Here is a 72089-nt window from a genome sequence, read left to right on the forward strand (position 1 = left end):
CCCTAACCTATCGGTTTTAGATCAAAAGTCTTCAGCAAGAATGTTTCGGCTAATTGCTTTCCATTAGTTTTAATACCCGCTGCTGATTAAAAACACCTCTTTTTAAGTGGTTGAACAATTCGAACGTAATTAAAGCAAAATAAGCCCATTAAATACCGAGACTTTTGTAGAGAAATAATGCTAATTGTGTAATATCAAAGAAATGTAATGTGAATTTAAGAGTCTCTCTGTTCAACCACCAAGGGAAATATCAAAATACCTTAAGTATTTACACTCTCCTTTTAAATCATTGCTCTGATTTGACCATTAGAGATTGCTGACTAAGGAACATTCATAGTTGCAAGATGGTTACTGATGCCCTCCACCCTGCTTTATTTATGGCATTCTTCATGCTTATCTATTAATACTAAACACAGAAGTAACAAGTCCTGGAATCAGCGACTTGCTTCCTTTCTGCCTTTAATTCAAAGAGTGAATGGAGACTGCCAAGCAATTTTGCAATAAAAATCCAGTTGGAGTGTTGCTTTCAGTTATCTCCTTTCGTATCTTGTTTTAAAAATTCCCTAACAGCTGATCTACCCATCACATGAAATCACATGAGGCAGGATTTTATGTCCATATGTATTTTATGTTTATATCTGAAGGCAGCACTTTCTAGGGAAGTTTAATGACTGATGTTTTAATGTATTTTTAATCTCTTGTTGGAAGCCGCCCAGAGTGGCTGGGGAAACCCAATAAGTAATAAATAATAATAATAATAATAATAACTTTAGATTGTATGGATTTCTTGCGTGAATGATTCCACCGTTAAAACAATTCCCTGCAATGAGAAAATCCTATTTCATATTGGAATAAGGGTGTAGTATATCTTCTTATTAGTGTGCTAGTTCCCTGTGCCCTGGAGGTTTGGGGGGGGGGCATTCAAACATTATAGTATACCCATCTACAGTAGAAAGTGGGACTGTCCAGGGAACATTAATTATGCTATTAAGATGTTTGTGTGGTTTAAAACATGATTCAATGAAAGTTGAAGGAACTGCAAAATAATAATAGGTGTGCCTAATAGGAGAGGGCTCACTGGAAGGACCGATCGTGAAGCTGAGGCTCCAATACTTTGGCCACCTCATGAGAAGAGAAGACTCCCTGGAAAAGACCCTGATGTTGGGAAAGATTGAGGGCATAAGGAGAAGGGGACAACAGAGGAAGAGATGGTTGGACAGTGTTCTCGAAGCTACCGACATGAGTCTGCCCAAACTGCGGGAGGCAGTGCAAGACAGGAGTGCTTGGCGTGCTCTGGTCCATGGGGTCACGAAGAGTCGGACACGACTAAACGACTAAACAACAACAATAATAGGAGCGGTGTTTAGGTAATGGCAGTACATAATGGTCTCTGTAGAACCCTGATTTATTCCCGTATTATTGTACAAGCCAATAGCATACCTTCAGAACATTCTCGTTCTCACATCTTTAAAAGTCCTTGATAACATAGATTCTCTGTCCAACATGGACCTACTCACCAAATCATGGCTTCATGCAAATTATACCACACCAAGGAAAAGGATGGGTATCTCAGCCATCATCATCCACATCTGAGCACATGCAATGCAACTTGAACTCTTTTCTGCTTAACAATGAAATCAAGTACTAACCTTAGGAGGAAATCTTAAAAGGTCAAATGGCTGGAACATAAACATCAAAAGATTATTTCAGATAAATACTCCAAGCAGAAATAACTGCCGTGGAAAATTATTCGCACTACTACAAGCTTCAACCTCTAGGACAGTCAGAAGGAAAAATAGCAGCATCTCTCAGACACTTGAAAACAATGGCCTCAGGCTTACACAAATGACTAGAAAATGTAAATGGAGATCTTTAAAGGACACCGGTGCCTGATGGGCATTTAACCTAACAAAACTGAATATTTCAGTGATAAAGACAGCCAACAAATGAGAAATATTTATAGACCAGTCACATGAAATCCTGTCTGCTTTCTGAAGGGAATTCCCTTTCACATTCATTGTGCATAATCATAGCTGCCAAGTTTTCCCTTTTCTCGCGAGGAAGCCTATTCAGCATAAGGGAAAATCCCTTTAAAAAAGGGATAACTTGGCAGCTATGCATAATAAGGAGTTTCCTGTAGAGAAACTGAAATGAAAATGCTGTATTCTAAACAAAAAATTGTGACAACAGTTTTATTAGTCTTAAACACAACTCATTAAGTGTTTCACATAACTTTGATGTAAGAATATAGTAGTGTAATGCTGGAATATGCTACTGACCAAAACATCTCGCTCTAAGGATGTCTAGAAAGCATTATTCAGAATGCTATCTTTAGAATTGTAGGGATTGAAGAGATGGGCATTTTCATCAGCAATCCCCACATCATAGAAATTGTTCCTCTGGGAAGCTCAAGGTTATGGTTTTTAGTAACAGACTTTTTGGGGGGACTTATGTCGGTCACGACTGGACCTAATGTTCAGGGGTCCCTTTACCTTTATGATAATTTTTAAATTGCTTTAATGGGATTTTAATACCTGTATGCTTTGTGCTGTTTTGTTGCTTTAAGGATGTGTGTATATACATCTTCCTATATACATAAAATGTAATGCTGCCATCGCAAAGCCCTCTTTTGAGGACTTGTAGTGCTGCATCACTATCCTTGATTTGCATGAAGTCAAGGGAAGGGAGAAAAAAGAGAGAGATGGTTTTAAAATGCCCGTTTTAAGCAACCTAAGTTTGTACAAAGCAGGGATGGGGAAACAGATGAGCTGTGAGAATATGCGGGATTTGAAGAAGCTATGAAGAGCCAAGGGGCTTAAAGGAGCTGTTGGGCCTTGGGTGAGGTATAAAGGAAGGGGGTAATCAAGGGGGAAGGGGGCACGTTCAGTTGACAAGCAATGCAACAGCCCGTAAAATATATATACATTTTCATGTTATTGCTATTTTTAGTATAGTCTATGCCATGGTGCAAGGGACGCGGGTGGCACTGTGGTCTAAACCACAGAGCCTTGGGCTTGCTGATCAGAAGGTTGGCGGTTCGAATCCCTGCGACGGGGTGAGCTCCTGTTGCTTGGTCCCAGCTCCTGCCCACCTAGCAGTTCAAAAGCACGTCAAAGTGCAAGTAGATAAATAGGTACCACTCCAGCGGGAAGGTAAACGGTGTTTCCGTGCACTGCTCTGGTTTGCCAGAAGCAGCTTAGTCATGCTGGCCACATGACCTGTCTGCAGACAAACGCCAGCTCCCTCAGCCTACAGAGCAAGATGAGTGCCGCAACCGCAACCCCAGAGTCATCCGCAACTGGACCTATCGGTCAGGGGTACCTTTACCTTTACCTTTTTATGCTATGGTGTAGGCCTGTGGCAGGGTATAAATATTAAAATAAAGGAAGAACAAATAAAGTAGTGGTCCTATGAAAACATTCTCTAGCAGGGATGTCCAACCGGTCGATCGCGGGGCGTTCCTGGTCGATCTCGTGATCCCGATTGATCGGCAAAAAAGAAGAAGTGCTCAACAACTTTGCTGAAGCCTCCCCCGAAGTAGATCAACAACTGTGACTGTTCCTCCCCAAAAGAAGCTTAACAACTTTGGTCTATCCAACGGGTAGATCGCTGCCAGTGTTTTTATACTGGGAGTAGATCGCAGTCTCTTGGAAGTTGGACATTCTTAGGGACATGAATTCTTATACTTTAGAAAATCAAACACTGCTAGCAGGAAGGCAGTATCAATAACACCATATGAGATTGTTTAAAGCTATGACAATCAAGCTCTGGAATTGCCCAAAGGCAGAAGTCATAGGCAACTTCTGCTGGTGTTGTGCTACATTTCAAAAATTACAAACTTAGCTTACCTTTTTCTCCCCTCCTTTTTTCTGCAAAGATGTTCTCGCTTCCAGTTTCGTTTTCCAGCAGAGCTGATGCCTTCTTCCAAATGTGTGTAACAAAGGAAAATACCCCTCAGCAAGCAGGAACACGTAGCTTGCTGCGATCATTTAAAACCTATAGGAATGTCACCATTTTCTGAAGGCTCAAGAGAGCTTGATGAATTATATTCCCTGCCTGATGATATTTCTAGAGCTCAATTTTAAGGACTGTTAGCTCTTCAAAATGTGTTTTATGCTGCTCCATTCAGAGCTGCAGTTCAATTCCAGTGTGTTCAAAACCATAACCAGTAGTCTCCTTCATTTCACATTTTCCCATCCCTTAGCTTTATGAGACTTGGAGGTTTGATGCAATTTACACTCCAAGAGGGCAAGAATGAAGGTGCTGATACACCATTTCCTAGAGGAACCAGGAAACCTAGGTAGAGAAATGGGGAAATGTCTCTTGGCTACACAACGTTTCCAAAGCAGTGTGGCCTCCTTTATGTAGTGTGTATAAAAAATATACCGTATAAAGTGTGAGGCACAGAAACAGGCACATCACTAGTGAAGGAATAGGTAATGCGGTGACTTGAGAATCACAGAGGTAATTGGTGGTAGAGTAGACAGAAATATGAACTGTTATTTGTCCCATGACAAATACTCCAAAACATTAAGTCCTAAATATTGGTTTTAAGTTTTCATATGGAATTCAATTATCTCCAAAACAACAACAAGGCTTTTCAAGGATTTCTGTGGCTTGTCTAGGCCAGTCTGGCCAAAGGGGACACAAGCTTTTATTTCCATCCTCAAACTGTCACCGTATGTTTCTAATATTTCCTAATTTTCATTTAGAAATCCTTTATGTTCTTCCCTTGGGGTTTATTAGTATTAATGAAATCACTGGCACTACTGCTTTGTAATCAAGCATATTAAGCAACCCATTTTTCCTTCCCTAGCTTCCATATTCTTTTCCTATTTTCATTATTGGCATCATTATTGAAAATAGGTGCTGCATGATTTATTTAGATAATAACATGCTTTCTCAGTCTAATCCATTTGAGACTTGTAAATTCACATCTCTGCATTACAAACAAAGCCAATTATTTTCAAATCTAATTGTTTTACCCAGCTTTCGCTTTAAAAACCTCAGGAATATTATTATTATTTTAAAAAAACACTTTAAAATAATGTTTTTAAAAAATAATTTAAAGTCCACCCATCTATTTTTCAACCTAAATAGATAGCTATACATTTTCACACTTCAAAAGGCACCTGCGGTTCAGCTGGACATTATTCTACAGTGTATCTTTCTCTGTAACTCTCCTACTTTTAGCCTAAAGCTTTTTAATTATATAGAAAATAAAAGTATTTTCTCCTCCTCCTCCTTCCCTCTAAAGCCACTATTGTGTGTCAGCAGAGTGAAGTTTCACCAGAAGTAGAATACCAGCACTAGAGTAGAGGGATGAAACAGGCTTACGCAGCCAAGGGCCCAGTAGGTATGAGGAAGGAAATGATGGGAGCAATGAAGGATGTAAGGGTGAGGTTTGGAAGCAGCGGAACCATGTCTGAGATTGGCCAGCAAGGACCTTTCCTGAGGACTCTGAAGCAGGAATGAAGCCGACTGAAATAGAATGGGAATTGAGGAAATCAGTGAGCTATAGGAAGGTTCTGCATCTTCCTTGCTCACTATGACTGCAGACGAGGTCAAAATGAGTCAGGCTACTACAACCTGGCATCAAAAGTGTACACAGCGTTTACGTGGAGTTCCTCTTGCTATGCTGTAAAACTGCTGCCACACGTCCATCTATTCAAAGTCCAAAAGCATATTTGTGAGGCTTCGGCTTCGGCCAGCTACAAATGAAGCCAAATCACTTCCACTGCAGTGGTAGTCCATGTCCCCATGCTTCACACAGACTGACACTTTAATCTAACACCCCAATCCTATATACTTCTATATGTCCTATGCAAACACCATGTTTGCATACAGATGCATACATAGTGGTGAGCTATTCCTGGTCCCTCTGTCTCATCACACCTGAGTTTAAAGGAAAGTCAAATGGGGTTATTTTCAGGCAAGTGTGTACAAAATTTAGCCTGAGGAACACAGTTTGGGGAGCAGAAGGTGAAGACAGCTTCCAGAAGAATCATTTGCAAAGGCAGAAGAGCTCAAAACCGAGTAGGAAAGGATATATGATGTGAAGCAGCATTGCATTATAAAAAATATAGTGTTCTCTTGTGCAACATTTCAAATTTTCAGTAAGAAGGCACTGTTTCATAAAAGGGGGGGGGGATGTAGTATAGCTTGGAACAAACTTTTTAGCTTATGTTGTGACAGCAAGGGCGTGACACAGAGATATCCTTGGTGTGAATGTGAGCGGTCTTACAAGAGTAAATGCTTATCACATGTCCACCTCCTGCTTAACAGCAGATGGGAAGCTCATTCTGCTTGATATGTTGCTACTTTATGCAACTACTTGGAAAAGGGAATATGGGAACCCATCCCCAAAAATTATGTGGGCGCAAAGAGTATTGTGTAGAATGGGTAAGACTTGCTGTTGCATATGTATAATAGATGGTTGTAAGCAACTTCTGGACATCTATGAATAACTTGAGTAATATCTTGGTTAATGTGTGTCAACTAATTACTAAACTGTTCAAGTAGGAAAAATGAATTATATAACTAACTTTTAAAGCATGAAAAAATGCTGTCAAAAATACAGGAATACAGGACTTCTCACTAGCACTAACCTCCTAACCCCTTGCTTGTTTGAGATCCGGTTTCAAATAACTGAGGAAGCCTTCAAGGTCCCATTCTTAAGAGCTGGGCTGCCTTGGACTTCCACAGCTAAGAATCTGAAAATGCTACATACAGTCGTACCTTGGAAGGCGAACAGAATACATTCTGGAAGTCCATTTGACTTCCAAAACGTTCAGAAACTAAAGTGCGGCTTCTGATTGGCTGCAGGAAGCTCCTGCAGCCAAGCACAAGCCACAGAAAGCCCATCGGACGTTCGGCTTCCAGTCAGTCACTTCCGGGTTTGTGGCGTTCAGGAGCCAAAACGTTTGTGAACTAAGCTGTTCAAAAACCAAGGTATGATTGTATATATGGGAATTATAAGTGAGCAGTATAAAACAGAGCTAAAAGTTAGTGGCGGGCAGTAATTTGTTTAAGGGGTAACAATTAGGAGAGGGATGAGCTTCACCCCTGTTCCCCCTTCCATCCGTCTCTCCTCTTTCATTAAACCAAGGGACATTGGTTTACTCCCGAAAAAATTTGTGAGAAAGATGCAAGCAACAATTAGAATGGCCATGCACTCTTGAACTAGATAGAAGGAATGACAAAACAGGAAACACTAAAGAAAGATGATAAGCCACATTTTTGTAAGGTATGTTCCAACTTCCTCCCTGGATCTTTTGAATTTTATTCTCCATTTCTGTTAGTTACATGGCCACTGGCTTCTACCAGGCTTATGCATGCACCTTGACATATTCACAAAAATGTCTACAATACAGAATTTCAGAGGTGGGAAAGGTCCTTACATTCAAAATACCAGGGTGACACACAGTTTCTGGAGAAGGTCTTATTGAACAGGATGGAGAGAATGTAATTTATTACACAGTACCCGGCTACAAAGTATCATAGACATAGAATAGACTTCAACAATTTGCCACAAAAATCACAAAAAGGTAAAGAATATCTCTCTTATGCAAAATATACATTTTTAGGATCTATTTTATATTTTATATTTACTGATGCTGTTTCTGTGATAGTTTCCATTAAAAAACCTATAATATTTTTACTGCCAGTATTTTATTTCTCTCAATACCTAAAGTCTGAGGTAACAATGAACTAAAAAAACACACACGCTTCTATAGAACTCTAGACAAAGACTGTGGTCTCTCTCTCTCTCTCTCTTTCTCTCTCTCTCTCTCTCTCTACTGTTTATGTCTGCAGTCACATATTTCTTATCCATTTCAAAAGTAAACCACAACATTGGCATGTTCACTAGTATTCATAAAAATATAGATATGGCGAACTGAGAGCATAAAGACTTGTAGCAAAATCCCATGCCAGGAACGTTCATGAGTTACAAACTTTGCAAAAATACAGTTGTTATGAGGAAACCTATGACAGACAGCGTTTACATCACTATTGTTAAACATGTGTGCCTCTGTATGATCCACAGCATAACCTACTGTAGGGACCAGGAAGAATACACAGAGAGGTGTGTCGGCCTTTTTTTTTTCCCCGTGGAGTCTCAGAGATGATGTCTTTGAATTCAGCATCTCTTGGCATAGATGACTAAAGCTGATATTCCATGCACACACAACCTATGTACAGCTGATTCATCAATAGTGACTAATAATTGCGTCTGCTGGCGGCGGCGGCAGTTGCAATTGGTCCTTAATCCCCATAACAAGCTCCACTTCCATAGGAAATTGGAAGGATCTCTTCAAGGCGGCAGGTGATTATCAGGACCCATTCAGGAGGAGCAGTCTCTTTCCAGTACAGTCCTTGGTATGGCTAAATTCCATTGTCCCTTTTTCAGCAGTCAAAAATCCATGATAAATTCTGTATAACACTGTAGCCAATAACAGCAGCACCAGATATTAATTCCTTTGCTAGAAGCTGTTTGCATATTAAGTATATACATTACATTAATCTATATCTGCCAGCGCTCTTTACCAAAACTAAATCAATGTACATCTCTATGTATCAGAAAGGTAAGTACTGATAAATACATTCTTGTGCAAGAAATTTTCACATGCAGTTCATGCTAGGCTATATACAGAATAATATGTTACATGGTCAAATAGACTTCTTTTCCTAACAAAAATAAACATACAAAAATCAGGGATTTTTCAACAATCTCAAGGATTTCTTATGACACTGTTTGATTTTCTTTCTCCCCACCCCCACCCCACCCCCTTATATTTCTAAGGCTTTTACGTTGCTGGGTGTTTTCCTCACCAGCCCAAAACGTCGTAATTGCGACTGCATTCATGATGTTGCATAAACAAGGCTGTCTTGTTTTATTGTAAAGAAAAAGCTGATGTAGGGGATAAAGTCTCAACACAAGAATGAATGCAGATTGCTAAGGGTGTGGGATTGAAGCAGGAACCCTATTGAAATGGCAGAACCGTTGCTAAATCCCACACTCGGGGGAAATGTCAAAGAAGTGCTCACTAAAAGGATATCAGCTTACACTTGAGATATGCATAGATACATATATCAAAAAGTGGGGGAAAGAAGGAAATGCATTTAGCAGCTAATCTTATATGAAGGGAGCATTTTTGAAAAAGGCAACTGTGCTTTATGGAGACAGATGAAAAATACAGTCAGACAGTCAACCAGACAGACAAACAGAAACAACATATAAGACAAAGCATCTTTTAAAAAATATATATGACGGAAACAAAATTGTGAAAGCTTGGGAGTTAAGAGGTTTAAGGCTGGTCAAAAAACCCTTTTGAAAACTATTGCCCTCCTATACCTATAGCAAAAATAATAATAAATAAAATTAAAACTCCAGTATACTTCTTGCTTTTACATGGCACTCAGCCTCTGAAAATGTTGAAGAACCCTGCAGAAGAGAAATCACTATAGGGCCAAGCAGCACTTGCTCTCTTAAAATTGCAAGCCTGAATGGTGTTTACCTTTCTTTCATGTTTTGTGCCTTCCCCAAGCCATTAAGAAAGAGATCTGGCTTCTGCTTGCGTGTAACCAGTAATGACAACCTCTTTGCAGTTATCTGTGTGCAAACAACCGAAAACATTCAGAACTCTGATACATCAGTCCAGTACCAAAATTATTCAATCAAGAAATAGACATTATTGGGTGGGGGGAGTTATAAATAAATAAAAAGAACTAAAAAGCAGCACAATAAAAACAGCCCAATCCCACATGCGGACCTGTTGGTCGTGGTTTTTTTTTCTGATTTCAGCAAGATGGTACAATGAATAAAACAACAAACCCACACAATCCAGAGCCATCTGTGGTCTTGGTTAGTCTGCAAGACGGATTTCAAGTGATTGAGACAGTATGGTCCATGCAAATGATCAGACTGAAGTCACATTCTATGCAATCAAGACAAGATTCCAGACATCTTCGAGATGGGTTAGAGTCACAATAAATGGTCCAATGGAATGGTTTTCAATTGGAAGCACATTGGTTTTACTGTCTCTCCCTGAAAATACGCTTATTTATTTGTACTGGCCAGTGAAGTCCACTAACTGCCCTTTTATTGCTGTGGTAAGATAGGACAAAATCAGGTAAAAGGTGAGGGGGGAATCTACTTTAGACGATCTTATAAGCAAAATTGGGATCTCCAGCTACCCAAGTGGCATTGCTTGCTTCTGACAGTTATATCACACAATATTTATACTTGTATTAGTGGAAACCACAGCTAATGCTACACTTATTTCCATTAGGTGATAAACAGCACTTCAGTTAAAGCTATGTAGCCAGCTGATGCCATCTGGTTTACAAAATAGATGGGATGGGAGACCGAGAGCGTCTCAGAGGACAAGGTGAGCTGTAGGGTGATGTCACTGGAGACAGTCTCAGGGCATTGCCTGCCATGCCAGCTATGTTGTTTAAACTTCGGGATTTTTCGTAGCCTTCACGAGAAAATGCACAGAAATCAGTTGAGTTCAACCAGAAAGTAGTCAAACAATACAATTGCAATGCAATGTAATCGTTCTTGCTCATTGGGTTCTAAGAGAGTAGGGTGCTAAGACTATTTACAACAACAGAGAAAAACATAAAATGGTGCTATTCTTACTAATGACATTAAATGAATTCAGACCATTTACATACTTAATTTTATTAAGGCCAATCCAATGAGCTGGGGTGTATACTTAGTACAAGCCCACTGGTTTTAGTAGAACTGCAATTATAGCACATAGAGAATGTTGTAGTAGAATTCAGAGTGATAAGCGAGACAGACGAAGAAAGCATTTGATATATACAGGTATATAGATATATATATTGTGTCAATTCCAGTTCTTAATATTTTAAACCACAATCATTTCTTACCTAATTTTATGAAGTTATTTTGCAATCATAAATGCAGAGGAATAAATTATGTATTGTTTTAAAATCTTCTCCAGAAGCGCTTTGATTTAGCATCTGACGCTCTGTCTAATACTATTTAAAGTGTGTCTTGTTTGCAAGATTTAACTGATTTGCAATTCATTAAAATGTGTTATTTATATGTAGGTTTTTAGTGATCTATGCAGTACATACTATTTGCGATCCTACTGATATTCTAGGAACAAAGCATGGCTTCTTTTAAGCCTAAAATAACCAGAATTTACATATTATAGAGCAACATTCACCATAGCGTAGAATTCTGCACCCCCAGACATTTTCATTTCACAGATACTGTGAAAGTGTCTACTTTTAAAGCAAGATATGGGTGCTTTATTTAAAACAGAACAGCATTACTATTTAATGTCACAGAGTGTTGTGCATGGAAAGCGGACCACAGTTCTTACAGCACACTGAAAATCCAAAACTGTGAATTGGCCTTAATCTAAACAAGTTTACCTGGGAGTGAAGTCCCATTTATCTTCATGGGGCTTCCCCATACACACAAATCTCTGCTTGACAGAAAAGAGATGGAAGCACATCTTGTTTAGGCTAGTGGTTCTCAAACGGGGGAGCCAACCCCATGTGAAAAGACACCCACAATTTAAGCACACGATTGCTGCAACCACCACCAGTATTTCCCAAAAGAAAGACAAGAAAGATGACTGAGAAAGCTATATTTTAAAAAACTCATGTATACACAGCTGGTAGGCCATTTTGGACTGAAACTCAATAATGCATGTATGCAGTTGTTTCAAAATGCAAATATGCCATTGACCTTTCCATAGCTTGTCATGGGAAACAGTTATTTAACACTGGCCTACCTGCAGCAATATTGTGCTGGGTAAGTGGGTTCACCTTTAGCCTATTAGCCTATGGCATCAAAGCCTCACATTTCAATGTCAATGTTTTCCAAAATACTAAGTGTATTGCATATTAGGGCCCTGGCCTTTAGAACTACAGTGGTACCTTGGTTCTCAAACTTAATTCGTTCCAGAAGTTCATTCGACTCCGAAACTGCTCAAAAACTAAGGCACGGCTTTCAATTGGCTGCAGGAGTTTCCTGCACTCAAGCGGAAGCTACGTCGGACGTTTGGCTTCCAAAAAATGTTTGCAAACCGGAACACATACTTCCGGGTTTGCGGCATTCGGGAGCTGATATGTTCGGGAGCCAAGCCTTTCAAGTACCAAGGTACCACTGTACAATACATTCTTTACTGAACCATTACTAAATTAAACAAGTGAGTCCTTAACTGGAATTTAAGACATCCCAAAGCAATTTCTAAAGGACTGTTATGAAAGTGATTTAATGAACATGACCTAAATTACATTTATCTATGTACAAGACAGACAAATGAAAGCATGAATGATACACCTATCAGAAACAATCTTTGGATTGATTGATGAGCCAAGACCATTATTTAAGAGGAAGCAAGAAAGGGACAACAGAAGAAGGGAGAAGGGAGAAGGGAGAAGGGAGAAGGGAGAAGGGAGAAGGGAGAAGGGAGAAGGGGAAGGAGAAGAAGAAGAAGAAGAAGAAGAAGAAGAAGAAGAAGAAGAAGAAGAAGAAGAAGAAGAAGAAGAAGAAGAAGAAGAAGAAGAAGAAGAAGAAGAAGAATGCATTCGTCTGAATAAAATGTTTCCTACATAGCATTTGTTCGCATCTCCTTCATTCCAGGTTTGTTTACTCAGCAGAACAGTGTTGGATGAACTTTTATAGTCTAAGGAAAGAGTCCGTACCTTTCCTGATCCCTCCATCAGTAGCACACGCGTAATCACCTGCTGTCAGTAGGAAACATGTTCCCCCTCTTCTGTTTTTGTCTCTGGTACTAGAGCGTCTGATGGGTGGGAGCCTTTCCACAGGTGACAGTGGCTGCTCACTTTCTGAACTGTCTTCACCTGATAACACTGGTTAAAGCACCATGCCCATTTACATAATATAGCCAGAGAGGAAACGAAACATCACAAACAACTTGCCTGACAGCCTGCTACTTAAGTTAATATGTGTTTGTTTGTTTGTTTAAAAAAACTACTAGGTCTTGATATTTGGGGGGCAGCGGCAGAGATGGCCGTTCATGGTCATTCGTTAATATAGAAATGGAACAAAGTTGCACAGCTGTATTATTTGGTTAAGGGAAAAAATATTTTAATGTTGATTTTTGGCCTTTCAGACGGTTGCCATCTTCAATATTATACTCATTGCCTCAGTGTCTTCAGTACTTAAAAACAAGTCAGATTTTGCTGCCAAATAATAATAGTAAGTACTAAATATTGAAATACAGATGGCACACTCATATCCACTACTAAAATAAATTCACATGTAATCATGGAATAGCTTATTTGGGTCTACTGCTAACTAATATATTGGGCGCTTACTCAAGAGTAAGAGACCGTGCTTGAGTTGTGACTTCACATCAGGCAAGCCCAACTTGAACGCAGCTGGCAAACCATGTCCTATGGCCTGCCAAAAGCTCAATAAACCTCTCTTTTTTCTGTGGTCCTGGGATTGTTTTGCAAACCATAGTACACAGCTTGCTGGGTCACAGGCTGTGCAGGTCTGCTGAACACTATTACATGAGTAGCACATGACTAAGTGGTCCTTCACTAAGAAGCACACAGGGTGCCATGTTGGGTTAAGGGTAAGGACAATAGCTCTCCCTTCCACATGGCACCAAGTTTAGGGAGGAATCTTGTTGCTTCTCTAATAGTGCATGTACACACAGAGGTAGGCATGGATCAGACTGTCAGTTTTGGGTTCTCTCGGTTTCTCCTTTTTCCCGTTTCAAAGTTCTCCACATTTCTGCAGCAATTTGCATTTTTAAAAAATAAAATCCACATGGAAATTCATCAGCATTTTAGCACAGATTTTTACTAAAATGCACAAAATACAGCTTTGGCTAAAGTGCAAATTTTTGCAAGCAGATTCCCCTTATATAATGCATTTAGGTATGCTGTTTTATGTGTGCAATGTTATGCACAATTCCCCCCCCCCCTACCAAACAATGCTTGTACATTGTTTGGTAGGAGAACTGAGCTGCAAAAGTGGGAGAGGTGTGATTGATTGATTGATTGATTGATTGATTGATTGATTACTAAATTTATATCCCACTTTTCCTTCAAGGAGCTCAATATGGCATACATGCTTCCCACCCACCCATCTGTTTTATCCTCATAATAGCCCTGTGAAGCTGAGAGGCAGTGACTGACCCAAGGTCACCCAGCGAGCTTCATGGCTGAGTGGGGATTTTAACCCTGGCCTCTTCCAGGTCTTAGCCCAGCACTCTAACCACTACACCACACTGAATCTTTGGAAGGGTAATTGTGCTTTGGGCTGTGTGTTGGTTTGAGGGTGATCTGAACAGCCCTAATCTCTTCATGTGGTCTGGCTGGCTGCAGCCTAGGCAAGGATTAGCAAACCAAACGGTGTGTTTTATTTTCCCTTTAGTTACACTCACATGGTGTGTCCATCTTAAAAGCTATCTGTGGCAATACCGAATAGAGCTTGGGGAGGGGGAAGTAAAAGGTCCTGCTGTAGAGCAGTTAATAGTTATTAAAATGCCTAATCCCTCTTTAAACATCCACAGTTTTTGATTAATAGGCTCTTTTGGCATGATAATAGGGCTTTTAATATTTCAGAACAATGATCTATTTTATTACTTTTAAAATGCTAACCATAATGATTCTAGAATTTAAAATGGGGATGGGAAACCTCTGGCCCTCCAGCTACTTCTGTCATCTGTGGCCATTGGTTATGCAAACTGGGGCTGCTGGGAATTGCTCTGTCAACATCTGGAGAGCCAGATGTTAAAGGCACTGGAAAGGGAAAAGACACATTTTATTATCTTATTGCATTTTTCCCCCTTCTCAAGATTTCTCTTGTTATAACCTTTCCCTACCACTGCCATGTAACTGAACACTGAGGACTTCATATTGACCCGTAAACAGGGTGGCCCTAATCACTTTGGTCATTTTGGTATGTACTAATCAAGCACAGAATATTCCAACCCCTGTATCTAATCTCTTCCAAGATTTTTCCATACTTTCCCAAATATTCAAATTTAGTATCCCCACCCCAAACCCCAGGAAAACTCCCAGTATAAACACTTTTGATTCACTACCTCCAAGGGAGTTTGAAATTAGCTGTGATAGCTGTGGAGTCGTAAGAGCACCTATTTTCAGTGATATCCTTAAAAGACAAATCACTGGGACCATAAATCCAGAAATCAGGAGTTTTCTCTCTCTTTGCATCTCCATTATTACTTTGATTTATTTTATTGGGGGGGAGCATTGTGAATCATTACAGTAATTTATCATTTAAACGGCTGGCAACCACAATGATCAAGGAAGGTGAAGCAACTGTTCTATGGAGGGTTACAATATTTGAGGATGGGTTTGGGGGGGGAATGCAGTTTAAAAAGGGGGGAAACCACCAAGATATATACAATTATGCATCCTACAGAGAAAGTAGGGAAAGATGGATTTTTTTCTGTTTCATAATACTAGAATGTGGGACCATCTAATGAGGCTGAATGCTGAAAGATTCAGGACAGAAAAAATGCATTTCTTCACATTGTGCATAGTTAAATTCTGGGATTCACTACCACAACATGTAGTCATGGCTTTACAAGGAATTAAGAGAGATTAATGGGGAAGGTACAGCTATCAATGGCAACCAGCCATGATGATAACATACTATCTCCAGGGTTGGAGACAGTATACATCTCAACACTAGTTATAGTCGTACCTTGGAAGTTGAACAGAATCCATTCCGGAAGTCCGTTCGACTTCCAAAATGTTCAAAAACCAAATAGTGGCTTCTGATTGGCTGCAGGAAGCTCCTGCAGCCAATCAGAAGTCATGGAAGCCCCATCGGACATTCGGGTTCCAAAAGAACATTTGCAGCGTTCAGGAGCCAAAACATCCAAGTTCCAGGGCGTTCAGGATCCAAGGTACAACTGTACTGGGAATCACAAGGGGAAAGTGTCCGCTGTGTTCATGCTCTGCTTGTGGTCTTCCCATTTGTATCTTGGCTGAACAGGACGCTGGATTAGAAGGGCCTTTGGTCTGATCCAGGAGAAATTTTATGCTTCTATATATTAAATATAATGATGAAAAGTCTCTAAGATTACAGCACCATGGCTGCAATGCTATACATACTTACCTGGGAATAAGCTCCACTGAACTCAGTGGGACTTACTTCTTAGTAGGCATTTATAGAATTGCACGGTTAGTTAAAATCTTGTCCATGTTGTAACCTCTGCCTACAAGGAGATGTGAGGTTCTAAGCATCCTAACAGGGGGGAAGCTTCAAATGAAATTAAATGGACCTCTTGTTTCTAAGTAAGAAAATTTGAGTCTGAGCTTAACTGTAATTTCATGAGCATCACCGGTTCCCTTAGGTCTAAGAAAAAAGAAATGCTCTCCTTGAAATCTAGAGAACGCCCTTCTGTATTACTTGTTGCACTGAATGTAGGCCCAGATTAATCATCCATGTTTAAATGAATGTTTCTTTATACCACTTCTGGTATTTCATGCCACCAGTGTGGCACAGGCAAAGCCAACAAAAGAAGACAAAGCAGACAGTAGAGACAAACACCACGCAAAACGCCATGAAGTTCAACAAAATGGAGGCACAGCTGTAACAGGAACAGGCATGCAGAAAACGAAACGAAACACTGTACAGTGCAACAGGCAAAAGGAACAGTAGATGCCACCAGTAAAACAAAAGAATTATGAAGAAAGAAGGAAAATTAAAGGAAGCTCAGCATTCACAATCAGTGCTTTTTTTCCTTTTTGGTAAAAATAAATAAATGAATAAAAATGAGGTGTTGGTACTTCTGTTTTGATAAAAGTGCTGTGGGTGCCAGCACAAAATGGCTGCTATAGGCAGCAAAAAAAAAAGAGGTGATTGTACTCGGTACCATTGAGTACTGTCACAAAAAAGCACTGTTCACGAAACACCTAGCAAACACTACAGACCAGCAATGCACAGATCTGGGAACATCATACATCATATGCTGTAACTATTTTGCCATCTACAAGACTGACGTATACAAACAGTGAGTGACGGGAGAGGTGTGTCAACTACCTCCTCTAGCTGCAGAAAGATTCGATGCTTTCTGACGCCTTGTACTGCCAAACATACCAGACATGCGTTTCGGACGGTGTCCTACCTGATTTATTGTGTTCCATCAGCCGGTTGTCTCTGCCCAGACAGACTTCCCCCTGTGTGCTATTGCAGGCTGTATTCAAGTCTGTCTTGCAAAATGTAGGGGAGCTTGCCTGAGGAGCAGGTGGAATGTGCTTCTTTCTCTTTCTCGGAAGCTTCTGTTTCGCCATGGCCAGAGAGTAGTACATTCCAAAGTTGTTGACAATAACAGGCACAGGCATGGCTATAGTCAGCACCCCAGCTAAAGCACACAGAGCACCCACTAGCATCCCTGACCATGTCTTTGGATACATGTCTCCATAGCCAAGAGTGGTCATGGTGACCACAGCCCACCAGAAACCAATGGGGATGTTTTTGAACTCTGTGTGTTCGCTAGCAGAAGGGTCGTTGGGTCTGGCTCCTATTCGCTCAGCATAGTAGATCATGGTGGCAAATATCAATACTCCTAATGCCAAAAATATTATCAGCAGCAAAAACTCGTTGGTGCTCGCTCGGAGCGTGTGACCCAGCACCCTGAGGCCCACGAAATGTCGGGTGAGCTTGAAGATTCGCAGGATTCTCACAAACCTGACCACCCTGAGGAAACCAAGCACATCCTTAGCAGCTTTGGAGGACAGCCCACTGAGGCCCACCTCGAGATAGAAGGGCAAAATTGCCACAAAGTCAATGATATTCAAGAGGTTTTTGATGAATTCAAGTTTGTTGGGTGAAAAAACAACGCGGACTAAAAATTCAAATGTAAACCACACCACACATACTCCTTCGACATACGTCAGAGCAGGGTCCGTCTCTATTTCATACTGCAGAACCACCTCGGAACCATTAATTGTTGGCTCTGTTTTGTTTTTGATGGTGTTGAATGCTTCGTGGGTTTCCAGGCAAAAGGTTGTGATTGAAAGTAGGATGAAGAATAAAGAGGCAAACGCAATGAACTGCAAAGAAAAATAAATTAGACACTTATCAGAATCAGAGAGTTTTTTTAAAAAACCATAATGAGAACTATCATACAGCTTAACTTATAGCATGCTTGAGTGAAAGACTCCCCATTGGGTTGCTTCTAATAATATAGATATCAAGAATTCAACTGCTGGTCACCCCAGTTGGAACACCAAAACAAGCATCGTGCAAATAGACTTTTTAGAAGTAGCTTTTATTGGGAAACTATAGTCAAGGCTTAAATTAAGCCAGATGTACTGACTCCATTCATAAACTCTCTAGGAAGTAACTCCGAAAATTATTGCCAATGCGAAGGGTCATCCGTATTATGTCTAGTTTGCACAGTGTGTCCCCCTCCATATTTGGGATTAGAATAAATAACTTCTGGGACAGAGGATGTGACAACTATTAGTCATAATTGATAAGCAAAATGAAGGTTCCTGAATAAAATGTAGCATTGTTTATGCAAAGCCTCGGGATTGTGTTCATTTTGGCTTTTGTATATATCCTTATAAGGTTTCCGGAATGGTCTATTAAAGCATCAGTAAGGAAAGTTGCTGTTTTGGCTTCACCTTCTCAGAAAAAAATATATATTAAAACCTTTTTAGTGAACTAAAACATTTCCTTATTAAGTATACATCTAGCATTTCTGCAACAGAGATGGCAGCTAAGAAACATGTTGAAAATCATGTGCTCAGCTTCTACCACATACCTTAGCCAGCATTGATTTTATGAACTTCAGAATGCTATGAACTGCCTGAAGGGCTTAATCACAGATGGCAATTAGACCAAAGGCCTATCTAGTCCAGCATATAGCTGCCACAGCTACCAACCAGATGCTTATGTCAATACACAGGATGTCAGCAATCAAATATTATTTCTAAGGTATCCTGAAGGCTCATGTTTCTTTTTTACTTTATTTTATAATATACTGTACATATAACACTCTGGAGAACTCTAGTAAATGTAGAGATGTCCTGAATTTGAATAATGCATGTTGGTGAGATTCTCAGCAGCAGGGCCGTCTTTCCCATTGGGTTTACTGGCACATTGTGCCAGGGCGCCGGCCTCTCGGGGGCACCCCAGCGAGTGGGGGAGCTGTGCGGCTTTGCCAGTGGCCTCCCCTTTCCCTCCTGCACACCCACCAGCTTCACCCTGTCAACCATATAGCTGGCAGGCATGCAGCTTGCCTCCCAAGCCTCCATGGGAGGAGAGCGATCCCCGCAGAGGCTTAGGATGGAAGCTACGGCCCGCCAACTATATGGCTGGCGGGCATGCAGCTTCCTTCCCAAGCCCCTGCGGGAGAAGAGCGATCGGCACAGAGGCTTGGGCAAAGGTTTAGAACTCTGGGAAACAGGGGGTGGGGCACCGGAGGGTTCTTTACACCATGGCGCCGGATATACTTAAGACGGCCCTGCTCAGCAGACTTCAGATACTTTTACCACAATGCTAAGCTTTTCATTTCTTACTACTTTTTCACTGAAGTTGTGTATGTCTTCACACACTGCACACGCACATCTGCAGTGACAGTGGGTGGCAGTGCTCAATTGGCCTCCTACATCACCTCAGGGCATGAAAATGTCCTTAATCCCTAATTAAATAAAGATGCGTAGGGCAACATCCAGTGAAGTAGTACCAGAACAAGGATTTCCACTGTGCAAAGGAACATCCCTTCCCTTCCCTTTCCCCTTGCATCTGCTCCAGAGGTTTGCGAGAAAACCCATCACAGATTTAGTGGTGTACAGGGAATGAAGAGCAAGAGGAAGTTGGGTTGGTTGACCCAAAGTCCTTATGCTAGTGGAACTAGTTCATAGGTTACCACCCATAGACTAAATTGGGACAGCAGAAAGTTAATTCTCCAGTGAACCCATTTGCATTGTTACCCCTCCAGGTAATGTAAAAAGGAAGCACCTTGGAAGAGGCAGCTGTGTGAAGAATATTGACCTATTTATTTATTGTAGGTTATTCCACCTTTCAGAGGGATGCAGGTGGCACTGTGGTCTAAATCACTGAGCCCCTTGGGTGTGCCAATGAAGGTCAGCGGTTCGAATCCACACAATCGGGTGAACTCCTGTTGCTCTGTCCCAGCTCCGGCCAACCTAGCAGTTTGAAAGCATGCCAGTGCAAGTAGATAAATAGGTACCACTGTGGCGGGAAGGTAAACGGCATTTCCGTGCACTCTGGTTTACGTCACAGTGTTCCATTGCACCAGAAGCAGTTTAGTCATGCTGGCCACATGACCCAGAAAGCTGTCTGTGGACAAATGCCAGCTCCCTCGGCCTGAAAGCGAGATGTCGCCACAACTCCATAGTCGCCTTTAACTAGACTTAACCGTCCAGCAGTCATTTCCTTTTCCTTTTTTACCTATTCCACCCTCATATAAAGTTATAGGCTGTAAAATGTTTCCCAGAACCAACTTCACAAAACAGATTGATGTAAACCCTTCAAAGGTCAACTGTCACCTGTACCTGGACTAAACCTCAACCAGGAAGTCAGAGACAACTATGACTTGTTCTTAATTTCGAAGACTTGGCAGATAAAGAACTATAACAATGACAGACTATAAACTTTGTATATAATTAGATTGCACAAGAAGAGAAATAGTAATATTACTATTTCTGTACAACATCTTGAAGGATGCATTTATCTCTGTATCTTTAAATACATTTTTGACATTTCATTTTAATTATTGCAGAATGCAGACCTAAAATTAGCTCGCTTAAGCTGTTATCACAAAGGGCACAGAGTAATAATCACTATAAAATCCACAGAGCATCATTAGTAATTACATTAAAAACCCTCCCCAAAATCTGCTTAGAGCACTCCTAATTTTAACACAATCAAGTAATCACAACCATAAATCCAGGTCACACTTGGTAAATGCTTAAAATAAAAATAAAACTCCAGAGCATTTCCTTATTCCTAATTTTCACCTCAGGGTGTTAAAGTGTCTCTTAGTCCCTGCTGAACTGGGACCATTGCATTCAAGTGCTGCAAAATACTGAACTGGTCAATGCAGGAAGCTCATAAAGATCAAGTCAAAAGTAAGTTGCAGGAAATGAGAGCCTCAGTAAGGAAAGTCTTTTCCTTATAGTTAGCTGCTTTCTTGAAAATATACTGCTGTAATCTTCGCATAACAACAGACTATAAAAGTATATATGGAAGCAACAATGCAACTCTTTGTAATATTGAAAGGACATCAGTCTAATCAACATTCCACACATTTTGCTGAACTAAAATGGAATCCAATGTGTATTTTAGCTCACCCAGGTGAAACTGGGCTATTAGGGGCAAAGGGGCAAAAATATGGAAACTTCCACAAATTGTAGGCTGATCCCATGGTTCCGCTAAATTCTTCTGGCGTATCTTGTCCTCCCTAAAAGAGGCCACATGTTGCAGTGAGACCTGGAAACTGACCTCCTAGTTGTGGGTGGGTCTGTTGGATAGCCACAACACCCAATTGGTAGGTCCCTTGTCACTGGGTTTAAGCTGGCCAATGGGTGCAGTCTAAACGGATCGAGGGACCTATATATACCTATGCACGTGTCCCAGAGCTTCCTCTTTTGGCTTGTGTATCAGAACAGCCGCCCACCTCTCCCTATTTTTAGGGCATTTTGCGATTGATCTTGCTATGCCGTCATGTGTCGTCTGTCGTTGGGACAGGGGCACGGCAGGAATTTTCCCCATTGGCTGATTGGCTGTTGCCATTTGGGTTTCGCCTGCCACATAGCAAATCGTCACAACTTGTAAGGTTGCTGATACATACTGGTTCAGGTGATAGGGATGGAAGAACGGTCTCACCATCCCTATGTGAAGGGTATTCCGTGGGACTCAACTTGGTTTGGTCAACCCCCGGAAGGGGTTTGTGCCCATGCCTGAGTCCAGGGGAGCATCTGGGGAGTGAACAGAGTCTGTTCCCGGGCTTTTCACCTACCTCAGGTGTTCACCCTTGACTGACCTATGATGAAGCTCTGGGTCAGTGCTACCTGCAAGGGTGCAGGGAGCTAGTCGAACCAGAGCCTATGCAACCACTCACTTTTCTGTAATCAATAAAGTTGTGGCCCAAATTCTGCCAAAAAGCAAACTAAAATTTGAGTCAAATGTGTTTTTATTTAGGGGGGAGGTCTCTGGGTCTGAACACACAAAATGCCAATGTCACCACAATCCTGTTCACTCCTGACAAAGCAGAACAACACGAAAAGAAGCAAGAGAAAATGTAAATCATCAACAGACTGTTTTTAGGGATCCCCTATTCCCCACACAGAGCCACAGGGGCCTCCTAACAACTCTCAGCACCCTTAATGAGCTACGGTTCCCGGGATTCTTTGGCCAAAGCCATGAATTAAGCATCATATGATACTCCTTTAAGGATACAGAACAAACGAGGCCTATATCTGTTGCCCTTGCAAAAGAAATTCAAAGGAGCCCAGTATATCACTATCACCATCACCATCAAAGTGACTGCACTGTTCCACAGTCTACCAAGTGACATCCTGAGAACAGAAGGGAGAAAGGAAGGCCATAGGGATAAGATGTTCCTAATTTTGGTAACAGAATGGTCGATAACCTTGCAATCTTATCCAATCCAAGCTACGTTCTTGGCATGCATTTATGGGATAGGGAGGGAGGGAAGATGACACAGCTTCTTATTAGAAACAAATATACGCATTATGTTTTTAATCTCTTCATTCTGACATCACAAAAGCATATTTTGTGCACAAAAGCATACCCTGGTATACAAATTATTTCAATAATAAAATAGGCAATCATAATTACAGAAAGTTCATACAAATGATTATCATGCCAACCAGGGCCGCCCCATGGCCAGGCTGGGTGGCGCAGAGCGCCACGGCGCCGGCCCGCCAGGGGGGGCGCTGCGCAGTTGCACCCGCCCGCCCGCTGGCCGTTCCATTGCGCAGCTGCGCCCAGCCGCCTGCCACACTGGGAAACGGCTCGGGGGGCGCCAGAGGGATCCGTCACACCACGGTGCCAGGGCGCCAGAGGTGCTTAAGACGGCCCTGACGCCAACAAAATGAGATTTATCCTTGCTTACATTGCATTGTGTCTTGGGGCTCATTCTCATGACCCTTTCATACAGCTGTAGTTTTGAGTCAACTTGTGCTACTTTTCTGCACCAGAAGCGAAACTCAACACGGATAATGTTATTATGCGCTGTTGTTTAAGGACATGTTACATGTGTCTTTTCCCTGGTTCCCTCCCACGCCTTTATGGAAAAGCAGCCTTGGAGGCTGCTATCAGGAGTGGAAGTACAGCAGGAAAAACTGCATCCCCACCCCCCACCCCCCCAAAAAACCCTAACCCAAGGTGTTTTTCTCCTGTGGGTGGAAAAGTGATGGCAATTCCGTTTCTCTTCCCCATGGGTGTGAAAGCAGCTTTGGGCATGTGCTAATGAACATAAAAGAGCAGAAAAGAAACGTGTAAGGGTTAAGCAAGCCCATACCTCTTGCACACTTAATTACGGCCTCTGAGAATGCTTTTCAGCTATTTAAAAAAAAAAAACCACACACACACACACATACTAGGGGAAAGAGGCGTGAGTGGCTTTTCAAGTAAGCGTAGCCATCTTGGGGGGGGAGGTGACAGCTCAATTTCAAACTGCTTCTGGAAGTCAACATAGATGGACTAAAAACTAAAACGGCCACATGCTGAGAAAGTAGTAAAAATGTGGCCACATGTGCACTTGAGCAGCTTCCATGGTGCTCATACAGGGGTGGAATCTACACACACATATAAAAACGCTGTGAAAATGCTTTTTTAAAAAAAAAAAGTTTTGAAAAATACATTGAAATTGCCGTAGCTCACTGTCGCCATCCAGTGTCACCTTAGTACATTGCACTTCACAACACACTGAAAACGTTTTATTTGCAGCTGTATAGCAGAGTCCTGGGTCAAAGCAAAATCACTTTGTTAATTTAACTGGGATGCGTGTCGCATGGCATGCAACCATCACCTTCCATCACCTTTTCATTTTGAAATGTGTGCCGCTTTAATCGACTCAATAAGATGGTTTTTATTAAGGATGAAAAAAGGGTGATGATTTAGGATGGATGACACATCGTCTTTCATTTGGGGGGCGGGGTCATTCATCCAGTGTGATGCTGCTTACCCATCTATTCCCATCTGTGCCTGTTCTGAAGGCAATGAGCCTTGAGCATGAGTCATCCGTGTTTGTTTGCATCATTCAGCAATAGGGCACAGGTGGAGTTGGTGCAGCTGCTTGCCAATTGTTCGCATATACTCACAAATGATCCTCTTGTTTCAGGCTACAAATGATAGCACTCTTCAGCAATAGTAACGGTAGCAGAAATAACTACTTGGGATTTATTTATACTCCTACATAGGATCTCCATGAACCCTAGAACAACCTTGCAAGGTTGTATTGTAACCCTTAATGCAGATGCAGGGCTTACGCAAAGGCCATCCATGAAGGTTATGGCTCCGGTGAAATCTGAACAAGAAGCTACTGGAATCATGATTCATGGCCTTGCACGGCCTTGCCTCCCAGAAAAACTCCCAACAAAAACTGGAATAATATTTCCAAGAAACACTTAAATGCTAGACAAAACTTATTTTTAGTTACAAACAGATATATTTCAACTGACATGTGCAATGTCCCTATGCAATTTACCCTGACGACATTGGCAGAAACCCAAACTGCTCTATGGAAATCAATATAGTTAGCTTTTATTGCAAAGGTCTGACTGGTGGGATATAGAATCCAACAGCGTTCATAATACAGGGACAAAAGTCATGTAAATTCCAGTGGCAAAAATTCTTCTATTATTGGGGGGGGGTCTTGAGAACAGCATGAGAGAAAACACAGGGGCCTGTTGGGTTATAGGGGATTCAGCAAAAACTGATTCCTTTTCCTTCCGCTGGTGGGATCCTGTACTGAATCAGGATCCCTTCTATCAACAGATAAGAGTTTTTCTGCTTGCAGATGCTTAGCTATAAGCAAGCCAATATAAATCATATATAAACTCTGAAGCGCAAAAGCCTTGTGGGCTACATGACAACTGCTATTCGATTATTCTCCTGCATGACCATTGGTTTTAGATTGTTATATATATATATATATATATATATATATATATATATATATATATATATAGCAATTAGAAAGCAGCCTTTTTAATAAATATGAGAATTTAAAAATTAGAGCATTGATTTAAACCTGGAAAGTATAAACCGTATGAGATCTGATGATGAATTAAGTGGTGTATTTTAATAGATCTGTGAAGTGACACCTTTCTGTAATACCAGTAGTAGTGTTGCCAAAGATTGACCATTTTCGGCAGCAGCCGTATGCTGGATCCCTTACAAGGCAATGGTAATGATGAACTAACTGCTCATCTGAACTCCTTGTCTCCTTACCTACTATGAATATTCTGTTAAGTATCCTACCAAAAAGAAGTGAAGCTGAATTATCGTAGGGTATACAAGTGTAGAGTCTCAGAATCACACATTTTGTTCTACATGCGATGGGGATGTGTCAGCAAACCTCAAAACACAAACCTCAAAAAGTGTTCCAAGAAAATTGCTTCATTTATTTGCAAAGCACCCCAGCTTCTCGCCATGCCTCACACATTTTTAGTCCCTGCACGGCAAATAGCCCAAAATGCTATCCTTCATCTCACCATGTATGGGCGATCCGGGAACTGCTCCCAATTCCCCCAACAGCCTGGATTCACTGACTGCAGTGTTGAAAAATCCCTGAAAACTTCATTGCTCGTTCAAGAAATTATCAGTTTTAATACTGTATTCTGAAGGGACACAGTGAGGCTAGCAAAAGTTTATTCCTATTTGTTTCATGCTGCTATAAAAATGTCTTCCTTACCTTGCCAGTAACCTTTGAAAAATATGCTGCTTTTTATTCTCATCACCTTCTTTTCCACTTCCCCTTGCCACGTAATATAATGCTATGTAAATACAGCGTCTAACCAGAGGGTTCAATAGCAGATTTTAAGGTTCAGTTAGCTTATTTGCATTGATTTCAGGACTTACAAGACTGCCCTTGATACAGTGACTACAGAAAAAGGCTTAAATATTTAATAGGCTCATGAAAATACAACATTTAATATTCTCTGGTAAGAGGCCCAAGATGGACATAAAAAGAAAACAGAAGCATCTCTTAAAAAAACAAAACAAAACTGGAAGCACATTGTTTGCAAGGACACCGAAAACGGAAAATGTAGGTGTCATAGGTAAGAAGTTCACTGTCTCAAGTTCAGTCAAATGCAGCTTAGTGGACATAAATTGTGGCCTGCCAGTTGCTTGACAATCACTATATTTGCAGTCTCAGGAAGGCAAGAAAGCCAAGACATTGAGACACTGATGGGCAACCACTTGTGGCTTGATGACTATGTCATGGCAAAGGATGCAACTTGGGTAGGTCTGCTCTCCAAACACATTCAATCTGCTGGTTAATCTAAAAAGTGATCTTTATCTGTGATGGTATCTGAAGAAGTGTGCATGCACATGAAAGCTCATACCAATGACAAACTTAGTTGGTCTCTAAGGTACTACTGGAGGAGCTGGAGGAGACTCTTGAGAGTCCCAAGATCAAACCTATCCATTCTGAAGGAAATCAGCCCCGAGTGCTCACTGGAAGGAGAGATCCTGAAGCTGAGGCTCCAATACTTTGGCCACCTCATGAGAAGAGAAGACTCCCTGGAAAAGACCCTGATGTTGGGAAAGATGGAGGGCACAAGGAGAAGGGGACGACAGAGGACGAGATGGCTGGACAGTGTTCTTGAAGCTACGAACATGAGTTTGACCAAACTGTGGGAGGCAGTGGAAGACAGGAGTGCCTGGCGTGCTATGGTCCATGGGGTCACGAAGAGTCGGACACGACTAAACGACTAAACAACAACAACAACAAAAGTACTACCGGAATGATTTTTTTTAATTTCGTTTCGACTACGTCAGACCAACATGGCTACCTACCTGTAACTAAAAAGTGATAGGAACTGTTTGTAGCCAATGAAAGGCCAAAGGGGAAACCAACTCTGGGCCATAGCTGTCAAGTTCTCCCTTTTTTAAAGGGAAATTCCCTCATGCTGAATAGGCCTCCTCGCGAGAAAAGGGAAAACTTGACAGCTATGCTCTGGGCAGATCCACACCAGGATTCTTCAGGTGGGTAGGTGGGTGTGCTTTAAATGTGTGTTGGATGCACTTATTTAATATGGTGTGGTTCTGCCCCCAATCTCACCTAGCTTCAACCCACCAGGACCATCCACTGTTCCCACATAAGTCTCAAATCCTCAGGCTGTACTTGCCTCCACTACTGAGCCAGAAGACAATGCACACAGACTCGGTTGTTTCAAGCAAGCCAAGCTTCTGGCACCCCTGAGACAAAACCATTAGCAGGAATCAGGGGGACAAGCAGCATTGACCCTCACATTTCCTAGGAGATTCCTAAGGTCTTCTGGGATTGTTTGGTGGTCCATAGTTATAGCATCACACATTGTTTATCTTTTAAAACATTTTTTGGAACGGGTTTGTTGGAAACATCCTTCTATTATCAGAATGTAGCTTAAGGTATCATTTTAATGATCTTATTTTTACCTAAACTAGTATTTTAACAAGAAAACAAGTTCTGGATAGAACTAAAAACCTAAAAGCTGAGATTCTTTTTTGTTTTTGAAACAGACCAGATTACTATAGTTTATGCATCCCTAGATGGTCTAGACAGTAATTGATCCTTTCCCCCAAGGTAATGTTAAATGAGTTCAGAGTTGCTCTTATTAAACGAGCCAGGACAAATTTATGTAACCTTATTTAAATGCATGATGATTATCCTTTTAAAACAAAATTCTGAAATACAGTCATAGAGCTCTCAACTTCAGTTACAGAGTAATCAGTGTCTTCTAACCAACCAAACTGGAATAAGAAAAAATAAACAAGTATTTATTATTATTATTATTATTATTATTATTATTATTATTATTATTATTGGTGTCTCCTATGGATGAACACCTGTTCTGCAACTGTAAAGCCGCCCAGAGTGGCTGGGAGACTCAGCCAGATGGACGGGGTACAAATTAAAAAATATTATTATTATTATTATTATTATTATTATTATTATTATTATTATTGGGATCTTTACTGTATCTACTGAAATTCAGCAAAACAAAGGGGGTAAGGAGGGCCAAGTTTCTGATTTTTAGAAGTGAATCTCCCATACTGAATTTCTGGTAACTGAGATTACTTTTGATGTCCCTCTTACAGAGAAGTCAGTTTTACTCAGTAGTTTTGTCAGGTATTTTGGTCAGGGAAAGTTTGACAAAGTGACTACCTAGAGCACAACAAGCTAAAGAAATTCTCTGCTGCATGACAACAGACAAGCTTGGAAAGAAACAAAACATATCTTCAATCATATGCATAAATAGCACTTTTGGGGTGGACATCACAAAGCACTTCTGCAGTAGCCTCAGGTATCAAGGGGAGTATTTCATAAAGATTAACTCCCTCAAGAAAGAAGAAGAGAAAGATTAAAACTGAACTGCAGGAATCTGCACAATTGGCCCATGAGTTCAGCAGTCACATGCTATTGTGATAGAGATTTCCTTATTGCTCACCCCATCCTTTACTTTCCATTGGGCACCCAAACTATGTGTTCTAAAAGTGAAATTGGTGACCATGCTTATAAGTAGGGCAGTTAAACAGAGCCATCCAGTCAAAAATGGAATTTCTGCACACTTGGGGGACTCCTCAGATGGCAAAAAGATACGTTGTTGTTGTTGTTGTTGTTGTTGTTGTTGTTGTTGTTGTTGTTGTTGTTGTTAATAATAATAATAATAATAATAATTTATTTCTACTCTGCCCATTTGGCTAGGTTTCCCCAGCCACTCTGGGCAGGTCCCAACAAAAGCTTTAAAATACATTAAAACATCAGTCATTAAAAACGTCCCTAAACAGGGCTGCCTTCAGATCTCTTCTAAATGTCATATACCGGTAGTTGTTTATTTCCACGACATCTGATGGGAGGGTGTTCCACAGGGTGGGCGCCACTACCAAGAAGGCCCTCTGCCTGGTTCCCTGGTTCCCTGTAACTTAGCTTCTCACAGTGAGGAAACCGCCAGAAGGCCCTTGGCGCTGGACCTCAGTGTCCGGACAATGGGGGTGGAGACGCTCCTTCAGGTCTACTGAGCTGAGGCAGTCAATCACTGGGTTCATATGGAATGTATGAAGTGCCCCCTCATAAGTCTTTCGTTTGACTGTATGATTGTGTGGTGACAGTACTATATAGTTCTCTAGCACAGACTCCTGTGTTCTAGGCTTGCTGCTTCTCCTTTTTCTCCAAACTCACTGCTGCAGATAAGACACCTCTTGCGGTGTCACTAAACCATACCTCAGTGGAGGGACTCAAGTCCACATATTCTACTTCCCATTGCCTTGCACCTTTCCTCTGAGAAACCAGACACCTTACAAGGTTACACCCAATGAGCTCACTGTTGCAATTGCTGTTCTTCCTTGTCTTTAGATTCATGAAACAAACATTGACATTTCAACTGACACCTCTAGTTACAAGTATCATTATTTGTGGAAGTGATCAGATGGTTTCCATCATCAAAAAATATATTTTCAGACTGCTTGTGGGGCAAGAAAAGTGATGTTGTTAAAGTTCTCCTCCAGGATGCAGAGGTCAGAAACATTTCTTTCATGAAAACTTTAGAGTAGGGGCTATAATTATCCCAGCTGTAAATGCTGTGAAATATCCAGCCGTTGCATAATTGGTTGAGAAATATGAGCAAAGAGTGCTGCTGTTTATTATGCACAGCCATGCAGAGAACCTTTGGAGTATGATATTATAATCAACCCCAGAAACAGCCATATTGTACACATTAAAGATGCATCATCAGCTTATCCTTCAAAGGCAGAAATGTGTGATATTGTGCAAAGTACTAAAGGAATTACAATATTTCATTTCATTTCATTTCTGAGTAGTGTATGCTGAAATTGTTGGGCTGTATACAAAAGAGTTGTCCCACACCAGGACTTCCATTTGTGCAACAGAACTTCCCTTCCTCTCAACTCCCTACACTCTCCCAAGTCTGTTTTGGGGTTCCCCAACTTTTCCAGAGCATTTTTTGGGGGGTGGGGAGGGGAGGGACTTCTGCTGTGCCACCATAAGTCCTTGCACAGGCAGAACATAGCTCACGGTTTTCAGAAATAGAATGCATGCTCATGTTTAACCCTGGTAGAAAAGGAGGACTATGTTAGCATTATTGTACCTGCGATGTGCATGGTACAGACCAAAAAAGTCAAAAATAGGTTTCTAGATGTGGTTGTCCTTACTACCATAAAAAAAGAAGAAACTGATCTATGTGGGAGAAAAAATAATTTCCCAGAACAAGACTCTGGGGTTATGTAGGATTCTTTTTTAAAGCACATATCTTTTCTGTGAACTGCCCTGAGACCTCCAAGTATAGGATGGTATGTACGGTAAATTCAATAAATAAATAAACATACATACATTTCTCTACTACTGAACTGTGAATGGACAAGTAGTTTGTTTTAGTCACAGGTTTATTTGGGAATTGTACTGTGTAGAATGAACATGCATGGGGAGGGGGTGTCCAATGCTGGGCTTAGCACAAGGTAAGTAAGCTTCTGAATGAAATAATGAATTTCAAGACTTTAGTCTCAGATAATAATGCAAATGTTTTGCATTTTATGTTATGGCTCTCTCTCTCACACACACACAGTGCATGTTGCATTGCTTCTTCCATTTAGTAAGTGCTAAGCTCCTTTGTTGCTAGACATTAAGTTTTCTTACATCCTAAGAAATCATACAGTCTTTTCATTTAAAGGTATTTCATATGCAAACAAACTTATTGCACTATTTATGCTTTAGTTAGATTGTTAGCCTTTACTTGCATCCTTGCCTATGTACCAGTATAAATGCAAATATAAAACTTTATTAGCTCTCTCTTTTTTTGTCCTGTCTTTTAGAATAATACACATTTTTGTTTTGTAATGCTGTGGGGGCCTCTAAAACTTGACATAGTTTAAGGCCTCAGCATGTCTTAATCTGGCCCTGGAGGCAGTGGCAGAGTTTCATGCTCTGGCACCGGAGGGCAGAGAGCAGGCGGGGGCGGGGCTGGTGCACATCCCGGGTGCATGGCATGCCATCCACAGGGGCATGGCGGGCGTCCTGGGGGTGTGGCATGCCACCTGCAGGGGCATGGCACCCAGAGAGGGCAGGGGCAACCGCCATGGCACCCCACCAGGATCGCGCTGCCGGGCGGTGCGCTCCCCTCACACTCCTCTTCCTCCGCCACTGCCTGGAGGTGGCATAGAGGCAGTAGGCTCCACCCCCAGAAACCAGCTGAGAGATTAAAAATACAAAACATGTACCTGAGAAGCACACCTTGAAGCCTGGTCGAGTCACAGCATCCATCTCTTTATCTCATCAGCACAATGGGAATGTGAGTAATGAGTACATGCAAAAAATGCAGCCAGGCAGTTTGCAACTTTTAAGAAACATATGAAATAATAAATAACACCAGCCAAATGTTCTACTCCACGCTACTGTCTTGGCTCTAATAACAACTCTGGCTCCTTGCCTTACTGTTTCTGAGACTCCAAAGCTCTTAAGTCTACAACAACCCAATGCCTGGGTTTATATTTTTGTCTAAATCCTCTTTTTCCTTGGCTCTCTCTTTTCTTCTTCTCATCAACCCATTCCTTCCTGCAGGTTTCTGGTTCTAGTTGTCCAGTGTACTCTATCCTTTTTAGTTTCTGACTTCATGCCTCTGTCCTTCCTTGTAGTACATATTTCCTCTTATTCTTTCTCTGGAGAAGTATTCAGCTAAGTTTTAATCAGAGGAGATCCACTGAAAATAATTCACATTACAAAGTTACTAACATTACCCCCCTTGGTTCCCAAGCCAATATGTCTCTCTATGCCTACAAAAGCTGCTGTTTTTCAACATTGCGCTCTTGATAATTTCACCCTGGGCATTAAGAATGTTTATGAGCATTCCATATATCACTGCAGTCCAGTCAATGGCTGGAACAGGAAATAGGCAAGTGACAAATACAGTTTGGCTCAGTGGTTTGAAGGAATTCTACAGAGACATTGGCATATTCTTTCTTCCTCAGGCAATTACTCATTTCAGGTTTCTTATTGCATTCAGTAGATTATCAGACCGTTCATCGGTGAACCAATTATATGCACATGATTTTCCTCTCCATACCCTGTTGACTCTGGTGAAATTCTCAACTACAATCTCCTCTCTTCAATAAACTTGCTTATTTCTCAATCACGTTCCCATATCGGCCAATATGCCACACTTGCTGCCTCTAAGTGTGTGTTTTCCAGACTACACTTAAAGATCCTCATGCTCACTGTATCTTTGCAGCCCTTCCAGTGTAGGTCCTTCATCCTTGAGCTACAGTAGGTTTGCTTGGGAAGAAGAGAGTATGGCATGGAAGATGAGGCATGAAGCATATTCTGAGAATTCTATGCGAAAAGCTGGTGGAGTTTGCCCGTCATCAATGGCATACCTCATCAGCATATAGAGAAAGTTAATGTTGATATCAATGTATGTTTGAAAGGGATTGTATGCAATCCAGTGAATGAGTCCCACTCTTTAAAACTCAGCTGGGGAAGAAAGTGACTGTGTAACTCAACCCCTGTGCTCTACCAAGGATAGGCTTAAGCAGTAATAATCACTGCAGAAACATTTCATGCTTGGTCATCAGGAACCATCTCCGCATTAGCAATATTCAGAAAGAGAAAGTGCCGCAAAGTTAACATCATGTTAGGAAACTATGAAATATGGACCTAAAGAAAAGTGCAATCAATAAGAACAGGTGTCAAGGCTGCCTTGAAAGATTAACCTAATCACATTCTGAAAGAAGAAAATAGCTTTGGTTGGGTTTCTAGCACTTCAAAAATGCAACGAGAGGAAGGCTGAAAAAATCAAATAAGTCAATGGAACTTCAGAGCAGATGCCACAAATGTGCATAACATTTCTTAAACAATAACTGCTCAGAGCCAGTGTGGTGTAATAATAATAATAATAATAAATTTTTATTTATACCCCGCCCTCCCCAGTCAAAAACCAGGCTCAGGGCGGCTGACACCAACAGAATTACAATAAAACATAAAAACAATTAATTAAAATACAGATTAAAATACAGTATTAAAATTTAAAGTGCAGCCTCATTTCAAGTAGGCCATAAATCCAAGCCATGAGGGAGGAAAACACAGGGGTCAGGCTGAGTCTAACCCAAAGGCCAGGCGGAACAGCTCTGTCTTGCAGGCCCTGCGGAAAGAAGACAAATCCCGCAGGGCCCTGGTCTCCTGGGAAAGAGCGTTCCACCAGGTTGGGGCCAGTACTGAAAAGGCCCTGGCTCTAGTAGAGGCCAATCTAGCCATCTTATGACTCGGGATCTCCAGAATATTATTATTTGTGGACCTTAAGGTCCTCCGCGGGGCATACCAGGAGAGGCGGTCCCGTAGGTACGAGGGTCCCAAGTCGCATAGGGCTTTAAAGGTCAAAACCAGCACCTTAAACCTGATCCTGTACTCCACCGGGAGCCAGTGCAGCTGGTAAAGCACTGGATGAATGTGATCCCGCGGCCGGGACCCTGTAAGGAGCCTCGCCGCGGCATTCTGCACCCGCTGGAGTTTCTGGGTCAGCTTTAAGGGCAACCCTGCGTAGAGCGAGTTACAATAGTCAAGCCTGGAGGTGATCGTCGCATGGATCACTGTGGCCAGATCGGGGCAAGAGAGGTAAGGGACCAACTGCTTGATGCGGCGGAGATGGAAAAATGCCACCTTTGCTGTGGATGCAACCTGCGCCTCCATGGAAAGGGAGGCGTCAAAGGTTACACCCAAACTCTTGACAGAAGGCGCTGGTACCAATTGAGCCCCTGCAAAAGATGGGAGTGGTTAAGAGCAGTAGACTTGTAATCTGGTGAACCGGGTTCGCGTCTCTGCTCCTCCACATGCAGCTGCTGGATGACCTTGGGCTACTCACACTTCTCTGAAGTCTCTCAGCCCCACTCACCTCACAGAGTGTTTCTTGTGGGGGGGGAAGGGAAAGGAGGATGTTAGCGGCTTTGAGACTCCTTAAGGGGAGTGAAAAGCGGGATATCAAATCCAAACTCTTCTTATTCTTATTCTTCAGAAAAAATATCTTTACAAAAGGTATTTTATTTGAAGTTAAGCATCTTGGAAAGTCATGTATTAATTATAGAAAAAGATGGGCAAGAAAGTGGCTGCTTTAATGTGCTGCACTGGATAGCAAGACTTGGAATTTAAGACAAGATGGGTATAATTTCAAGCAAAATTTCAGTCTGCTTCATCATTAAATTTAAATAGCATTCACAGCAGTACAAAAAGCAAGGTATGGTCTCCAATTTCATAGCTGACATTCTCACCCAGAAAGCACATTCTTCAAATTAGGTCACCTTAAAATCAACAATACTTAAACGTATGATTAAGCTAGATTCTATAAGCTTCACTCAAAAGTTTCTAACTAGCCTATTATGTCAAAACGCCACAGTCACTTAAGCTTTTAAAATTTCCATAACAGCAAGACGCCCTCTTGATCTCACCATAATTTTCAAATGTCTTGCACTGTAGGATATATTGGAATGATTCTGCATTTTCAGTATAAAACCAAGCTGTTATTATTACACGTATGCGAAGGTGACAAAGAATATACTGTAACTGATTTATGAACAGGGATGAGGTTTCTCGGTACCTGCTCATTTAGTAATCATGGCATTTGTAACTCAAGCTCGGATCATACCAGTTCACAGTTGGTAACATTTGTATGGACCCAAGATGCAAAAATATCATAACTGATCTTGACTGTCCTGCCCCAAGCTTGTCTATTTAGAAGAAAACTCCATTTAATTAAATGCAGCTTACTCCCAGGCAAGTGGTATAAAACAAATAGTGGTACCTCTACTTATGAATAACTCTACTTACAAATGTTTCTACTTACGAATGGAGCTGCGTCTGTAGGTTCCGGTTTCCGCCTGCAGGAATGGCGGACCTGTTTTCCATCTCTCTGACCTTCGTAAGGAATTTGGCGGTTGCTAGGGGAGTAAATGGCAACCCCCTACCCTCTCCGGGGGTTACGGAGAGGGGCCGCTGGCCCGCGATGCCCCCAGACCCACTCCGACTGTTTTTGGAGTGGGGGGAGCTTGGGCTGAGCACTTACAAGGGCCAGGACTCCCGGACGCTAATCTGCATGGCGGGGATTTCCATGGTTAAAGAAGATAATTAGGCTTAAATCTATGGACATACTTCAGAAGGAGGGGAAGAAGCGCTGTTTACTGCTGAGAAATTTATGCTGCTGAGGGAGAGGAGTCAAAGATTGTACTGCATCTGGAAGAAGGATTGATGGGGACGGAGCGATAAGGGAAGTGAGTTTTTATTTTTTTTTCTTCATATTGTTGCCTCGTACCTTCCCGGACGCGATGTCCTGGCTTGTTTGGAGTGAAAGAGAAGCAAAAGACTGTGTGAGTTGAACTTTATAACTGTTGTTACTGAGCATATTTTTTAAAGATGTGGAGTTGCCGATGAGAAAAGCCCCCCCCCTAGTCGGACGGAAGGAGTTCTGGACGCGTTCGGAGGATTTATGAGCTGTGACGCACTTTAAATTGGAGCAGCGACCTGAAGCTAAGTTCAGCTATAGGGCAAGGAGATCCATTAATTTACCAAGAGTCTATGGTTTGATGTTTGGGTCTCCTGCCTGGAAAAGCTGTAAATTCTATAATGATCGTAAATCTTCATGGCTATGAGAGAAAGCGAAAGTGATTTGAGCTTTTTAAAATGGCGCTGCTTCGAACTGCTTCGACGCAACAGGGAGCTCCATTAAGAAGATTTATGGGGAGGCTGGACTGATTAACTCACACAGGAGAAAGAACATCTGTGAAACTTTGTTTGATATTTATCTCAGCAGCTGGGAAACAATCGGATGAAAGTGGAAAACATCTATGTGACTGTAAGGGGAAGATCTGGATTATTATGAACTTGGAGGACGATTTGAACTTTAGAAAAAAGACGGCAGTGGACAGTTGCGAGGAATTCCCAATTTCTTGAAGCATGGGAACCCAAATAAAAAATTCTTTAGATGATTTGGCATAACATTCGGTTTGATTGATATATATATGTGTATAATTTGAAATATTGAATGTGATATAATTGGTTTTAATTGGAAAATTAATAAAAATATTTTTTTATTTTTATTTTTTTTACGAATGGAGCTGCGTCCGCCATCTTGGATGTGGTTTAGATAGGATTTTTTGCTTTGACTTACGAATTTTTTCTCCCAATGCATTCCTATGGGATTCGACTTACAATTTTTTTCAACTTACGAATGTGCGTTCGGAATGCATTAGATTCGTAAGTTGAGGTACCACTGTAGGCATATTTGTTTAAAAACAGAGATACTCTGAGTCTTGACCAAGCAGCCAGACAAAAGTGAGCAGATTTTTAAAACTGAAGCTTTGGGATTTGGGATTTTCTTTTCTTGTTTTGGAACAGCAAAACGTGCTCTAAACAGTCCGTCCGTCTGTCCCCCCATATGATACAACTGGGTTGCACTCCTATACAAAATGAATTCATTGGCTTTTACTTCTGAATAAACAGGTACTGTATAGGAATGCACTGTGTCATAATATGAGAAAAGGGACTTCATATCATCAATCCAACCATGCAATGAAGCTTTTCTTCCTAAAACTTTGGCTGAAAATTGTAATCCTTGCTATTGTATTCAAAATTAGTACAGAGTATGATTGGAGATGAGTAATTTTTTTCCCCTGGCCACACACCAGAACCACAGACTGGCACAAATATAGCCAACTGCCAGTAACCTTTGCTGCTTGGATCCCTGAAGTTCATCCCAGTTCACATAGCTTTTTATTATTCCAATCTTAAATTCAGTTTTCCTAGCTCAACAATTTTGGGGTCTTCCTAAAAAAAGCACAACCCTAGTTTTCCACATTTTGCTGCAAATTGCATTCGGGGGGGCATCAATAATTTGGTGTGAATTTCTCATAATAAACACTTTTGAATATGAAGTTTTGACTAACGTACACATTTTAGCAAGCAATTTCCTCCAGTAGAATGCATATTTCAGTGTTATTTCACCAATATATTCATTTTTGTGCACACTTTCCCCTAATATATGCATTTTGTAAACATTGGGTGGTGAACCGCCTAGCAAAAAGTTCAGTTAAGTGCAAATTTAGAAAGATAACTGTGTTCCGGTTGGCATATTGATTCAGAAAGTGCAAATTTTGATCGATTTGGCTTCAAAAAAGATTTGTACTGAATTTCTCCTCCACCCTTACCTAAAAGTAAAAGACCTGTCCCAGAATTGCTTAACAATTCAGGTCATTTTGTCTATTATCACCAAAGGAACGAAAACAATTTTATTGGGTCAAGAAAAAACTATGCAGTAGAATTCTGACCATATTCTATAGCAGGCACATCCAACAGGTAGATCATGATCTACCAGCAGATCACTGGATGTCTGTGGTAGATCACTAGTAGATCACTGGCTCCCCCCAAAGAAGCTCAACAACTTTGGCTCCCCTAAAAAAAAGCTCAACATTTTTGCCCTGCACCCCAAAGAAATGGGGCTTTCCTCCCCCCTAAAAAGCTTTGACCTGATCCCCCCAAAACAGGTAGTTCACCGCCAGTTTTTAACTCTGTGAGTAGATCACAGTCTCTTGGGAGTTGGCCACCCCTGTTCTATAGAATAACTGGGCACATCTGTGCCCTTGTCAATACAGATGAAAAGAGCTTCAGAACACACACAAAAGCAGAGCAAAATGGTATAACAATACATTAAAGTAGACGATCCTCTGGGGGGGGAGACCAACACCACTATAATCATTATCAAACATTGCAAAAGCAGTACAGTGGTACCTCTACTTACGAATAACTCTACTTATGAATGTTTCTACTTACAAATAGAGCTCCGTCCGCCATCTTGGATGCGGTTTAGATAGGATTTTTTCTACTTACGAATTTTTAGATAGGGTTGCTTCTACTTATGAATTTTTTCTCCCAATGCATTCCTATGGGATTCGACTTACAAATTTTTTCGACTTATGAATGTGCGTTCGGAACGCATTAAATTCGTAAGTAGAGGTACCACTGTACTATTCTTGCTGAACACCTGCGGAACACTGGAGGCGAAATAAGAGAATTCACCCTTAAAAATCTAAGTCTAGAGTTTCTGTAAGATTCATGGCATATGACTTTTGCCAAAGCTTTCTTTTTATAGTGTTTGGCTTGAAATCATTTTATAGATCGTCTCACGGAAGTCTAAAACATGGCAGATGATTGCTTCATTCAGGGGTGGATGTGGCTTGGCTGCAACTAGGCCACAAACATCCTTCAGGCATCATTATTGATCCCATTAGAATCTGCCCATGGAATGAGACAAAAAGTAAGAACCACTTTCTCAACATAAGCTAAAGCTTTCTATACTCCCCAGTCACATGGAAAGCGCTCATGTTCAGGATGTGATGTTCAGATTGGGTCAAATCCTGTTTCATGTTCATTACATGAATAAGTATTGGATCAACACTCATTTAACAATTGTACGTGGCTGAATATAAAATAAAAGGGTTGGATCCATATCGGTTTAATTAGTGGCACTTAATTTCCATTGAAACCAATGGGTTGCATTCAATGTTAATCATACCCAGTGTAGATTCATTTAAATCACTGTAATTAAGTCTAACAGTTTCAGTATGTCTAGTCCGGCTAAAATTGTACGCACCAATGGGATTTAAGTTAGGATTAATTTATCCCACTGATGTAAATGCAATTTAAGTTAGTATGGATCTACCCCATCACCAATTTATATCCCACCCCACCCCCCTAAATATAATGGAATGTTTTCATGTTTTGCACAGCATAGGGATTTAAAAAAACACAGGGGTGGGGTAGGAATAAATCAAGGACATTTCAGAAAGAAAGATTGCACTGCTATAAAAACTGGATAATTCCAGTAATACATAAGATGTGGAATTCTAAAAGACTTATTTATGGATGGATGGGTTCTGCAACACACTGCATCAAAATGTTCTCAAAATGCAAAAAATAATAATATTTTTGACTTTTATTGTAAGGCAGCTCCCTGCCTACAACTGCAAAAACAGAGGAAGCTGTCAAGTATCTGGCAGACCAGAAATAATGTCTGGTAAGCAGAGTTCATCTTAGAAGGTCACCATTTGCGGAGGTCTGGTTTTCCTTGTTCTGAAAATGCAAAGAGTATTGTGGCACTATTCCTGCTAAACATTTGGGGGGGGGGAAGGGAACACAACCACCCGATACATTTAAAAAAAATAAATAGTCAGCCACAAATTATTACACAGCCAAATAACAACTTCATTAAATTGATGTACAAAGAATAATGGCAAATATTTCAAAATAGATTGTCTGGTCAAGTGACAGGAAGAGTGATAAGTCTAATAAGTCTAATAAAACTTTAAAATGGACTTTTATTGTGGTTTATTCTTACAAGGCATTCTGTTGATTTAATTATGCTAATATAATTCATTTCAATTAGGCGAGATGGCAGTCCATTTGTTAAAAGGATGATCTATAGCACCAATGTATATTCGAGAAAGAAGTCATTTGGCTGAATTAAGAATTATAATAGCCAATTATATCCATTCTAGAAAGCAGACACAGTTGAATGCTGTTTAATTTTCCTTTGAATGGTCAAGGCGTTTTAGAGGGACAGATTTACTGACAGGTTTTGATTTGACTCAGCTAACCCGGAACAGGCCTCCAGATCTATTGCCTCAAAATGTCATATGGAAATACTTCTGACACTGGTCACAGAAGTTACATCTGGAGCACCTCACATTTACGAGGCTGCAACCTAGCTGAATGCTTTTATGAGTATGCAATTTATGTATCTCTCGCTCTGCTCTCTGTTCAGACAGGGGCTAAAGATGGGTACTATTGATGCAAATATCTAACATCAAGGTCAACTCTATAAGCAACCCCGTCATTTTTATAATGCTGTCTCAATAGATTAATTGAAAATTATTATGAAGTACTGTAAAAATAAAAATAAAAAGCACATGCTTCCATTCTACTCTAAAGTTTCGTTCGGAGGGGAGGCCCTTCCTTTTAAAGCTTTTAAAGGCTTGCAAGGTCCCAGGATAAAAACCACAGCTGTCCTCTGCTATTTCGCCTCATTATGTTCTGCCAACATACCTCCCCTCTCTGCCCCATCTATTTCAATGATGCAAAGAGAGCAAAGAGAGAATGCTGGGTAGATTCTCTCTTACATCAATGTCTTCTTAGTTACAGCTTAGGCCATCTTTTAGAATTATTCATTTATTAAATTTATATCTTGCCATTCTTCACAAAGGACATCAGAATAATGTGAGGAGGAGGTATGGTAGAATGGTTTAAGGTAACCATCCCGTCACCACCAAAACATATGGCTCACAAATACAGTCAGGATTACTTTATATGCCAAATGGTGAGAGACTACACCCAACTCCGGCTTCTGAGCATACGCCTCAGTATAATATACAATTTTGCAATCATTCGCTTTTTCTATATACATGTGTCAAATGTCTAGAAAAATGCTGCAATTCACAGAGAAAAGAATCCGCAGCAAGATTACAGATCCTTCAAGAGGAAAAATTAAATCGCTCATCTCATCTACTCTGAAACTACCCATTGCGGAAGCTGAACAACAGAATGACAGCTATCAAGGTGATAAGATGGCACAACTCGCTCCTCCCCTTCCAATTGAACTGTTGAGGCGATAATACCCTATTAGAGGCCATAAGGACCATCTGGGGCCATCTGGCAATGCAGATGGTTCTACCTCGCATCAATGAGTGGCATGCCCCTTCAAAAGGTGTAGAATTCTCGTGACGAAACTGTTTAAACAGGAGCTACTGATGGCAAGGTGAGTTTCCCCAGCTAGACTTAGGAGTGGCTGCAAGTCGAAAGAGTAACACTGAAATATTTCTAACCTGCCAAGAAGTGTCAGATGGGAGTAGGGCTAAACATACAACTCCAGGCTCATTTAGACACACTTTCCCTCTACTTGTGAGTAATGTCTAAAGAGGGAAACTGACATCAGGAGTCTATCAATTTAATGTATACATGGTCCTAGCCACTGTGCATCTAAATATATAGGTAGCTTGTAATTTACACCCATGCATTAAACAGTTGAAGACCAATCAGTTGAAATAAAAAAAAATGAAATGCACAGAAGGCAAAGAGATTAAAAGCTCTTTTTGCAAAGGGTTTTCCTAGCACGGAAAGAGCTTTTAAGCTCTCATACCTGCTTACTGGGCTTTGGAAGGCTCTTGTGAAATCTCATGGGAATTCGGAAGGCCCTGTGAGACCCTAATAAAACAACCACTAACTCTTCAGTAGCCCTCTGGACCCATTCAGAACAACTATGGGCTACCATCGCTCCTCCTCAGAGGACAGTAGACATAGAAGGCCCCAGGCGATGGCATGTTGTGCAATAAAACAGAGAGAAACAGCACACAGGTGCTGAAACGTTACAAGTTTTAAAATATACAAACCAGAACTAGAACAAACCATTCATGCCTAGGGCTACCTGACTTTCTAAAAGCATCCAAGAAATCTACAAGGCATAAACTTTCATACATGAATGCACATGCAAATAACAGGTCATTCTGTGGAAAAGTTGGTTATTGTTTCCTCTAGTAATACTGTTTCTTTAGATCTCTTGGTAGATTCATGATCACCTTTCATTCCATTCAGGGGTATGCAAAGCTGCATGTTAACATTGATGAAAAGGTGGTACAAGAAGTTTATCGCACATCTGTTCCTGAGGGAAGGCTGGTGCAGGCTCCCAGAAGTTGCTCTATTGATCAGGCTTCTTGTCCAAAGAACAAACGTTTCTCACGTTTTTAACCAGCATCCTGCTTCCTGGACCCCGTGATAAGCATAGTTAATAGCTATACATGCAAAGGCAAACAAACAATGATTGTGCATTTTCTTTTGAAAGAACTCTGAAAAGCTGTTTGATTTAAAAAGAAACCCAAATAACTCTTCCAAATCATCCTGCATTTTGAGAGGCATTGCAGCCTAATATTATGCTACTAGCACTACTGCTATTACCACAACTACTACTACACTGCTCCTGATACCGTGTTTCCCCTATTTTAAGACGTAGTCATTTTATAAGACGTAGCAGGATTTTTACACTTTTGCGGAATTAAGCCATACCCCGAAAATAAGCCATACCCCGAGCCACCTGGAACTGGTTGCTGCTGTTGCTGCTGCTGAAGCGCCGTGCAGCTCTCTATCCGTCCTCGCCCTCAACTGCTAATTTCTCACACGGGCGGGGGGGGGGGAGAAGCAGGAGGAGGCACAAGCACCGCGCGCTCGGCCCTCTTTCGGCGTCGCCAGGCGAGCCGCGCTGGGAGCCTCCCCACTCTTCCCAGAACTTTTTTACACTCGAGCGCCCGGACGGGGAAACCCCTCGGTGTCGGGAGCCCTGCTGGCCCCTTCCGCGCTGCCGGAATGTTGTGGGGCCGCATGGCCCGAAGCAGAGCAGCGGCGGGTGACAAGCGGCGGCAGGAGCCGCGCCGCCGAAACGTTCTGGGGCCGGATGGCCCAAGGCAGAGCAGCGGCCGGAGGTGACTGACGGCGGCGGGAGCCCTGCTGGCCCCTTCCGCGCTGCCAGAACTTTGTGGGCTGCATGGTCCACGGCAGAGCGGCGGCCGGAGGTCCGCTGGCCCTTCCGCGCCGCCGGGGCGACTGACGGCAGCGGGAGCCGCGCTGCCGGAACGTTGTGGGCTGCATGGCCCAAGGCAGAGGGGCGGCGGGGCGACTGACGGCGGCGGGAGCCCTGCTGGCCCCTTCCGCGCCGCCAGAACATTGTGGGCTGCATGGCCCACGGCAGAGCGGCGGCCGGAGGTCCGCTGGCCCTTCCGCGCCGCCGGGGCGACTGACGGCAGCGGGAGCCGCGCTGCCGGAACGTTGTGGGCTGCATGGCCCAAGGCAGAGGGGCGGCGGGGCGACTGATGGTGGCGGGAGCCCTGCTGGCCCCTTCCGCCTTCCGTGAGCAACAAAAAGAAAGCGAGCCAGCCAGCCAAGAGCTTGCGATCGCTCCTCCAGACCACTCCGCCGAGAGCCTCCGGCCTCTCGAGCGGCGATGCTCGGGCACCCAAATGGGCAGAAAGACCCCCCCTCACCAGATTCTGAGCGCTCCCTGCTCCCCGACGGATCGGGCAAAACCTGGCGCGCAGCGCAGGCGCGGGACGGAAGGCGCGATCCAGCCATTTAAAGCTGTGGCCGCCGCTGCTTTTTAGCCCCCTCCAGCTGTTTGCCAGTTTTCTGCGTCTTTTTTGTGGTGTGTGAGGAGCGCTGCCATAAGGCTGCGCTCCGGCCACCTTTCTAACCTCCCCCCCCAGTTGTTTGGTAGCTTTTGTGGCGCATGAGGAGTGCTGCCATTGGGACGCGCTCCGAACTTTTTTCTACCCCACCCCCCCCAGCGGTCTGGCCGGCTTCTCCTGCCTTCGCAGAGTGCTGCCAGCCCAGCAGCAGCAACGCCGGTCGCGGCAGGAGGAGGCAGGAACCATACTAAGACACCCCCCGAAAATAAGCCATAGGCTTATTTTCTTGAGTAAAAAAATTATAAGACGGTGTCTTAAAATGTGGGAAACACGGTATCATCCATTTTACTTAGTGCTAACACGTGATATGTTCTAGGAACAAACCACTACAATAAGTTTCTGTGTTCCAGACATCTACACCATTTTTTTTCATTTCCTCTAACAGCAGTGGTTACTTGAAAGCAGGTACCCCAAAAACAGGTAGCCATGACAATGGAACTACAATTGTCTCCATTAATATAACTTTTGCCATGGGCTGGAAAATATTTATTCATGTATTTAGCATATTCATATTGGGCTGGATCCAGACAGACAGGGCAGTCCTAAACCATATACAACATGCATGTCTATTCAGAAGTAGCCCTGTTGCATTGAATGCAATTTACTTTCAGGTAAGTGGGTATAGGGTTGCATCCTAAGTGAAATCGTTTAAATCAACAGGACGTAAGTCATGACTAACTTATCCCATTGATTTAAATGGGAATTGAGTTCCGTTTCAAAGGAAAACAATATAGAAATGCAACTCAATTTTCAAACAAGTGCTTTCAGCGCCATCTTAAACCTCCTTTTGACCACCACATAACCTATGATGTGCCCTTGAGTAATATTCGGTTCTTCTGCTTTGTTTTAAACGTTGGGTAGTGCTTTCTAATATGAAGAAACTGAAGGGGTTGGCTTGAATTTTAGATATTAACCAGACTGGAGAGCCAAAGACTCAAAATTGCCCTTTTGTCCACATTCACAATGTCCAACAAACACCGCCAGGCCCCACTGTGAACTCTTCCATCCTTACCCGCCAATCTTTAGTTCCGGCGCTGGAGACAGGTGAGGGGAAAGCAGAAAATTGCTTTCATTTGCGGCTCAAATTCAATAAGCTTTGAAATCACACTAGTACAACATTTCACTTTGGAAGAAATAAGGCAATATTTCTGAAGAAAAATAATCGAGTTCCAATTGCTCATTCCTGCAATGGAAAGTGACAGCATATGCACACACATAATCACATGGGAAGTAATAATAGTATGTCCCAATACACTGCAGAGCCCCAGAAATCCTGCTGCCCAAGGGATGTGTCGAGAGTGATTTATTTGTATACAGTGTTCTTTCCCCCGTGTGTCACTAGCTGATTTCATCAATAGAAATCTCTACAGCCTCTGCTGAAACAGAGCTATATTTTGCACCTCTGCCTTTCAGTTGACCCTGTTACTCAGCAACTGAGTGAATTTCCTCTGGAAAGCAGTTCCTTTCCCTAATAGTATTTCAGAAAATCATCAGGGCTAAAATTCCTACAGAGCTCCTATTTCAGCAGCTAAAGGATTCAGAATCAAACAGAAGCATCAGAAGGTGTTAATACATCGAGATGTGCTAGACACAAACAAAGTAAGTTGTCCCAAGGAAAGTCTTGCTGAGGAGGCAATCCATTCTGAACCACAGCACCATTTTTCTTCCAAGTTCTATAATTTTATGATCAAATTATCTGTGCGGGGACAGCTAAATCCTAAATATATTAATCCCTTGTTGTTGAACTAAAGTGTGCTGAATTATAAACTTATAAAAGGTACTTTGAACTCTCCAGCAATGTCCAGTATGTGACACGTTTTTAAAAAAAACCAACGAAGTGCCCTAGATCTTATCAGCTGAATGAAATTACCTTGAGATGAACTGAATTCTTCGCAAGAACTGGATTCTTACTGCTGCAGAAGCTTTGTGACTGTGTCATCATGTTTTAAATGCAAAATTTTTAGAACTAGTTATTCACACACACAACATTTTGTGGTTCGCTAAACAGGGCATGGAAATCACAGCTTCTTTGTTTAGCTCCAAGACTCAGCCTCTGGGCAGATTTCCAGAAATAAATATCATTGTTCTGCCAATCCTTGTTTCCTCCTCAACGAGGCGATTTTCTAGCTTGCTACAATAGAGGACACTTAAATGAAATGCTTTTACTTAAGCCCAGATGTTCACATGTGGCTTGCTGCTTTCTTCAGCCAAGAGTTCGGTTCTGTGCCAGTCTTCCACTTGACAGCAGTAGTGCCACTGACAACTGGTTCCCTTCAGGTTATTTTTCTCATCAAATATGGACAATTGGGTCACTGCTTCAGGGTATTTTAGCAAAGGCATGTTTGGTTGCCCTGCTTCTTAACTGGTCGTCTTGCATGAATCATTACTATCTAACAGAAAAATATAGGCATCCTCTTTCTTTCTCTAGTGAGGATTTGAAGGTTATTATCTGCAGGTGTGCATTAGGGGCCCATACTGGAAACTGAAGGTGTTCACACTTGCCATTAATGTTTAAAGAAACAAGAGCAGGCTTCCCAGTGTTCCATTTCCAGGCCTAAGTCAAGGTGAAGGTGCTTAGGACCAAGCTATCTGACAGGCTATCTCCTTCTAAATGAACCTGCCCGTAGGTTAAGATGATCTTCCAAGCCCTGTTGCATGCCGTACCATGAAAAGAGATACACCTGATGGAGACATGAGAGAGGGCCTTTTCTGTGGCAGCCCTTGTTATGGAATTTTCTCTCCTGGGAGCTTAGATTGGCATAACCTTTAGGTGGGCAGTAAAAACATTTTTATTCTGCTTGGTTTTTAGTGATTGTTATGCAAGATTAAGATCGGAGGTTTTAACTGCTTTTCTCGGTTTTGTGCATTTTGTGTGTGTGTGTGTGTGTGTGTGTGAGAGAGAGAGAGAGAGAGAGAGAGAGAGAGAGAGAGAGAGAGAGAGAGAGAGAGAGAGAACCACTTTGGAGTTTTTATAAGGGTTGAAAGGTGGTACAACAATCTTTTTAATACATAAAATGCATAAATAAAATTTAGCTCCACTTCTAGTTTGGCAGTTGGAAAGCAGAGAGATGCCTGGTTTCTTTCTCATATCTCAAAAACTCAGCACAGGCTTCATTAATTAAAAATGCATTTAATTAAAAATGCATTGGCCAGCAACACATTTGTGGACTCCAGCATAAGAAGAAGAAAAATGTCCACACATTTTTCAGTAGTATATCCATAAAAGCACCTAAACAAACATTTTTGGCAGACATCCCACCTGGGAGTTATCCTGAGAGGATTTGCATCTGAAACTGAATGTGGTACTTGAAGAAAAATTTGTATATACAAAATATGAACAAATATGTATGTTTTTATTTAAGTAACTCAAATGTGTGTGGCACTTCAGCTGAGCTTCCAGACAGCGGCATCACAACGGGGGGGGCAGTGCGCTCCCGGTGCCACGTCTCCGGGGGTGACAAGGTGGCGCCCCAGCACAGCGGCGCATGTGGAAGATTCTCCATTCGTGGCTGCAGCCGCAAGCAGAGGATCCCAGCAGCGTCTCTATGGCACTGGAGTGGTGGCGGCAAACCGCTACATAGTGTGCATGTGCAACGCTGCTACGTACGGCACATGCATCATATGTAATGATGCTGCACATGCATGCTACGTAGCGATGCCCCGCGCGTGGGTTCACGTTATGTTTGCCGCTCCGGGTGCCCAAGCAGCTTCCTCCGCCACTGCTTCCAGGGCACTAAATACATATGTATTTACATTCATCGCTGAACAGAGTAATTCAATCCGATATGGTGATGACAACGACATGTTTATTTATGAATATTTACTTGGCATACAACACATTTTCTTATCATAACTCGAATAATGTATCATAATGGAATATCAACATGGCACATAAATTGATAAATGTTGGAATAATTGCTTGAGAACTCAGTGTTTGTGCAGTGGGTAGGAGAAATGGAGCAGGGCAGAGTGGTGTCTGCATGGCCAGGCCCTTCCTGAGGGACCAGCAGTTCAGAAGGACCCATTGCCACCTTGCTACCATCCAGCTCCCCACCATCTGCCATCCAGGTGACCAGGGCCGTCTTAAGGGTATCCAGCGCCATGGTGCAACAATCCCTCCGGCGCCCCCCCCCCATTTCCCTCCAGCCTGAACTCACCTCCGGGAAGGATCACCTGCTGTACCCTGGCTGCAGCGGGGAAAGGCGGGCGGCAGGCATTTATTTTTAAAAAATAAATGAAAGTAAAAAAGTAAAAATAAAAATAATAGTAATGATGATGATGATGATGATAAAAAGGTGGCGATAGCGGTGGCAGCGGCAGGGACGGCAAGACTGAGGCTCCTCGCCTCAAAGGGTCCCTCTCCCCTTCTCCCTGTCCAGGGCGGGGACAGCAATGGCAGCGGCCACGAGGCCGGGGCTCTCCCTCTTCCCCTCCGGAGCACCCTCGGCTCCGGCCTGGTGTGATCGCTGTGGGGCAGCGGCTCCCCGGCCGGTCCACCAGGTTCCCCGGGCACCTGCGCAGCGGCGGCGGCAGGCTTGGTGGCTCTCGGCGGCTCGGCCAGGGCTCTCCCTCTTCCCCTCCGGAGCACCAGTGCCCCTCAGGCCGGGCTAACTCGGCTCCGCAGGCTGGGCTAACTCGGCTCTGGCCTGGCATGATTGCTGGGGGGGGGGGCAGAGGCTCCCCGGCCAAACCACCGGGTTTCCCCGGCAACCGCGCAGCAGCAGCAGCGGGCTCGGTGGCTGCTGGGCGCCAACAAATTTAATAGTGTCGCATGAGGAGCTGTCTGGTGGCGCCCCTGGTGGCCAGGTGCCCTGGTGGGAGGCGGGCCCCACATGCAATCACTTCCCTCCAGAAGGGAGGAAAGTCCTTCTCTTCAGGGAGGAAAGTCTTTCTCATCAGCTGTCTGGCACGGCAGCGCAAACATCAGCTGTCTGGCGGCGCGGCGGCGCCCCTGGTGGCGAGGCGCCCTGGTGCATTGCGCCACCCAGCCCAGGCCTAGAGACGGCCCTGCTGGTGACCCCACTGCCACACGTCACTGCACTGCCGCTGTTTGTCACTGCCAGTCACTCACCTTACCGCCCGCTCCTCACAGGCATGTTTACCTGGAGATGGCATTCCCTGTGGGAAACAGCAACTGTCCCATAGTGTCATGAACTGGCAGGACGATGGGGAGGATGAAGAGGAGGACATCCACCACACCCTGTATTCACCCAAACTGGCGCAGCAGATCTACAAAAGCATGTTGCACGGTCAGGCGGAGTCCCCCAAAGCCCCCAGGCAGCCCCCAAGCGGAATGATGACACAAGACCACGTTCTATGGAGCCGTCGACTGCTTCCTAGGAATGACTCTGCTTCAGCCGTGTTCAAGGTAATCCCCCCCCCCCCGGTAACGCCTGCCCAAGCTGGATTGGACAGGTAACTGCGTGGGTGGAGATCACCAGTATCCAGCCTGGGAAGGCAGTGCCGGCCCCCGAACTTCCAGGGCTGCCCCAGGGATCCCAGGGGGTTGCGCGCAACCGCGCAAAATACGCCTCCCCATTTTATGTGGGGAACGGTCATTCTTCAACTAAAATCATGTTCTTCCACAAACTGCTCATATTTATATTGCCATCTTTTTTTTTAATCTTTCACCATTCTAAGAGAAATCCCCCAGTGTGCTGTTAAGTGTTGCAAAGTAAGGGGCTGCAAAACACTTTGAATGCTTTGTGAATTATGAAATCACTCAAGGGGCATCCTGCTTCCATCCAGATTTCAACATTCTATAAAAAGTGTGGCATGGCCCAGGAAACAGATAATAAAATGGCTTTACTTTAGCAACTAAAAGTCAGATTAGGTGCTAAACAAGTGAATCTGGAGAAGGCTTTTCATAATCAAGAGTGCCACCTCAGTAGTCACCTGCCTCCCCACCGAAGATGGGGGTCCCAAGAGCACAGCCTCAGGCAATTACCTCAAAGAACACACAGGTTCAGAAGTAAAGCAGTCTTTCAGATTTCCTCAGTTGTCTGAGTCTCAGCTATTTAGATCACTTTAGGTCAAAACCAGCTCTTTGCAAGCAAGCCCAGATCTTTAAGCAATGACACTTTAGAGCAGGCATCCCCAAACTTTGGCCCTCCAGATGTTTTGGACTACAATTCCCATCTTCCGACCATTGGTCCTGTTAGCTAGGGATCATGGGAGTTGTAGGCCAAAACATCTGGAGGGCCGTAGTTTGGGGATGCCTGCTTTAGAGCAATCTGAGTTCACAACCTAGCACCACACTTTGAGCTAGTTGAAATTTCCAGATGCTCCTCAAACATAATCCTGCATATAAATTTTATACATTTGTTTATTATTAAATGTATATATTGCCCTTCATCCGACGATCGCAGGGTGGTTCACAACACACTACTGCATTGCATTAATCCAACCTAACTGTTACCCAAAGCATGGATAATGGAAAAAGTTATCCCTTTCCAAGGAGGATGCGCTTGAAGCACCAATCACAGTTGGTGAATGACTCTCCGTGTCTTAGATGTCACAGGTCCCCATAGGCAGGGACAGATCCAAACCATAGGGTTGCCAGACTCAATTGTGGACAGGACTTCTGTGCCTTTAATTGCCCTGCTCTCTTTTGAATCTGGAAACCTTAAAGAGAAACCAGCAGACCCTTTGTTTATTTTCCAAGCAAAGGGTCTGCTGGTTTCTCTTGAAGGTTTCCAGACTCAAAAGAGAGCAGGGCAATTAAAGGCACAGAAGTCCTGTCCACTATTGAGTCTGGCAACCCTACCAAACCATGGGGCTGTTTCTTAATGGGAAATGCAACCTCCATCCCTTAAGAGATGGAGCTATGCCTCAGCTATGCCACCTATCAACAAAACCTACCATCTCCATCTGATATGGACACCCATTGAGCGCACCCACTGTTCCATCTAGATAGGATGAGAAGTTTGTCTGTTTCTCATTTGGGCTAGACCACTACAAGTGACTATCCAAAATGATAAGCCAAACTTTTAATTGCAGAGACAGCGGATACATTTTATTTGGCTATTTCTGATAAAAGCTACTGGTAACAATCGATGCACAGAGCCTAGTGTGGTCTGGTCTTCATTCAGAAAGCACAGCACATGTATTAAAAGCCAACACCCAATATATCTAAAAATACTTTTTGACACATGCATCTTCTTCATATGCTGACAACAGCCAGAAATGCGGGGATTTATGAGGCTTCAGAAAGACAAATTGGCTGTTTAACAGAGGAAAATGGAACACTATGCCTGGAATGTAAGGCTGAAGGATCAGAAAATAAACAAAGGGCGGGGAAAGTGAGAGGATAAATGATAAGACTGAAATCAACTAGATGAATATCTAGATGAATTGTATTTTCATATTCTGCTGGAAGCCGCCCAGAGTGGCTGGGGAAACGCAGCCAGATGGGCAGGGGATTATATTTATATATATATATATATATATATATATATATATATATATATTTATTATAATATATGGGGGGGGTGCGTTTTACTTGCCTGTTGAAACAACCAACATGACTTACAGTGAATATATATATATATATATATTTAAAAACATTAAAACCAATACTCAATACTTCCATTAAAACAATTGCAGCTGAAACATTAAAATACAGTAGTGCTAAATAATAATAATAATAATAATAATAATAATAATAATAATAATAATAATAATAATTTATTATTTATACCCCGCCCATCTGGCTGGGTTTCCCCAGCCACTCTGGGTGGCTTACAACAGAAAAATGAAATAAAATAATCTATTAAACATTAAAAGCCTCCCTAAACAGGGCTGCCTTTAGATGTCTTCTAAAAATCTGGTAGCTGTTTTTTTCTTTGACATCTGATGGGAGGGCGTTCCACAGGGCGGGCGCCACCACCGATAAGACCCTCTGCCTGGTTCCCTGCAACTTGGCTTCTCGCAACGAGGGAACCGCCAGAAGGCCCTCGGTACTGGACCTCAGTGTCTAAGCAGAACGATGGGGGTGGAGACGCTCCTTCAGAAAAAAACTTCCAGGAAATAGCCAATTTAAAATAACAAAACAGCAGACTATACATTAAAAGTAATCTGGAAAAACTCTTAATGCCAACCCTCTGAATAATGAAAGACAGACTTCTGAGATTCTCACCAGAAGGGAGTTTCATTATATCAGCAGCACCAGCCATTTCTCATACCCACCCAGCTGATCTCATGGATGGGCATAGCTGCCAAGTTTTCCCTTTTCTCGCGAGGAAGCCTATTCAGCATAAGGGAAAATCCCTTTAAAAAAGGGATAACTTGGCAGCTATGTGGATGGGTGGGACAGAAAATAAGGACTCCAGAATGGATGTTTAAAGGCTGCACAAGTCCATATGTGTTCAGGCAGTTTCTGAGGTCATCTGGGGCTAAGTAGTTTGGGGCTTTAGAATTAAAGGTACAGCCTCATTTTTCAACAGTGGCCAGCTTTTAAATCCATAAATGTGTGTTTTCATTCCCACCATCATTTACAACATTATTATTCATTGTGGCAAAGTTAAGCACACATATTAGTGTTTAGAGGATCTGGCCCATAAAAACCTGGCTGATTCTCAAGAGAACACTGAAATGTCTGCTTCAGCCTGTAGATAACATTATGTTTCCCAGTAGAGTGGTACCTCGGGTTAAGAACTTAATTTGTTCTGGAGGTCCATTCTTAACCTGAAACTGTTCTTAACCTGAGGTCCCACCATAGCTGCCAAGTTATCCCTTTTTTACAGGGATTTTCCCTTATGCTGAATAGGCTTCCTCGCGAGAAAAGGGAAAACTTGGCAGCTATGGGTACCACTTTAGCTCGTGGGACCCAGGTGGTGCTGTGGTTAAACCACTAAGCCTAGGGCTTGCTGATCAGAAGGTCGGCGGTTCAAATCCCTGTGACGGGGTGAGCTCCCGTTGCTTGGTCCCAGCTCCTGCCAACCTAGCAGTTCGAAAGCACGTCAAAATGCAAGTAGATAAATAGGAACTGCTACAGCAGGAAGGTAAACGGCGTTTCCATGTGCTGCTCTGGTTTGCCAGAAGCGTCTTTGTCATGCTGGCCACATGACCTGGAAGCTATACGCCGGCTCCCTCGGCCAATAATGCGAGATGAGCGCTGCAACCCCAGAGTCGGTCACGACTGGACCTAATGGTCAGGGGTACCTTTACCTTTACCACTTTAGCTAATGGGGCCTCCTGCTGCCGCCGCACTGCCACCACGTGATTTCTGTTCTCATCCTGAAGCAAAGTTCTTAACCCAAGGTACTATTTCTGGATTAGCGGAGTCTGTAACCTAAAGCATCTGTAACCCAAGGTACCACTATACTGCTTCATAATTGATTAAGTCAATTGCATATGACAAGTAGATGTTAAATTCCTAAGGTACCTTATGAAGGACTCACTGACTGATAAAGTTTTACATAACACATCATAATGAATTCCACTAGACAGATACACGCAATTTTTTCTATTCATGTTTCAGGGGAGACTTTTTTCTAAAGATGTCTGCTGATGCAGGAAGCTCATTTCGGTAGTTTACTACAGTCCCAATACACTAACTGATATTGACACACATACATTTTTACTAATCAGATACCTGCTGACACAATTATCCATTATTTCATGCTCTGAAAATCAAATCTAGAAAGCTGAACTGATGGGAATTCAGGATGGGTAAGAAGATACATAATTTGGAGCAAACTATGTAAGTACCTTGTTTTCAAATAAAGAGATTAAGCCCAATAGTGGCCTAATTTAATTTCTGTAAGTCATTATTTTAAATGTGTTCAGAACTTAGCACAGATGGTTGGTGTTTTACACACAGGACTGTTCCCCTGTTAAGTTTCTTCCTAACAGACTGTATTTTACATAATGATGACAAATGCAAGTAAGCAGATGTCAGCAGTGTTCAATACGACAATATCGTTCAATCTGGTAGTAACATATTTGCCCTTACAGGGGACAAAATGTTTTCAAACCGCCACCATCAGTGTCTTAAACAAACATCCAGTACCAGTTAATGGCTACAGCTAGACATTAGGCAGCATTAATATCTGAGAGCAAGGTTTGCTTGTGAATTATTTGTTGGGAAACCAAAATCCACTGTCCATGGGAATACAGCACAGCTGCCCTGTAGTAATATTAACAGCAAAGTCCTAAACACAGTCACTTAGAATGTCCTAACTCTCATGGTAAGTGTGCACAGAATTGCACCATTAAAGCCTTAGTCATACCATAGGCTCAGAGCAAAAGGGTAGGAAGAGGAATATATATATAAAAAAAACCTTCATTGAGCCATAACCAAATTAAGCCACTGAAGAATTCTCTAAATTCTGATGTGTATTCCCAAATTCCTAGACTTGCTCTATAAATAACTGGTTTTGCTGTGGAGTATGAAATAATAGGTTCTCTTTTTTAAAACAAAACAAAACACCAATGACTTTAAAGACAAAACACCAATGGATGTGTTCCTCTTGTCAGAAGTGACTAATTTCAGTGATCTTTCTCCAAGTATTTAATGGAAAGGTCAATATGTAAACGAATGACAGATTGACCATAAGTTCTTGGTTTTGCCTTACTTTCTGCTTACTTTTTCTGAAAGTTGGTTATGTGTCCATTACGACACATTCAGAAAAACCAGTTGGTATGGGAGCTGATTATAAAAGCAAAGAAAAATAACAGGAGCCCACTCCAACCATTGAAACTTGAGCAGACACAGCAAACCAGAGGACTGGGCAAATAGGCAAACAGGTAGCAAGGAGATTTAACATGACTACAGGCATGACATTTCCACAACCTATTATTCAATTAGTTAGTAGATTTGTATCAATCTTCTGCAGAACAGGATGAGTTTCTAAAGCATTGCACTGCCTGTGTCCCTATCACAAAAACAGTTGAGACATCAGATGATTTGGATAGCTCTGAGTGTTAGAAAGCACAGCTCAAGACATGCACACCAAGGATGGGGAGAAAGTAGATAGGAATCTACTAGTAGATATGTGAATCGGCAAAAGTTCACTCCCAGTTCTTTAGGAATAGCAACATCAAACACCTGTCACACATAGGAGGGGCTATTCTATGAAAATGAATTCCTAGTCTCTGAACATATAGCTTGCTGCTATTTAATTCTAAGTATAGACATTTTGCTGATTGGTAGGTCTTGAGATTCTCGTAAAATAACTAGGAGTAACAAGCATGAACTCTGCCCACTCCTGTTGCACTGTTTTCTGAAGAAGAAAAAAGTTAAACTGTGCCTGGTTCTAAAGAGAGTGAGATGGTTAACTGGCAGTGCACTGCGTAGCTATGTTCAGTGACAAAAATAGTGAACATCAGTAAAAAATCAACACTGGATTCAAGCCCTAACTATTCAGTCTTAACACTGGGTGGGTGATATAACAATTAACCTCTTTCTGTATTTCTGGAAGGAAACCTACAAGTCACTCCTTCCTGTACTACTGTGGAACTGAACAAATTATAATCAATGAGTGAAAAAGAAAAAGGAAACCTAATATTTTTAACTACAGGGAGTCAACAAGTGTGACAGGCAGAATGTAAGAGCCACAGACTTTACAACAACCCAAACTGGGAGTCTTTATCAATATGTTCTTTATCAATTTAGCGCAGTTTGCATACATAAACACCATGCACCATTATTCTAGTGCCAGTTCTTACGCACTGTCAACGCAGAACTTTGATACCAGGCACACATTAGAGATGCCTGAAATCAGCCCATATCTGTGGGAAACTACTATTTCAGGCAAGATCTTCCCAGGAAATCACCAGCCGCACTATTTTCAAAGGAACTGCTACTACAAAAAGATGGCAATCGTTTAAGGATCAGAGTCAAGCATTCTGTGATATGCCACCTAACAAATGTGGGCTCGTCTGCTTCTGATTTCAAAAGGCAGATACCCAACTCAACATTTTGCTAATGGCCAGGCTGGTGGTGAGTTTAACAATGGCTGTTCCATGCAGATGTAGGACTGTTTGAACCACTTTTTCCTGGACTGGGTAGGAAGTAAACACATTAGCATCACCGGCATCCAATGAAGTGCAACACAGCTGTAGTTTTCCAATATGATCTTGCATACCACATGGTGCTGAGATTTATATGCTTTCTTATCCCATCCAACCCAATAGGAGGCCCCAACATGTGGGTGCTGTTGGAATCATAGAATTGTAGAGTTGGAAGGGATCTGAGGGTCACCTAGTCCAAACCCCTGAAATGCAGGAATCTCAACTCTGCAATGTCCATGTTACTAACAGATGGTTTGTGCCATGTCTACTTTTTGCATAAACAGGAACAGGTAAGCCAATATAGATATTGTCAGGTGGTATGTACTGCCATCCACTGGCTCATTCCTTGGTCCTTTTGCATCTAACCATCTTTTTTCTACACTCTTCCTCTCTTTGGGCACTCCACTTAAAAAGCTGGGGGAGGGAAGAGATGATTAGCTGAGAAGCCATCAGAAAATTCAACTTAGAGCATTTAGCCGACACACTTATTTTCAGCCATATGAAATTAGATTGCTCTTATTTGTCTGCTGATTTTTCTTTCTAAGCAAAGTTTTTTACCATTTGATTCCTTGCAGAAACAGACTAGTCCCTCATTAGTTGAAAAAGCCTATTTTAACCTAAATTTAAATCTATTCATTCCCCCCCCCATTTCAAAGGGCTCATGCCAATCCAGATGGTAGCTTCTCCAGCTGAAAATCACAGATGGAGACCAGGTGTACATTAAAGCAGAGATAAAGAATCAAAGCAATCACAGCCCATCTTTAGCATACAGCCTACACACATGGCTATTAGCTCAATTGCGGATCAAAACGAAGAAACATAATAAGTTATCAATCTCTGTAATAAGCATACAAGTAAATTCCATGCCTTTAACACTGCAATTTAGTGTTGATTAGAGGGGCACAAAAGCAAAATGCAAAGCATATTCTGTGGTATTGTATTAGTATAAGCAAGTGGGGAAGACCATCAGGAACATTAAGAGCTGTTTTAAAGATCACAGCTAAATCCTAATAGATAACGGGTGTTAAACAGTAACAAGTCAAAGACTAAATGCAAGACAGGGCAGAGGTACAAAGGTTTTGCATGGGTGCAAATGCAGCTGTTGAGGTCAGAAATGCATTCCAATCAGATTCACCTGTTCTTCAAAATTGAGGTGCTCATTAGGAAATGAGGATCTCGGATCACAGAGAATCTAAAGGCTATTTTAGCACTTTGGTTGCATTTAAGTTTGTGAGATTTAGGAAGGGAATGAATTTTACTCTTGGATAGCTCTAGTAATGTTTTGAATGACAGGTATTTTTTTTAAAAAAAGCTAAGTGAAATTACAATTTGTTCTAAACCTAAGAATTCACTTCCTACATCAGGCAAGAGGCACATTATGTATCCTCTCAACAGTCTGGCTCCAGCAATGACCAGAAACCTCCAAAAAGCTCACAAGCCAGGCATGAAGCATAAAGACAATCCAAGGTTTCGCTTGTTTGTTTTTTTGCCAGCATTTGATAATCTGTAGGTATGAAGGTTACATTGTCAGTGGAAAGCCAGTAGAGAAAGAAAAATAATATTTAGACACAGAAATATTTTGTTCACAAAAAAAATGATGCTGGGTGACCTTACAGGCCAATTAAACAAAAATTTGAAGCTCATAGTTGTGTTCATAGTTTACTTGTCTTTTTCGTACAGCCCTTCTCATGGAATACACCTTGCCCATTCTTGTTCCTTTGTGATGACTTGCAATATGGTAAATTCTTCTACTCACATCCCGTTGTAAAGAAATACTTGACTACAGGGGCTCTCCTCCTGTTACAAATACAGTGGAACCTCGGTTTTCGAACTTAATCCATTCCGGAAGACCGTTTGGCTTCCGAAAAGTTTGAAAACCGAAAATCAATGGGTTGTCAGCAAAGTCATTGGGGGGGAAAATGAAAAATGCAGCTTGGAAGCTGTTTGGCTTCCGAAAATCATTTGAAAACCGGACCAGTTACTTCCAGGTTTTCAGTGTTTGGGAGCCAAAACATTTCAAAACTGAGGCGTACGGGAACCAAGGTTTAACTGTAGCAAGTATGTGGGCAGAATTTCCATAATGTCACAGGACTAAAACCCCTCTTCTCCCTTTTCATTACATTGTCCTGATCCAGGTTTTCCACACCCCCCCCCCACTTTCTTTTTAACAGCTTCACAAGACCAAATCATGTGACAACCATTGTGTCAGGTTTGACCAACAGGTTATCATTGGAAGATTCTTTTTTTTTATAATTATTTATTAAATTTTCCAAAATAAACACATTTAAAACATTATACAAGACAAACAAACACATAAACAAACATTCAAAAGTACAAACATCCCAAAAAAACATGCTCCGCCGAGCTTGACTTCCCTCCCTCCCCTCAAAAGGTTTTCTAATCAGTTCTTATCTCGCAGTTCCTTTGTATCTAATCTTTAGGGTCAATTCGTAGGATTTATTTCACGCCTGCAAGTGTCTTTAAACCTTTACAGTTCATTTCCATATAGTCCACAAATTTACTCCAATCCCTTAGAAACCTTGTCTCCCTCTGGTTTCGAATCCTGCTAGTCAGTCTCGCTAATTCTGCATATTCAATCATCTTTGTCTGCCAGTCTCCAATTGTCGGTAAGTCCTGGGTTTTCCATTTTTGGGCTAATAATGTCCTCGCCGCGGTTGTCGCATATAAGAAAAGGGTACTATCCTCCCTAGTTATCTCTTGGCCTATCAGTCCTAACAGAAAGGCCTCTGGTCTTTTGGGAAAAGTATATTTAAATATCTTTTTCAGTTCGTTATATATCATTTCCCAATATCCTTTAACCTTTTCACATTTCCACCACATATGATAAAAGTCCCCTTCCTTTTCATTACATTTCCAGCACATTCTGTTACTCATTCTATACATTTTCGCTAATTTCACTGGAGTTAAGTGCCATCTATACATCATCTTCCAAACATTCTCTTTCAAAGCAGTACATGCTGTAAATTTTATTGTTTGGTTCCATAATTTCAACCACGCATCATATTCAATATTATGCCCAAAATCCTTAGCCCATTTTATCATTACCTCTTTCGTCAACTCATCTTTAGTATACCACTCTACCAGCAAGTTATACATTTTGGACAACAATTTCACTCTGCCCCCTAGCAACTCTGTTTGAAATTTGGACCTTCTCTCCTCAAAACCAATTTTTTTATCTTGCACAAATACATCATTAATTTGATGATATTGCAACCAACTCGTCAAATATACTTTCACCTCTTCATACGGTTTCAGTTTCCAACCTTGTTCCGATTGTCTTAGAAAATTTTCATATGTTGGTCTCTCACCTTCCATATTCACTTTTTTCACTATAATCACTTCCATTGGTGAGATCCACCATGGCGTCTTGGTCTCTAACAAGGCTTTATTTCTTTCCCATACTTCAAATAACGATCTTCTTATAACATGGTTCGTAAATCCTTTATGGGTTTTTTTCTTATCATACCATAGATATGAATGCCAACCTGCTCTGTTGTCAAATCCCTCCAAGTCCAACAAGTCCGTATTTTCCAATGTTATCCATTCTTTTATCCAACAGAGACATGACGCTTCAAAGTATAATTTCAAGTCTGGCATGGAGAATCCGCCTCTTTCGGTCTTGTCTACCAATATTTTATATTTTATTCTTGGTTTCTTCCCCTGCCAGACAAATCTTTGTAAATCTTTTTGCCATTCCTTGAATTGTCTTGTCCCCTTTATAATAGGTATTGTTTGAAACAAGAATAACATTTTGGGCAATACGTTCATCTTTACAGCTGCAATTCTACCAAGGAATGACAACTTCCTCCTATTCCATATCTCTAAATCTTTCTTTATTTCTTTCCATACCAATTCATAGTTATCATTAAACAAATTTATATTTTTGGTTGTCATCCATATTCCAAGGTATTGTAATCATTGGAAGATTCTAACGTCACTGTGCTCCACTCTCGGCAGAAGTGTTAGCGATGGCTTGATCTGATGCAGAGTTAGGCATACAAATGGTCTCGGTGAAGCCTAAATCTGCATTAGGCTCGGCTGCAGATCAATGATAATAATTTCAGAAAGTTCAAGGGAGATAAAAAGCCGATTCATCTAGACAAAAACTGAAAAGGATAAAAAAGGGGGGGTAGAATAAGCAAAATAAAAAATGCAGGAGGTTGTATTTTTGCTACACGGTTACTTTTCATATCCACTAATGAAATATTCATGATTTTTGCAGCTTGGAACTGTTCGGTGGCTTTAAAAAAAACAGTGAACTCTGTAGCAGGATGATGTGCTGTGTGGGTTTTATACATTTGGAGATTCAATTTTTCATGTGGCACTTTTAGGATTTTAATGTATTTCACAGTTTTATGAATTCAACAGTTCACCGCAGAAGCCTTTCTCAAAAGGCTTACACAAGGGAACAGGCCAAACAGATCTGGAGAATATTCTTCTGCGCAAACCCACTCGGAGCCAAACTGCATGCTATGCTGGCAGGTTCATGACTGATTTCCAGTGTTTGTTACCAAAGCCAGGGCTCTGGCTCCTAAGCTGAAACAGTGCCGGGGGGTGGGGTGGGGTGGAGATCCCTTTCTCTCAATCTAAACTGATCCTCAAAAGCTGCTTTTTATTTAAAAAACAAAACGTGAGGAGACCTTTTTTTTTGTAAACCGCTTTGAGTTTCTTTTTTCTACAACCAAGCGGTATATAATTTTTATAAGATATTACACTGCAACATATCGTTTGGCCTGCCAAGGAACTACCCTACTAGGAAGTTTGATTTGGCATGTTGTCCATATCCAAGGTCATGGGTTTGGCTCTCTCTCCAGACTAATCACAATCTGTAACCATGGTTTGCTCTTGGTTTGTGGCTAGTGGTTAGTCTGGAGAGAGTTAAACCACATGCTAAGCAATGTGGCATGCCAAGGAAAACTTTGACTTAGGTGCAGCCTATGTTTCAGTCTAAATATTGTGTTGCAAGAAATGCTGCTGTAATGCAACTGATAAAGAAATAGGGCTCCACATTTTTGCTACAAGCTACATACCTATAGAGTAGGGGTCTCAAAACTGGAAAATGAGAATTCGTTTACAAGAGAGAGGGCATATTCCCCTAACTCTTTTCATGTGCATACCTTATGTCACTTTCTAGGCCATTTTTCTGACCTTCCACACTGTATCACTGAAAATCTAGAACTATCTTTGACCACTGAACAGAGGGGAGGGCACACCAGGAATGAGTTGCTGGTAGTTGCATATGCTCCTCAATTGCAACCTACCTTTCCCCTTCACACACAGTTCTCAAAATCACAATTTCCTTTTTTTTTTCCATATTCATTTTTATTGTTTTTCTGTATACAAAGCAAAACACCCGAAAGAAAGTATCACAAAAATTTCAAAAAATAATCAAGTCCATTTCATACAAATATTATCATAATAGTACAATCAAATATATACAAATGTTCTGCTAAACATGACTTCCTTCCTTCCTCTCACTTGGTTTTCCATTTTTCTCATCCTTTATGCGCTTTCTCCCTTTTATCCTTGTCCTTCTCTTAAATAGGTCTTATTTTATTCAAAGACATGGCTTTCTGTCTTTTATGTTGCAGTTTTTATGTTAATCCTACTAGTGTTTTCACATTTTTACAATGTTCCTTTAAATACTCTACAAATTTGCTCCATTCCTTTTGGAACCTCTGGTCTTTTTGTTCTCTTATTCTTCCCGTCAACCTTGCCAATTCTGAGTATTCCATCAATTTAGCCTGCCACTCATCTACTGTTGGAATTTCTGCTATTTTCCACCTTTGAGCTAGTATCATTCTAGCAGCGGTGGTGGCATACATAAATAATCTTTGGTCATTTTTCTTAATTTCACTTCCCATCAAAATCACAATTTCCTAGTTACCATGGCTCAAGAGAAAGTTTCATGACTATTGATATGCTTTTTGGTTTCTGTAATGTCACCAGTGTATAAAGCATCAATCTTTTTTAGCCTACCTGTCTGGGAGTTCCACAATGTCTGCAGGCTTGAATGGAATGAGAAGGCTACAGTACTACTTCAGAGGGGAAATCTCCTTACTTGAGCTTAGAATATGTTAGAGCAGTGTGTGCCACTGTTGAGCTGGCAGACACAACACACATGTGCCCACAAAGGCCTTCCCTGGTGGCCACAGTCTCCCCCTCCATTGAAATTAGACATGGAAGAGGTTTTCTCTTGTGGCCAAAGGTATAAGTTGGGGGGGGGTGCTTGATAGTGGGGTGGGGTGCCCATGACAGTTTTTCCCATTTGCAGATGGGCCCATGAGCCCCAAAAGGTGGTAGCCTGTGTGGAAAACTGCCTAATAGGATTTCAGTTGAGATACAGACAGATGGGCCGGGCTTCAATTCCTGGCTGGGATGGAAGAGATGGTGTCAATCATCTTTCCCTATCAATGTTTGCACTCTACTGAAGGCCCACCATGGAAGAAAAAAAGAACTGCAATTCCCACAGCCTTTTCAACATAATGGGGATAAAGTCTTGTTTATCTTAATAGATTTTTAATGTGAAATATGTAGTTAAGCAACATTTAAAACATCAGAGGATACATAGTGGAATTAAGAAACAGAATTCTGTTGTTATGCTTCTCTGAAATCTACTGTGTTCTGCATAATTCAAAACACCACTGACATTTTCTCTGGGTTAAGAAAATTGCCTTAAGATTCAAGGAACTGGAAATAAAAGCTCCAGATCAATGTATACTGGATTCCTCTTACCTTTAAGCAGGTTGATTCATGCGTTTTAACCCACAGAGAAATGTATTGACATTTCAGGTCCATTTTACACACAAAAATTGAAGCAATTATGCAGGAATAAAAGTTGCATACACATTAACTTGAATTTTGTTCCACTGGAGCACCATACGAACCTGTCTTTTATGGCATAGGAAACATTGGAATATTTTCTAGGATAAAAATTCTTCCTGCCTGAGAACTGAAAAATCCAAAACAAAAACAACTCATTGATGGAGAACTAGAGCCAAGTGCCTGTCTTGGAAGACTAATAATAATAATAATAATAATTTATACCCCGCCCATCTGGCTGGGTTTCCCCAGCCGCTCTGGGCGGCTTCCAACAGACATTAAAATGCAATAATCTATTAAACATTAAAAGCTTCCCTAAACAGGGCTGCCTTCAGATGTATCCTAAAAGTCTGGTAGTTGTTTAGCTCTTTGACATCTGGTGGGAGGGCGTTCCACAGGGTGAGTGCCACTACCGAGAAGGCCCTCTGCCTGGTTCCCTGTAACTTGGCTTCTCGTAGCAAGGGAACCGCCTGAAGGCCCTCGGCACTGGACCTCAGTGTCTGGGCAGAACGATGGTGGTGGAGACGCTCTTTCAGGTATACTGGACCGAGGCCGTTTAGGGCTTTAAAAGTCAGCACCAACACTTTGAATTGTGCTCGGAAACGTACTGGGAGCCAATGTAAGTCTTTCAAGACCGATGTTACGTGGTCTTTAACATGAGTTAAAATTATTAGCTAATGGCTGAAATGTACACTTATTGCAATGTACACTGCCAAGGGGCCAATACAAATCCTGACTTTTTCATCAACGTAGAACAGTGGCTAGTGGAGTGCAGCTACGGGATCCTACATTAATGATGCATCGGTCTTTTATAAATTAAATGTTATTCAGCTACAGAGAAGTTAAGCTCCATCAGATTTTGCTAGCCTGTTATTTCAAAAGATGCTCACTTAAATATACTCACTTTAAACAGATTTATTGTCTATTATTCAACAGAAACTAATGAAGCAACTCTTAGATCTCTGCACTTTCCCCCTGTTGGGATCTACTTCCCAACTTACAACTAGTCGAGGGGATCACACTTTTTGTCTGCTTCATCCCTTCCTTGGTCTCTGTGCTGCCCTTGTAGAATTCAGCAGGAAGGTGGACGGGGACAAAACTAGATATTAGTTGGCTCTGCCTGACAGTGGATCTGGCCTCGCATCCTGTTGGCCTTCCTGCCTTCTCCCCTACCAGTCACAATGGGCACAACTGGGCAAACACCATCATAACAAGGATGTTGAGGTGTTTTACAAATGCCAGAACATATTTCAGTAAATGAACCTGACACTAGATCATAGGAAACAGTTCTAAAGCACATTTCTTATATAACTGAAGCACAAGATGCCATATTTCCAGCTATAAACACAAATCAGGCAGCCAGGTTTTCAAGAAGCTTAGACAAAAGCAAGCAAAAACAAAAACTGAAGAATTACCCATCAATGGACCATTTTTTCAAAACTGTCTAGGCAATCTGTGCAGGGTGTGTATGCATCTTTGTGACAGATCTGAGCTGGGCCCAGAAAGAGTATGCTTCTGCCCTGAAGGACAGCTGTTGCCAACAGGAAGATTATAGCTTAACATCTTCCAGAATGAAGCACAAGGTTCAAATTATGCTTAGGTCTGAAATGCCACTTTTAAGAAGCTACATAAATGTGCTGCTTTCACAAGCAGTAACATGACGTCATTCTTTTAGATACAGTTGTACCTTGGTTCTTGAACAGAATGCATTTCGCAAGTCCATTCAATTCAGGGCATGAGCTATAGCACACACTTGTTCCATTTCCATCTACTGTAATTGCAGAAAAAACACTATCAGCTGTACTAAAGGAAGCACCGTAGACTTGATGAATCTCAGCTGTCCTACTTTCAATGGGATTGCACTCTTGGAAGAACGTCAAATTTTCCCAGTGGCTAGAAATCGCAGAGAAAGGCTAGTAGAATTGAGCTATCCACCATTATCTACCTTCTTACTGAGTAACCCCTGAAACATTTCCGTTGAAACCCCAAGATTCCCCAGAACCACTAGCTCATTCTCTCTACAGGGTTCCGAAAGGCAAATCTCCGTTCTGGATCAGTTATCAATACTAGCTGCCCTAATGTCAGCTGTCATTAAAAAGAATGTTCCAGCTAAAATGATCAGTCCATATCTAAGCGATAGAATCCATCATGTGATAAATGGGGCATCACATTGAGGTATTAATTGGGATGAAAAAGCACAAGTCCAAAAATACAGCACATAATCTAGCAGCAGAATTCAAACAAGAGGCATCAAGCAAGCAAGAAGCTTACATAATTGGAAACCTAATCAGGTCAAGGGAATGTTTTCATCATGTATTGAACTGACCTTTGATGGAAGCTCTGCATGCAGCTTACAGTGTCGTTCACAGTTGTGCTGAATATGCTTGCACATCCGCAGTCATTCCAAGCTGAATTAATTTTGCAGGTTTCACAAACCTACCAATCCATTCTTATTGCCAAACTATCAAGCACTTTCCCGTAATTGAGAATGATAGAACTGTGGTAGAGTAATCTGAAATAGTTTAAGAAATGACGCGTCTAAATTTGCCAGGTAGTACACAACTTCTACCACTTATTCCTCGGGGATGTAAAATGTTCTCTGCTGCCAAGACAAAACATAAAACAGATATGGAAATTTTCCACTGAAAGGTTAGGAGGAAGCAATTACCTGCAACACTCTGATTCATGCTTAAGGAAATGAATGAGATAATAAAATGGGGTAAAAAAAATTGACAAGAATAACAGGATTTTCTTCTCAGTGTAGGCTCTGCCATGGAGAACAAACTGAACCACTGCATTGTTGATAATTTCCCATTTAATTGGGCAGGTTTGATCCAGATTGATCAATTTCTGTCTTCCGTATTTACCCCTAGAGCTGCTTCAGTTGATGGGCCATTGGCCATGGTCACCCAAAAGTGTAGATCATACCATTGGAATTCATGTAACATGAATTCCAGTTAAGCTTGACCGCATCAAACCTCCCACTCACCCCATCAACATTCAACTTTGCTATCAGGATAAAAAGACGTGAATATAAAACTTGGAACATTCTGCAACTTAAAAGGGCAGCAATAAACAGGGTAGAAGGAATGTACTCAACGGCCACAAGAGCACCCTAATGCTGGTGACAGGTTTCCAGAAACCCATTTATGAATTAATGTTATAAATACCAACATGTGAAGCTCAGGAATTTTTCCATCCAATCAACTCTTTGTCCACCTTTGCTCCACTGAGGGTGATATCCAGGCTTGAGGCAATTCTAGGATCTTTATACAATAAATAAGCAGGAGGTTTTATTAAATGGGCCTTTCAGAGAGTGCTACACACTCAAAGAAGATGATGTGTTCAACTTACTTTTCCCTTCTCTGCATTCTAAAAGATATATGACTTCTTCCATAGAATGAATTTGGCAACCCAATCCCTAAATCCATTTGGCTCACAGAGCCAGTGTTAGAAACAGAGATAAGAAAGCTAGGAGCTATATGGCACCTTAATCCGAGGCTATGGGCGCAACAACAGAATGTCTAGGCACAATTTTTAAATAACAAGAATACAAAGCTAAAAATGAATGAACTGCAGCTAAAATATTATGTTCATTTTTCACATGGTCTACTCCTTTCCCTGCCCACCTCCCTAATATTCTTAAGAGGGTCTTTTAAGTCAGTAGCTGAAAGTGGGGAGGCAGAAAAAAGTCCTCATTTCCTTCCACTCTGCAGATTTAATCTGAAATCTTAGGCGTAGTACTGCGCCCTGAGCTCAGAAACCGCTCATGCTAATGAAATTCCCTGTCGCAAAAGGCGCCTAGAACAATGGGAGTTTCGAACACTGCACAGAGCAACTCAGATTTCAGAAGTTCCCTTTGCTTGTTCCCTCCTTTCCTTTCAACCATTTCAGCTCTGTTTTCCCCTCCCCTAGGATTTCCCCATCAAAAGCATATAGTAGGCATCCCCAAACTGCAGCCCTCCAGATGTTTTGGCCTACAACTCCCATGATCCCTAGCTAACAGGACCAGAGGTCAGGGATGATGGGAATTGTAGGCCAAAACATCTGGACGGCCGAAGTTTGGGGATGCCTGGCATATAGTATTTGTCCCTGTGCCATACGCCAACCATTTTAAAGCATTGACACAAAGAGTAAATGTTTATGTTACTGAGATATGTGTGACTATGGTGAGGTCTTTCTCCAGGTACAGGCAAGTGTTGCTGGATACAATTGCTGTCTGGACATCCACTTCACTCAGCACACCTCATTTTTCAAGAGGAGTGCAACTAACAACAGCTAGCATAAAATGCAGCAACTACCGGTACTTATCAATCTTGACTGGCCCTGGTTACTTGTAGCATACAGTATGACTTCAGTATTGTACAACCCTGGATTCCACTCCAATTCACTGCCCAATTCAGAGTGCTGGTTATTCTCTATAAAGCCCGATAAGGTGCCGTCAGAGGGTCGTCGTGGCTACTCTAGAGTAACTCCGCTTGAATCCAATTTCTCTTTAAAGACCTTTATTGTGCAAGATATTTACAGTGCAGAGACAGCTTAAAACATGACCTATCATTCCAAATCAGAATCCAGCAATGGCGTATGTCTGTTCTTACGCCAGCAAAGTAGTCGGGGCACCCCAAAACGCCTCCCCCTTGACCTGCGTCACGGTGCTCTCCTTAACTCTTGTGCCAGAAGGAGCGATGCCCTCTCAGTCTCCTCCCTGAGCTGGCGGTGGCAAGGCTCTCCAACATCCCTGAGCTCTTGCCTGCATCTCTCCGTCCCCAAGCTTTCCCATTGTTCCTCACACTGCTTCCTCTCTCCCTCCGAGTCTTTCCCCTCCCCTCTGGCTGCTTGAGACCCACTGCTGCTCTCTGTGCTTGGCGAGGTGGACGTTCCCTGTAGGGAGTCACCCTTACAGGTCCCAAAGGACCTTAAAATTACATCCTTAACATCTCATTTAATTTTAAATTTTCTAAAATGCCCTTCACCCAAATAGATTCCGGGGCAGGGTACAATACTAAATATGCAAGGTAACAGCATAATAGCATTTATGCAAGCAATAAAACAAAACTGCAGAACTATTGAGCAAGCAAAGCTGTTATCAGCCATGGGCATCTAAGATACGGGATGGAAATCATGACATAAATAAAGGCATTTTAAATAAGAGATTTATCTATGTAGGATAGATGCATACATGCCATCCCATTGTACTATACCCAGTGTAATGTAGGTATGTTGAGCTACTAGAAAACCACATGACTGCCACTATTTTACTAATTTGGGAAGAAATGAAGAGGGTGGCTGTCACACCATCTGCCCTAATAGCGAACTCTTTTATTATTATTCTCAACCAGTTAACATTATCTAGTTTGACTTTCCCTTAAAACAAAGCCATCTGGAAAATCTTAACAAATGTCTGTTGTGATAGAAGATTAATAGAAAACTAATGTGAAAATGACAGTAAAAATCTTTCTATAGTTCATTTAGATATAATCCATCTAATGAACAAAATGGCAAATTAAGTGATGCAATTATCACTGGAGAATTGTTTTTTTTTTAGTACAATTCATAAAGACGTGTACTGACAACGCATTAATAACTACAGTATAATAGTTATCGGTCTGGTACTGTATATGTTAAGATTGCAGATAAAGCTGTGTTAGCATAAAATAAGAAAACCTTATAGATATAAAAGCCACAGGAACCAATTACAATTGCTCTTTGGACATTGCAGTTCTTCTTATCGGTCGTCAGTTTGCTTTCATGCCAACAAGCCCTGAAAAAAAAAAAGGAAAGAGAAAAGAGAAAAGCAACACAACGTTGTCCTTTTCAGGACCACAGGATACTAACTAAGCTACCTGGGCTGCTAAATTTGAAGATATTCCTACGTCAGAAACTCAACACCAGAGTTACACCAGCATAACGAATGCCAGGAACTGCTAACTCAGGGTGCAGAAATGGGAAGCACTGGGGCAAATCAGCAGAGGAGCGGGATTTAGCTGAGATGCTAAGGTCCTTCAGACCTGAGTTTCATCTCCCGCAGCAGCATAAGGAAATTAGGGGTTAAACAGGATAAAGGAGGAGTTTTGATGCCGAAAAGGCAGTTTATGTTCTTGTGGCAACAACCCTACCCATTATACCCTGAATTAAGAGAGTATAAGTGCTCTGAGGGGGTTCTGGGGGTTGGGAGCTGATAGATAAACATAGAATAAATATAAAATACTGTTATATAAAATCCTGATGAATGTGCAGATCAAAAGGTAAGGACAAATCTAGCAACGAAGTTAGACAGTGGAAAGTTAGGGTATATGCTGCTACTTGCTATGGCTTTTTATTTGCTGGAGAGGAAAACTAATGGGAAGGAAAACTAGGGGAGGAGAATCAAAGTGACTGGCTTGGGGGGAGGGAATGCTGTACAGCACAATGGAAGGGACTCTACTGCCCAAGTGATGATTGAAGCAAAGATGGCAGCAGTATCCAAAACAGTGCTACACTGACCTGCCTCCTAAACATGTGGAATGTCTCTCCCAATAGGAACATACCCAGACCATTAGCTCTTCTTCTGAGGCCCTTCCCCAGGTCCTCCCTCTGAGAGAGGCCCAAATGGTGGTGGCAAGAAAGAAGGCCTTTCCAGTTGTGGCTCCCCATCTGTCGGATGCTGTCCCCAGCCAGGTCCACCCCGGTGCTGTCATTGAAATCTTTTCGGTGCTGGGAAAGCTTTTCTGTAGCTGCTTTTGTTCTGTTTTTCATTGTATACTGTAATATATTTATAGTTAGCATGTGTTGTGAGTCGCTTGGAAACCTTTGGGTAACAAGCTAACAAGTCTAATGAATCATCATTATCATCTGTCCCATTCTCTGTACGAAGAGTGCCCTGTACCGAAGGGATGGTTTTTAAAAATAGGGTGTCCTGAACAGACTACATAGCAAAGTCATCTTCCATGTTACTCCTATTCTTCCAAGACCTTTCGCATTGCTCTCTCCAGCTTCTTACCGACCAACCTGCAACTTTCAGCTTTAGCCATGTAATCTTCCTATTAGGTTGTCCTATCTCAGCTTCCTAAATACAGGAAAGATATGCAAATATGAGTGTGAGTCTTAATCATGCATATTAAGTAAACTAAAATTAGAACACCTCACGTGTATGACTTTCAGTATGTGCTGCATCTAAAATATCAGTGTGTGGAAACTGCCAAGGACGCCCCTCTTTCACATTAAAGATTTGGTTTCCAGAACCTGTCTTGAGATAGGTTTTTGTATCCTTATTTCTAACCAGTGCTGGGGGTTTTTGGGGGGGAGGTGTCGGTACTCACCGCGAAGTTGTTACAGTAAGTGCCACAGTTTTAACATTTGGTGGGGTGCCGGTACTGCGTACCCTCGAGTGCCCCCAGAAAAGCACTGTTTCTAATGTAAGAGAATGTTGATGGAAGAAATATTTAGTCACATTATGCTGAACAGTAGTATACATAGCTGCCAAGTTTTCCCTTTTCTCGCGAGGAAGCCTATTCAGCATAAGGGAAAACCCCTAAAAAAAGGGATAACTTGGCAGCTATGGTAGTATAGAAAAGAGGCAAGTGGTTTCTTTTTGGGAGCTGAGTGACAATAATCTTAGAGAAATCATATCCACTCTAATTCCTAAATATACAGACATTGTAGGCTTACAGTTGGCTTGGTGGTCCACTGCTGCAACTAGAATTATCACCTGACTTGGGTCAGGGAAAATAAATCTGGAAGGCTTCTTCTCACAGAGTTATACAAAAACTTGACCACGCAAAGTACAGGGTGTGCTTTACTTGATTGCATCAGAGAACTGCAGGAACACAGCTTTTAACCTGCACTTCATTACTGAGGTATGAATGGGGAAGGTGGAAGGAAGGGAACATAGCAAAAAGAGTGCCATGGACTGTTAAATGTGCGGAAGTTAGCTGATCACATTGATGTGAAAACACCTGCTTTCAGTACAACAGGATAGAATAAAATTGGCAGTTCTAAAAATAAGGAAATTGTGAGAAACTCTAATGAGTGCTTTCTACGTTTAGCCGATCCTTTCCTTGCAAAATGACATTCATGTGAGCTTTTCACTTTCTCAGCACAAGTCACTTCAGTTCACAACCCTCAGCCTTCAAGATTATATGCTTTCATTATTTCGTCATTTTCTGTCCATTTATAGCAAGGTCACTTATTTGTTCTAAGTGGGGAAAGTGTCCTGTGACATTTGGAATGCCAGGGAAGAATATGCAGTGGCAAGCTGCAAGATCAAGCTTTCACTCATCAGGAATTTAACACTCCTGCTGAAATATCTGCTACAGCCAGTTAACCTTGACAGTGCCCTGGGCAAGACTTTAATAAGAAAACAACCCCTACACGACGGGCAGATGACTTCCCTGATTGTTCCTTTCCAAAAGGCTCTCACCTGTCTCTTTCAATATTCATTTGCTTTCTCAGTATCGAGCAGGCAACCAAAATGAGTCAGCAAAATTTTAGCTCTTTATTTTAGCACTCTGAGGACAGTAATAATAGTGCAGCTGCCATTTCAGATGAATATTCATCTGGTATTTTGATAACATCAGAGGGAGATTGCACTCTACCCACACCCAGAAAATGTGTCAAGGTTGAAAAGACAAGTTTTATGTAGGGAAATAACAGGTCTTGAGAGTTTACTTTGCTCAACATTCACGCCAGGGGGTTCCCAAGTGAAATAGCAGAAAGCTTCACCACCATTGCTGAGGCATGTTGGGAAGGCCACAGATCCTAAACTCATTCTGCAATCCCCTCCTCAAAAAAACAGGCCCTGTTTGACTCAGTGGGAGGAGGTAATGACTAAAAGAAGGCGGAAACCCCATCCCACCTTCCAACCTGGTCAGAATTTAAGAAATGGCGTCTCCTCCAATCACAGATTTTCAACGCTTTAGCAACGCTCAGTTAGTCTCAAAGGGCTATAGTAATAACTTTTGCGGCTGGAAAAAAACCCCGAATTCAAATTGTAAAATTACACTCCATTACTTCTTCCTAATTTTGAGACATAATAATAGCTGCAGAAAAAAGCTGCTTTTGGAAATTATCTAAAAGATGAAAAAGGGTTGTTATCTACGGCTTATTTAAACTGAGAAATGCTAACCATAAGCCTATATATAAGGCAAACTAGACAGTGTGCTTGTGCTGTCAGGTTGGATAAATTGATTTTGACATAATACATTTAATTCTAGGTTTTAAAGTGTAGCGATCACTACAAGGAAGGGTCAGCGTGTACTTTGGGGCCAAAAATAGGAGACTGAAAATAACTCTTCTTCACGCCTGTTTATTTGGTCGAAATGGCAAACAAAGGTCAGCTGCTCACAAGACAGTAGACAGGTCAAAGCAGGTTGCACTTATTTTTATCTCTCCTTGCTCTATTGTCTCTCTATATATGAAGGTCCTGTAACAGGCTGGTCCTTCTGCAGAACCAGGGTGCTGCAATAGATCATCTAGGGGTGCGGGCATAGGCAAACACCTCTGAAACCTGCCTGTGCACCTGCCTGAACACCAAACAAGACACAAAGGCAGAGAAAGCAACATTGGGATTGCCGTCAGGTTGCAGCATCCAATGCTTGCTTTAACTGCCCAAGGGAAGCTTTTGGTAACTGCTTTCCAAATGAAATAGTGTCCAGTGCTCCTCCCCACCTAGTCTTTCAAAAGGGAAAAGCTGAGTAGTGGAGGAGAGCATGCACTTTTGGACTGTTGGACACCACTTACTAAAGTGGTGGAGCTGCCAGAGCTGGCTGATGTC

The 72089-nt window shown here is 41.9% G+C and overlaps 1 protein-coding gene across 1 annotated transcript; it reads right to left on the reverse strand.

The window, feature by feature from the left end:
* Positions 1 to 7243: 7243 nt before the first annotated feature.
* On the reverse strand, positions 7244 to 24552 carry KCNC2 (potassium voltage-gated channel subfamily C member 2). The gene is made up of 3 exons (XM_088651895.1): positions 24490 to 24552; positions 17127 to 18054; positions 7244 to 9613 (listed from the first exon to the last, which is right to left on the reverse strand). The coding sequence occupies exons 1-3, from the start codon at positions 24550 to 24552 to the stop codon at positions 9552 to 9554; spliced, it is 1053 nt and encodes a 350-aa protein (XP_088508021.1). The 3' UTR covers positions 7244 to 9551.
* Positions 24553 to 72089: the final 47537 nt, after the last annotated feature.

The sequence above is a fragment of the Zootoca vivipara genome, chromosome 9 (genome assembly GCF_965207765.1).
Source record: "Zootoca vivipara chromosome 9, rZooViv2.hap1.1, whole genome shotgun sequence".
Lineage (NCBI taxonomy): Eukaryota > Metazoa > Chordata > Lepidosauria > Squamata > Lacertidae > Zootoca > Zootoca vivipara.

Bases quoted from the DNA above. Each gene is read 5' to 3' on its own strand.
- KCNC2 (XM_088651895.1), bottom strand. From the start codon at position 24,552: ATGATTCCAGTAGCTTCTTGTTCAGATTTCACCGGAGCCATAACCTTC. The intron at 18,055-24,489 runs GTAAGCCCTGCA...TTTTCTTTGCAG, and splicing joins CCTTCATGGATGGCCTTTGC to TTCATTGCGTTTGCCTCTTT. The intron at 9,614-17,126 runs GTAGGACACCGT...GTTTGCACACAG, and splicing joins GATGGAACACAATAAATCAG to ATAACTGCAAAGAGGTTGTC.